Genomic DNA, 72,089 nt, shown 5'->3' with positions numbered 1-72,089 from the left:
GGGTGCAGGAGAAAGCACCCAGGTGTGTTGGCAGGACAGGCTAAGTTCATGCCACTGGACTTAGGTGAGCAGCTCTGCATTCAGAGGCAGACTACCTATCGGCTTCATTCAATCCCTGCCGAATCCCTGCATTAAATTCAATCCCTTTTACGGGTGGTCGTGCACAAATAAAACCCCGTTGAAAAACAGCAAGCAGCAGCAGATCTTCCCTGGAAACAAACAACATCCTATTTTAGTGGACCATTGTTGAGACTAAAGCCCGATGTATGAGGAAACGAGCATGAGATAACATTTTCAAAATAGACCGTGACACTTTTGCCGCACGGGGTCCATGGTATTCTGATGAGTAATGTCCGTCCTTATCGAGGCGCCGTGTGATTCATGCCCAGGAGCCACGCGGGGCCCAAATGCCAGCCAGCAGAGCCGTGTCCCCCTCCAGAGGGCTGCATCTCCACAGCACTGCTATTGCTGGCACCAGCACAGAACCCTGGAGGGCTTTCTTGCTCTAATATAAACCCCTCTTCCTCTGGAGACACATCTTCCACATTGCCAGGATGGCCAAGCACAGAGTGTGAGTTGCTGCACAGAGAAGTCACAGAGCAGAGGCCTGTGGAGAAGGGGAGCACAGCTGGAAGGGTGGAAGCCATATTCAGCAGGATTTTGTCATCCTCACACTGATAAACCGCCTGAAAGGTCTGGCACCAAACCCAGCTGGCCTCAGATGAAATGTGTCTTCATGGAAGACAGAGTGATGCCAAAATACTTGTAGCAGCCCACATTCCATGCCGTGAGTGGAAAGAAAATAATTCAAGATATGAGAAAAATCATGGCATCTTCTGATTAGAAAGACATGATTCATGTTTACATGTTCTTATTGTCAAAGTTTACAGTAGCAATAGCAAATTTTTTGGCACAAAAAAATTAATAGCTTACATCAAAATCTCTCTGGATAAATAATACACATCAGGAAAATATATCAACATATTTTTTTAGGAAAAACCAATTTTTTCTCACTCAATCCTAGCCTTTTCTTCTCCCATTTCCCTATCCTTGCAATAAAAAAATAATGCGGAAAGTAAGAAAAATCAGATAATGTATCTAAATAGATGGAGAACCGCTCAAACCCTTTCACAGTCCAGTCAGGATTTTGGAGTAGGGTGGAGGGGGATGGAAGAAGCTCAGTCCAGGTTACTTGTGTCACATTATTATTATTTCTTACTTGAAAACAGTTACTAGGTAAGAGGAATTTCAGGGTATACCCACAGCCTTTACAACCATATACTGTTCTTCATGAATCATTTCCTCTGAAGTTAAGGGGATGAGGTACACAATCGTATCATTGCACACGCTTGAATAAAAGGTACAAAAGGCCTTTTCTTTTAAAGTTAATAGCAGGAGAATGAAATAATCTCTTCTTTTTTTACAAGAGAATAGTTTCATTGTTCTGCCCACATACTTTATTTGTTGATCTGACATCTGTAATAGTGAAGTGGAAGAGGAAAGGGAAGCGGATGAGAGAAATAAGTGAATTAAAATATTTGGGATAAGCTTTTGGAGAACACTATACAACTATGCTTGAGTAAACTTGACGTGATCTAAGTAATAGGACAACTAATAAAACACTGAAGGAAAAGGTCCACTCTGATCTGGTTGCAAAAATTGACCTCTCTCATACCATCATCCTTCCTACAGTGTTATTCTAATTTGCTTCTAAGGCTGTTCCCTGAAGACCTAATTCCCCCTTGTGCGTAGACAAAATTTCCACTGCCGCCTCTGAGAGCTGTTTTTTACTACAATGTGTTTGTTTCTGACAGCAGCTCCTTGGGCTGAGTTAACTCTTTCAACTTAAATTTGGTTCCTCAGTTTTAGGTGCCCCATGGGGTTCACACCATACTGCTGTGAACAGTGCTGAAAATACCAACTCCTTGTCAGGGCTAGGGAATCTTGTCCTTATCTCCAGCCCAGAGCCCAGGTGAGGGGCAGCCCCATGGCCTTGCAAGGTATGAACCAAAATGTGGGTGGACGGAGCCTTTACATCTCCCTTCTGCCAATGCTGGCATCCCCAAGCCACCACAGCCAGGGGTTGGGCACCCTCCTGGAGGGGAATAACTCACACAGAACAGGGCTGTCTGGAGGGCTAGCAGCCACATGACTTGGTGGCCCTACTCCTGTCACCAGGCAGTAGAATTTGTGCTGGAGAAGAGGAGGAGGAGACTGAACTGCATGGAAAAGAAACATACCCCAAGATTTGCAAAGTTCTGCTGATGAAGACAACAGTCCTTGCATTCCTTCCTTGTTCCAGGGACTTGCTGCTGAACCAACAAGACTTCAGACCTTGAACAGCAAGTTAGAAGAATCTGGCACTGTGCAAGGAAGTCCCTCAAATTTTGCCAATATTCCTCAGCAATGTCTCTGCTTGTTAAATATTTTCTGGGTGTGATGCAAGGGATAGGTTAATTACCACGTACATTTTTATGTGGACCAGCTGTCTGCTCTGTCTGCTGTCAGAAATGAAAAGTCCTCTGGGAATCCCTCTGAGAAAACACATTTTGTCTTCTAGGAATAGAATGATTTTCTTTTAATATCCCCTTCAACTGTAACTCATTTAGCTTATAAATCTTGACAACAGATTCTGGCCACTGATGTACTGTTTTCTTACCCTAAGCCTTTTTTTTTCTCTCCTTCCTCGTTGGATACCTTATACTCTGTGTTTAATGTGAGACACAGCTGTCTCTGCCAGCAGGACTTCACATTCTAAAAATCACCAAGCTTTATGCAACAGGTGTTCTACTAACCCACTGTGATAACATTTTCTTCATGCAATGAAACAATATACTTGGCTGGGATAAAAAAATAAATCAAAATAGAAGAAGAAAAGATTTGTTGGCTGGAAATAAGACTTGGCACAACTACAACTTAAGAGCTGAGTTTTTCTATTTTGTCTCACAGGAAAACTAAACAGCTTCTATATAAGTAGGTGGGTGAAAATAGGTAGGTAGAATATAAGTAAAGGATTGACAACCATGGGAAAAGGTTTAGTAGCAGGCGGATAACTGGGAATAATCTTCTTTTAAATATATGCATCAGTTGCCCCAGTGCCACTTGATTGAATAGTCTGGGGACACTTACCAAACAACAGAAACAAGGCCACAGACCAATGCATTTCAACCTCTTGAACTTTCAGTCCCATAATATTTTTCCAGTCCATGATATGTAGAACCCTGAGAAGAAACTTTCAAGTCTACTGGCTTTTTCTTTTTCTTGTAGTCCCATCTTTCAGATCCTTCAGTTGCCCACAGAGTTTAAAATGATTGCTTGAGTCAAACAAGCCTTGTGGCTGATAGAAGCTCCTCACATCCCCAAAAAGCTGAAAACAGTTACTAATAGTTTTAAAAAATACGCTGTGTGTGTACAATATATGTATATATAATGTAGAATGTCATTATATTTAGACTTGCGATACAAAATATTATATAAAAAATGCCCCTGCTGCCAGACGGTTGCAGAGAGAGAGGAACTTTAATTGTTTTATTCAGTGCTGTAAAGAAGCATTCAGCATTTCATTCAGTGTGTATATAAGAGACAGAATGACACCTGGTACTGAAGCTTTGGAATGGATCAGATTCAGTGTCCCTCAGGAGACAGAGTTACGAGCTCAGGAAATGCTTGAGCACTTATCTGCGTGCTTTCTTCTGACAATGCATTGGGAGGCAGAAAGTGGGGACAGCAAGAAAATTTCACAGGGGAAATACACAGTACAGAAAATGGCACTTGAGACCTGGGAGTGGAATCCTGGTCTTCACACCTAAAAGAAAGACAGATTTGATAGCTCAAAACCCTTTGCAAAGAGGACTTTCAGTCTGGGCACCTCTACCCATCTCCTGCCTCACTCCAAGGCCAGTTCCAAGTGATTGAATGGCCTTAATTCACTCTCAGGAGTAAGACCACACACCTGAGAGCTCTGTAGCCTTAAAGACAGGTGGAGCATTTCACCCTGCCTTCTCTAAATAGGTTTATAATGAGAAACTTCAAGCAAAGAAAGAAGATAAGAAAAAAAAGAAAGGTGAAAAAAACCTCTATCATTGGCTTACACACGTGGCTGATCCAAACAGTGATCATATAGAATAGATAAGACAATGCTGACCATACACGTGTTTCCTCACGTTCCTCAATGCTAGTAACATATCTGAAGTACAAAGTCTTGAATATTTTGTATAAATCAGAGGATTCAAGGTATGTAAAGAAAAATGTGCCAAAGCTGTGACTAGGGCAAAAATGGAGGAAGGAGTCCAGGCACTTCATGTTACTGTCTTGTGGATACCCGATAGAAGACTGTAGTGCCAAGACACTGAGCACAGTCCAACCTGGAAAAATACTGTGCACCTTCAAAATTATCTCATATCACTTCCTCTATTACAGCTGATCAGTCAGTAAGACAAACCTGCTGCCTTTCAGTAGGCACAAAGGAAGCAAAAACCTTCAAGGGTTACTGTGTACCTGAACAACAGTATCAATAAGCTCCTGAGGGAAATAAAAAGAGCCAGCCAAATGTTGACTGTGAGGATTTAAAACTGTGCTGAAACATGTGTTTCACATTCAGGCTTTTCCTGTGAATTAGCTAGCTGTTCTGAGAGTACTGAAGATACATGAGAAAGATTTCAAGTCCTAAACTGAATGGAGGGATTATATTTGTTAATACTGTTCCAGAGTGCCCTGAATCCCTGAGGATGAACAATACCTGCTTGCATATGTGACAATTACAGTTGCAATTTGGGATTGACAATGGACAATTACCGTGCTTCTTTGCTAATCACGGTGTAGCCATCAGCACCAAAAGCATTCCACGCTGCACATTGCATTGTTAAGACAAACTTTATGTTCAGACGTGTGAAATGCTGAGACTTCATGCTTCCAGTGTCAGTCACAACCAGCATGGTGGCAGCAAGACCAGCTCAGCTACTCGAGCCACAGTGGCATCACTTGCAGGAGGCCAGAGATGGGTACTTCATTCTGTGCTTTCTGTTCTTAAATACAGCCTCCTTTCCCACTGCGTGGTCAGACTCTCTGGAGGCTGCCACAGGCAGGGTTGCAGTGCTAACAGCCCATCGCCTGGCCCAGACTAGAGACTGCCACGCTCCCCCTGTGGCCATGCTGGGTCGGTGGGCACTGTCCCTGCACAGGGATGTGCTGCAGAAGATGCCCAGCCAAGCCCTGCTGCAGTGGGAAGGCCGTAATGCACAAGCACAACTGTTTCCTGGCAGCCTCCAGCATCACCAGCTGACAAGGCAGGTGGGATGCCCAAACAGGTTCAGCCTGTGGCATCCCACCAGCAGCAGTGCAGACCCTCAGCTGCCAGAGTCCTCCCCCTGCCTGAGAGCCCTCAAGGTCACTGTAAGCAGAAGCCCTTTGCCAAACATAAGTTATTCCTGCAAGGAATGTATTCCTACGCAGTGCAAAAGCAGCCAGAGGTTTTCGTTACGCTCAATGCAGCAAACACCGTGCTTGGAAGCAGCTTGGCAGGAGGTCTGAGCCTCCCAGCGCTTCCACACCTCAGACCAAGCCCTCCCTGGCCTGCCTTTTCTGCCTTTGGAGAGGGAGCACACTATGTGTTATCCCCTTGTAGCTCATCTCCATTTTCATTGGATTTTCCATCTTCAGCTAACAGTTATCGCTGTAGGGCCACGGCCGTATGGTGGCAGTGCGAAAGGCAGAGCAGAAAGTCCCGTGTGGCTCCAGGATGATGTGCAGAAGGATGCCCTGTCAGGGAAACAGCTGGGAATATTATTTGGAAGTGGCTCATCCAGGAACCACCACCAGCTGACATGCCCCCCTTCTACTCTTAGCCTCTCAAACCTCTGCCCTCTGGACCAGCTGGGAGATACTGACTCCAGCTTCTGCAGGAACACTCCCACCAGGGTGGAGATGGGATGGACATGCTTCCCTCTCAGATGTTTGACAGCCAAGAGGGACCAGGCATCTGCAGCAGGGACAGTTCTAGGACTGGCCAGGCTCTGTTCCACCGAATGTGTCTGGACCTTGACGAACACTGGAGAAAATTCAGCTCTTCTCTCTCCACCTGTTCTGGCACTGCCAGCCCCATATGTGCCAAGACAAAAGGGCATACTGGAAACCTCTAAAGGATCCAGGGAACAAGGAGCCTGACTCACCACTGCAGCTCCTAATAGTCCTAAATGGCAGCAATAGAGAGCATGGGGGAAACAGGGCAGCAAAAATAAATAGCTCTACTCTGGAGGAAGTTCTGAACATTTTAGAGTTTGCAGCTGGGCAGCTCTTCTGGAAAACATTTTAATACAGGGAACTAAATGTTTTCCCTGGAAGTCTGCACTAAAACTGGATCTCTTGAGTGAGAGGATGCATCCTTTGGGTTGTAATTTGCTGATGCTGTTTCAAAAGTGTTGAGGTGGATCACGTACAACTTTTCTCAGCATCTCAGTCATTTAGTTTTTATGCTCTGCGTTGTGGGGATGGGCTTGTTCCAAATTTTTGCAGCTCATAACACAGCAGTACTACACTGGCTTCTCAATGTTAATACAAAGACAAAACCCTGCAGCAGAATCACTTCTGCACTAACATGGAAACTTCATTCCAAGGGGTAATCAATCCAGCCTCAACTACTCTTTTTTATCAGGTCACTTCCCTTTGGGAAACCTCTCTCTCTCCATAACAAACAGGAATTTCAAACACAAGTCTATAACAGAGGAATGCATGATAGGCTTCGCTCTGTCTTTTTGCTATGTAATAATTGATTAGCCATCGGGCAGTCACATATTTGAGTCCTTGCAGTACTTCTGGAAGAAGCAAGATTTCTCACAGACATGGTAGATGATGCCTACATAGCCTACAGTTTTAGGTAACTAAAGATATTAGTGACTGGGGGTGTGAAATGATGATGGTAACTTGGCTGCAATGTTCAAGGGCCATTAAGGATCTGAAGGTCTTTTGCTCCAAGATCCTTGCCTCTCCAAGCTGCTCTTCCATGACTCACTCCGCAAACCAACCTCATTGCCACAGCCAGGAGGAAATGATTCATAAACACTGACCTTTCCCCTTGCCACCCCTGCAAAATGAGGTCTGTGTATAAGCACTCACAGAGCTGGAGCCATGGGAATTACGACTAGATAAACCATCCACTGGCGGCAACATCACGCAACCACTTCCTTGCCTGGGCTAATGGTGGAGATGTTTGCTGTGAGCCAGGCACACTCATAGGAGAACATAACTGGGGCAAAACAGACAAATTAGGCAAGGAGAAGGTGACTCAGAATAGGGGAGGTTCAAAAGGAAGGGTCAGAGGTGGATGAAATCCCTTGGTCTCCTCCTTGCAGATATGTGCAGTCCATGTCTCATAGAAAAAATAGACATACTTGAAGTTAATAAAACTAATATCCTCCATACCACACACAGTTTACAGGATTCAGTGTCAGGTCAGCAGTCATTAAAGAATAATATTACTTTGTTATTATTTGCAACTTCCTCAGGACACAGGATGCCCAGCTGTGTGTTTGCAGCTTGTCATCTACATGCTGCACAATCATGAGGTGATGAGGGGTTGGGACCCAAAGTACTCCAAGCTCAAGCTCCTGTCTCAGGAGTGGGTACAGCAGATGGGAAGCAAATGCAAGAGGGAAGGATAGATACCTCCTTGTCTCCTTTGTGAACAATCCTCATGACCTAGGAGGTCCTCCCCACTTCTAGGCAGACCTCTCATTGAAACTTCCCAGTTTAAGCATCCCAGAATTTATTTCAGCCCAAATACAAGGACAGCCAAAAGGACCAAGAATTTTCATTTCTTTATCACATCATTTTGGGCTTCTACTCTGTTCAGCAGAGCAGTATTCCCAGGTCTTGCAGCATGCCTCTCATACAGCTATCACCAGAAATGCCTAATTAAACTAGCAGAATGTCACCAGGACCTGGCAAAAGAGACTTGCTCCTTAGTTTTATGTCCATACTTGTGTGAGGAGTTGCCAGAGAGGAAGACAGTCACTCTCCTTCAGTGAGGGCTGCCCCTAATGATGTGGCATGTAGGTACAAGCTGCTTTTCATGTACCAGCTATAACAGCACCTCCACCTTTGGACACAGCGAGTGTGGACAGAGGGTATAACAGCCAGTGTGTACTCAGGAAAAGCTGCAGTCTTTAGAGGTAGGACTTTTCTTCAAGTTGAAGCATTAGGGTGGCCCCAGCTGCAGCACACAGCTGTGGCCAGCCTGCAGTGGGGTTGGCAGCCAGTCCCTGGTGTGGCAGGCTGCCATGGGCACTGCTGTGCCAGAGTTTGGGGTGGCAGCCCCAGCATAGCCCTGGCTTGCTCTAGGGCAGCCAGCTCCCTGAGCAGCCAGTCCTACAGGTGACAGCATGGATTTGCAGCCAGGGTAGGGCCTGTAGGACCGTGTAAAGGCAGATTAAGGACCTGCTCCTGCCCCCAGCAGCCTGTGATGAATTTGGACTTCCACGTTTTTCCCCCCCGCAGTGACAATGTTTTTGCAAAGGAAGCAGCTGTGAATTCAGCCCAAGTGTGGGGTGCACAAGGTGCTGGCTGCCCAGGAGCAGACAGCTGCCTGGCAGAGCACCCTCAGGCAGCCATGCAGGTGGGATGGTGCCACCTCCTCCGTGGCAAGCACAGCTCTCCTCACAGGCTGCGTGGGACAGCGTGTCAGGGCTTGCAGGCACACTCAGAGATAGCATAAATACAACTTTGGTTGCAAGGGCTGGCTCAGAAGCAGGGTGAGCAACAGAGGAGAAGACAGCTCAGTAATTATTTATGCTGCACAGAGAAAAGAGTTATTAGGCAGCTGTTAGCAAGCAGGCAGAAGTACTGAGATAAGCCAGGCTTCATGGTTTAAGAGTTCTGGAGAACCAGTGATCCAGAGCAGCATTTCAGCCACTTGGTGCCATATAGACCCATCTCTGCCAGTATGGCAGAGTTTACCTTCCTCTCTGATGTCCTCAAAGCACATTCTCAACTGCAGCATCCTGCAGAGAAATTTAAGTAAAGATAGCAAACTTTCATCATTACTGAACAATACCTCTTTTGTTTCCACTCATAAATTTTGAATTCTCAGAGACAACTGAGAAAGTGGAACTGTGTTGAAATGGCTGCTAAAGACTTGGACCCAGGCCAGCTGTCTCTTCAAGGATGCACAACTGGGTACCCTGTGCTAATGAAGCTCTTTCTCCATTATCCAAACAAGCACTGGAGCTTCTTCTGGGACCAACAGGACTCATTTCTCAGAAGTCATCCTATCAGAGGGTGAAGAGCCAAATACCTGATACTTTTACCTTTTTCATTTTGGTGCCTACATCTCCACCCAGCAACTGAGTTCCTAAAGCAAGCTATGACAAATGCAACTGGTTGGGTTTTTTTTAAAGTCTTTTTCATATCAAATATAAATTGAATAGGATCCCAAGTTTCCCATTTTGATAATAGATTTCCTTAAGGGGCAAGTCCTTCAGTGAAGTCAGTGAAATTCTGTCACAGATTTCAGCAGTGCCATAATTACACCTCTAGAGCTTTATTCTTTATTTTCCTGAATGCTCACTTTAGCTGTTCTAAATTTTTGGAAAGGTTTAATCACTGCTGTTAGCACGACAAAGGTGGCTGCACTGGAAACATGTTCACCTGGGGTTGAAGGGATCTTGGTGCCTATTTGAGGAAAGGCAGGTCTGGTCTTCACTAAAGTTTCCACCAGCATGTTTTGAAGTCTCTTAGAAAGACCCCCTCAGAAATGGGCACTATCTGATTACAAGGCCAGGGAGGGGCAGGGAGAGGCCTTGGTGTCCCATATCCTCAAGACCTTTCATGGAGCTGCTGTGTTTGAGGTCACTGTTTCTTAAGCCATTTCACAAATGTGTCGCTCCCACCAGAGGACGGAGGCTCTCCCTGCTCCCCTGGGTAGTGCTTAGGCTGAAGGGCAAATGTTAAAGTATGGCGTGTCCTTCCCTCTGGGCCAGCCTGAGATCACATTGCCACGGAGGCCAAGCTGTAAGTCAGAGGAAGGGGGGTGAGTTATGCAGCTCTCCCCACCATCCACTTTCCATCAACATGCCAGCAACAAATCCATCCTCTGTAGAACGGCCCTCCAGGGCTACAGGGGACCAGAGAGGAGAAATCTCCATGTGTCTATCAGGGACTCACCTCCTTTGTGGCAGCTGGGCTCTGGCACCTGCCATGGAGCCCTCTGTGTCCCATCTCGCCCATGAGGGACCCAGGGGTGCGCACATTTCCACTCCTGTGTACGCCTCCATGCACACTGAAGTACAGGCGCTAATTTCTCCAGCAGACTAAACCCAAGAGCTTTGAAATCATCCAATATAAGAAATTCAAACACATCCTATGTCCTGAGCTGCAAGATGTAGAAATATGACAGCTTGTCAAGTGTCACCAGTTACTGAACATCCCTGGCTGCTGAATAGATTAATTCTTCCTCATGCCCAGCACTGCACTTGCACGTGTTCTGTGAACATGAAGGAACTGAACACCCTGAGTAGGCTGTGTGCAAACCTGGGGGCTGAAGATCTCTTTGAAGCTGCTGACAAACTTAAGAGCAAGGTTTCTTGGAGAGGGGAGGTGAAGTGTACAAACTTAAGGTTTCTTGGAGAAGGGAGGCGAATTATACAAAACTGAGCTTTCCTCTTCAAAAAGCTGGTAACGGATGTAAAGGGCTGGAGAAAAAGACACAGAATTTATAAAAGCTGAGGATTTGAGGGGTTGAAAGTGGGCAGCAATTAATATAGATCACTGCAATTCTGAGCTATTTAGCTCGCTGACATTGTAACATCTATATCAACGCTGCTAAATAGACCAGCAATAGTAAATTTCAGATACAGCTTTCCAGTGTCATGTAGTCAACATCTGGGAGCTGGAAACAGCTGTATCCTGGTATGCCTTTGTGCACAGGAATACGGGTGGCCCTCATGAGTGGCCCTAAATCTGGGCTAATCCTGCCAGCTCCAGAGAATGCTGTGCTATTAGGAATTAGACACCTGCATAAGAATCATACTGAACAAGACCTGGCTCGCACTGCATCAAAAACAGGGAATTCTATGTTATAAAAGCATTTTTATTTTCCAAGCGGTACATACAAACCTTGCCACCCTGACCTCTCCCAGGCTACAGGTCAGGGAGATACCAGATTTTACAGCAGTTCTGCGAGGTCTAGGCTAAAGAAAGGCCACACACAAAGTATTGGGAGACCTGTTAAGAGTATCACACAAATATCCTGTGCTTTTAGACCATTCCTGCCTTTCAATGCATCTTAACTCTTGGCTGCAGCAGAAGGGAAGCAGTAATGGTGGCAAAGGCAAACCAGCTTTCACCTTAATCAATCACATGTGGAAAGCAATGTTAGCAGCTGAGAGAGGGGGAGCAACATCCCATCTCCTTAATGTCTGTGAATGCCTTTCAGTGACTGCATCAAAGGTGTGGTAATAAAAAAGACCTTCCTGAAGGACACTGCGCAGCAGTGCTATTGTAGGGATTTGCCTACCAAGTACCCCTGGGCCAGTTCAGTGCAGACTGTGACAGCTGAATTAAGAGCAAGCTCCAGCTAGGCTGGAATTTAATTTTACAAGGGCAAATCTAATAGATTATGGCTGCATACAGACTGAGCAGAGGACGTAGCTGTGGCTGCTCCAGGGCTACCCTACCTTTAGGAGACACAAAGAGTGGGTGGGGGAACAGCTGCTGTCATCGCAGGTCCCACTAAATGCTGTGCGTTCAACTCAGAGATGAGGAAAAGGAAAAAGGGGGCAGAAGAAAGACAAAGCAGAGCCAGAGCTCAGCAAAAGCAAATTACTTCTCCCAAATTCAGCTTGATTTAAGGTTTCAACTTTGAGTGAAAAAAATCTTTAAGTGAATATTCTGAAAATTAACCATTAAATCCGCTTAGATTCAGTTACATTAAAACATTAAGAAATCAAAGGCAGCAAAATGTTCTTTGTAGCTATGACAGATTTGCAAATATATATAATCTTTATTTTTATGCAAGCTTTGCATTGTGTTAGATCTCTGCCACTACCCAGAACAAAAATGAAATATTACATTAAGGTTTCCTGCATGAGCATTCACCCTTCTGCACCGTGTTTCACCAGCAAAAGAGATTGCTGAGGATTTTCTACCATCAGGAAAATTGACCAAGTTATTTAGAATTACCTACGAGAAGAAAATACCTTTGGCAGATGGCTCTATGGCTGAGACCAGCAGAATTATGGAAAAAATAGGAAGACCTCAGCCCTGCAAGTGGAGGTGCCACCAAGCATGGATGCCACAGTCTCACCCCTGGGATGAATAGCCCCAGCACAGTGGGCTCGGAGAGGTATGTCTTCAAGGTATGTTCACCTCACACCTTCAGCTCAGAGTACCAATTTCCCCCAGCCCAACTCAAGACACACCACTGGAGCTGTTTCTGAGCTTATTATCAGCAGAACTGCAGGGTTAAAGGTGTTCTGTGAAGCTTTCAGACCTCTCTCAGCTGCTCATTGCAGCGTTAGAGCTCACAGAACCCTGGTGAGGAATGGCAGCACTGGCGGAGCTGCCAGCAAGGCAGTGGCATGACATAGCCCAGGGGGGCTAGCGAGTGCCTTCAATGTCATTTATGACAAAGCTTGTTTCTCCAGCGTGGGGCAGAAGCCTTTGGAGTGAGTGTGGCCCAGGTTGACTTCTCTGTCCAGATGTAGCTGGCAGAAGGACAGAGGTGAGCCCAGGGCCCAGGCACCTGGCTGCCCCGAGTCACCCCGGGAGGCAGCTCCTGTCTGGGGAGCCCCTCCCCGATGACTAAGGGTGACGGTGAGGGTGGCGGGCAGCTGATTGCCCCATGGCTGCAATTTCACAACTGCAGCCATCTGTGGGCCAGGACTGCAAGCTTCTTAAGCCCTCAGGAAAACACATAGGAACACTTTCCAAATTGCTTGGGAGTGAGTGTAGCAGCTTCCCCGCGGCAGCAGAAGCTAAGTGCTCCTTTGCAGCTGCTGCTCTCAACTTTCCAGGCTAAATCTTCAGCACAAGAGCGGGCCCACCTGTCATCCTCTCGACTTACGCAAGCTATGCTTTTCTCTTAATGAGGAGGGGAGATGGAAGGGGGAAATGGCAAATTGTTCATAATTATCACTGTGTTATGATGTCTTAGTGCCATCTCAGCCATCAGATACCTCTTGCTCTCTTTGCGCCCAACAACTCAGCTTGTACCTGCAGAATCGCAGTGTTTGCTTTGGGTTCTGCATAGGTCTGACTCTCCCTCTGAGCAGAAAGAGGTCATCCAACCATCCCTCTCCATCTTCCTCAGTTCTGGAAGGACAGTCAGTTTATTTTAGAGGCCCAACCCCCACCCCCAAAACAGCAGCCTTTTCCCAGGCCAGCTGGGTGCCCTGGTGAGGAATGTTGACAATCTGCTGTCCTGGACCAGAGCTGTCAGCGTTACTTCCCTACTGCTGAGCCCTCAGTCATCACTCACATAAAGGATAAGTATGCAGCCCGCTGCCTTGTGACAAGAGCTGTGACTTTGTTTAGGAGCCAAGCACTAGGAAAGAGTACCAGGGAAACGTGGCTTAGTGGAACAGGAAATATTAACAATCTGTGATAAAAATGAAAAAAGCAGCCAGTACACATTTAACTCAGCTGGAGGCACAGCTCTATGACTGGCATATGCGAGTAGCAGCAGCCTCTGAAAAAAACAGTAAAGAAAATTCTCCAGTTCAAAGCTGACTTTTAAAAGAACAGTAATATTTCGTGTATTCATCTGTGTACAAGAAAAGCCCCTAAGCAAAGTCATCTGTATATTGCAGTAGGTGCTGGCACAGGAAAGGACATGGAGTTTTCAGATCCACAGACGGTTGAAGGAGCTGTTGTGAAAGCCCACAAAGACAGACTCACACAGCCCCATCATGTTCCAGCAGCAAGTTTGGGTAAGTGGGTTGGCTACTACAGCTTTGTCCACCAGCCAGTTTTGGTTTTTTCTGCTAGAAAAACAAAATTGGGATAAGTGTCTCTGACTAAAAGGACTTCTCTGAAAGCTCCTTGTTTCAGAGTGAAATGGTTAAATGACAGCAGAATAGTAGAGAGCAGAAATTTATCCTCCCCGCCCCCCACCTTTATTTTCCTTTGTGTGTTTTAGCCAAAGCAGGTATCAGGCTGGAAAAGCTGCGTTAACACTGGATTCATATCTACAGAGTCCTTTCAAGTTATTATGGGGCTGATAGCCTCTCTTTGTCCTTGTAATCCACAGTAAATAGAGGAACTTAATCACTCAGGAAATAGGGAACAATTCACAGATCCCTTCGTTCCTAGTATGCTGTTTGCACAATGCCTAGTGCTGGGAATAGCCAGAAGCTGATTTAATAATCTGAAGTCATCCAAGACACTGCTAAATCCCAAGTGAAGCCTAAGTGTTTCTGCCTTGCTCTTATCTCCCAGAAGCAAGTAACTGCAACATGACGAATCTTTAAGGCTGGAACCTAAATGGCAAGGCAGTAACTCATTTAGGTCTCCATCCAAGGAGCCATTGCACTGGCAGGGGGATTGGACACTGCATGTGCAGGTGGCTGTAAGGAAGGTCTCCACAGGCACAGAAAATTAATCAGGCTCTGCTGTGAGAGGCAGCACTTCTCCAACAGGGCCAGGGACCCTGGCTATGGATGGAACGCTGCTCTCTGGCTCCCAAGGCATGACCTTGGGCAGCACAGGCTCTCCGGTCCCGAGTTTCCTCTCCTCCAAAACAGAGATATGATATCCAAGTGGGCTGAGAGCCTTGCAGAGAGGTGCTATCGCTGGTACAGGGAATTATCATCCCAGGCCCAGGTCCAAAGCACACAGCAACATGGAGAGCATTTCCCTCAAAGGACCTTGGCTCTGGCATCCAATCCAAGAACAGGCTGTATGTGTTCTCTGAGCTGCAGGTTCACTGCTATGTTTTTACCTTTGTAGATGGCAGTAGGTGCAAAAGATCCTAAAGGCTGATGAAATAATCTCCTCCTAGATGGAATATGACCCAGCGCTTGAGCCTCCTGCGAGTTACAATCAAAGCCATATGTACAGTCATAAATATCAGAAATATTTACAAAACACAGACAAGATCTTAAAAACAAAAGCAGTGATTTCTTCATCTCACTGGAAGCCTTACAAAACATGGGGAAAATTGAAATATTCTGCTGACCACAGAGGGCTGTATGCTTCATTGTAATGGTTAGTCATTCTATACATATTTACTGGTTCACTTAATCTACTACGGCTGTTCACAACTATTGCAGGGCAAAGACTAGGAAGCAAGGGCATTAGAAATTTTGTTTATGTGAAATCCACTGTGGTCATAGCACAGTACAACACAAAAGGTAAATCAAAACCCCATTTGAACAATCATTTCCCCTGCACTGGTGGTTGGCATAGCCAGGGACATCTAGGAGAAGACAAGGAAAGACTTGAAAAGTTGCTAATTTAAAGTTCTCAAATGAGTCTGTACTGGGATACATCTCTCTGCCTTGATGTTTTTCTAAAAGCCCAAACAAAACCAAAAAACCCCAAACACACAGAAACCTCACCTCTGCCTTTTTCTACAAGTCTCCTAAGGAAAACTTGTAGGTGCTGCAACCCAACCGGGCTGTTGAGGCAGAGCAGAAGCTTCATGCAGATGCCAGTTGGCAGTACAGCCTCTCTTCCCAGTGCTTCATGCAGGAGCTGATGTGTCCCTTTCCTCATAAATTCAGTGTGTACCATTAGACCAAGACTCCACAAGTAATTGAGCCCCTGCTGAGGTCCCAAACAGCTCCCAGGTCCTTTGGGTACCAGGACACCTTGAGGATGTTCAGCACTTAGCAGGCCCAAAGCTCTGCTCATCTTCAGCACAGAAGGCACAGAGCAACACTGTGTGAAAGTGTGTGCCAGGGTCCTTACCTTACACATCAAAAGCCCACTGAAAAGACAGAAAAAACCATAAACACCCATGATACTGTTTATAACGTTTTTTTTTTCTTTAAAGCTTATTTTAAATTTATAAAATACTTAAGTTGAAAGTCTTTACAATGGTTGATTTTATTAAAAAAAAAATATGGATAGGTGTGGAAAGTAATTTGGCACTTCCTAAAAAGGACTGAGATGTTTCTGCTAGAAACAAACAGTCAGAGGAGTAAAGACTTCAATTAAATTCTGGTTTGGGTTCAACCACAAAGAAGACAGTTCAGTTTCAGCTGTGTTGTGAATTCAGTGAAATTTCATTCTGGTCTAGTTTCATTTGTGGGAAGGGGGACACACACACATTTAGACTGGTCTTCTTTTGTTTTGCTCAAAAAGCATAGGAATTATTTCATCTTCCTTTCCCTGTCATTTAATTGGGAAATATGAAAGGCCAGAATGTCAATGTTACCCTAATCACACACCATCAATACTGACACAGATCATAGGCAAAAGGTCTTGCTTCTGGGGTTTCATTCCCGGGTTTTCTAAATCAAAAGAGAAGCAGCCACCTTTTGTGAAAAAGGTCAATATCTGTCCCAGTCTGGAAAAATTCTGGTTGATTTCAATGAACTTTGATTTTCTCTCTGTACCCCACATTGTACTTCAGATGAGAGAAAACTTAAGAGAAAACACTAGTAAGACAATATTCCCCATTAGGAAAACATTTCCCATTAGGAAAATAGGAAAATATTGGTCCTATTTCTAGAACCGTTTCATATGTACCATAAATACGTAAGCAGTCTTATTTCACATCCTCTTACTCAAAAGTTAAAGCACAGAAGCATGTACTGATGCACTTTTGTAAAGATATCACCATTGATGCTGGAGCAGAAACAACCACAAATTATAAAACTCCTGTTCTACTATATTTATGTCCTTACAGAGACATAAATATGACTGTTATTAAAAGCTTATAAGGGGTACCTCTAACAGCTGTAAGCAACAGTGGGTCCTTGAATAGACAATAAATTTAGAGATGCATAACTGACTTTTCAAGGCTGCTGAGAGATAAGATCTTTAAGCAATAATTTGTATATCAATATTAAGTTCAAATGCCTGTATTTTGCGTGTTTACTATTGAAAAGAGAACTTGTATTTGTTATAGCAAAAGCCTTCTTCTGGAAGAGATTACTGACACGTCCCCAGTGAAGGCAAACAGCACCAACATGTCTAGGTCAATGCACACCATGTCACTGAAAGTAATACACCCTCAGGAGATGCTTGAAAATGAGGACCTGCTGCAATACAAATACATATCAGGGGAGTTCAAGACATCTGAGCAGATGCAGCTTTACAGAGAGCCCAAAGCAGCACATTTTTCTTGTCATACCTCATTTCTTTTCCCATGAAGCTAGAAAAGAACAGGTCTGAGTTAATGCCAGTGTTATGGAAGTGGTTTTTCCTGGATTAATTTCAGGTTACTTGAAATTCAATCAGTGTTCAAGATACATGAAAAAGAGAAACAAGGCACATGAAATGCTTCAGTTTAGATTCCTAATGTCTAATGAGCCTCATAATAGTTCTACATATTTAAAGATTAATTGGAGCATCTGAGTGGGTCTTCAGAGAGTACGTAGCCAGGTTCAAAGTGTTTCTCTTAGGCACTTAGACTGAGCTTAAGACATTGGAAAAGCTTAGACCAGGCTTTAATCATCACAAATAGCTCACCAAACAACCATTCTTCCAACATATTGCGAGCTCTTTCAATAGATACCTCTTTATTTGAAATGGAATGTATCTTGAAAAATATGAAAAATAAATCACATCTCTCAGAAATCATTTATGAGTCATATTTACACACAAATTTTTTTTGACAACACTGGTATTTCTGCTCACAAGAGGGTATGCTAGAAAACATTTCGTACATCGCTGCAGCTATAATTCAGAAGCTGGCATTTGAATATCATGAACCTTAAAAAAGAGGAATTACTTCAGGATGTCACAGAAACAACATCCACTTGATCTTCCTTTTTCCCCCAGTTCTTAAATTGTCTTGGTCACCACAGCTTGGATTTTCTTGCTGAATCTGCCCCTTGATTACTTTTTTTTTTTTTTAATTAAAACAAGTAATTTTGACCTGTTTATGGACAGACTGTCCCCACTTTATCTATACCAAGCATTTGCCGTGTGTGTTTTTTGTTTAATGAGCTTACTTCAGCCATGTGCTGTAAGATTTCTTTTCTTTTTCTTTTTTTAGGAAGAAGAAGGACAACTTCATTTGTTTACTTGCAAAGCTCCAATCAGATGGAGTACGATGTGCTGAACCTATTTTTATAGCCATTGCTTACAAGGCAGTAACAGACAGTATTAAATCCAGACATTCAAACGAAGACTATGCAGTAATAGAGGGGCAAGATGAAAAAAAACCCAGAAGTACCTTTTATAACATCAAATGATTTCTTGGTCCAAAATTACTATCAGTCAAGGAAAAAAAAAACAACAACAAAAACCCAAACAAACCCAAAACTTGAAAAACACCACACGCTGTGGAATTCAGAGCGTGAGAAAGCTGTCAGACTGTTCCCATCAGACAATTTAGCTTTATTTATACTGACAGGGCATGAGCAACACAGTCTGACTGTCCCCAGGGGACCCCAGCCAATTTGTTCCCATTTAGTTTCCAGGAGACAGTTCAGGGACACAAGGAAAAAGTTTGATCCTTACACTCATCCCACTCAGGCTGGAGGTATCAAGGTAGATTTTGTGATGTGACCACCTCCCACACTAGGAGGATGGCTGACACCAAAATTTTTAAACAGGTAACACAGCAGGCAATGACAAGCAACAAAAATTTGTTGAACTACATCAGTCCAAAAGATTTCCAGATCATCCTTCAGACCAACTTAAAGCAAGAAACATGAAAGTGGGGTATTGACCTTGAATTGGTGAAAAGAGCGAGCAAATTCAAAAAGAAAGTAATTTCTTCATACCTTCAAGTCAATTTTCTCACTAAAATTATCATCTTTAGCTTTCAATGTAAAAGTACTTACAGAAGAACAGTAAAATTTCAGCTGTAGACTACACCATAGACTTGTAGCTTTCAGAGGCTTGCATCCACTGAGGTCAAGAATAACTGCCTCTTTCAGGGAAATGTGTCTCTGATCAAATAGGAATTAATTCTCATCAGTTACATTTATCCTTGACTAGGCTAAAATGTGTTTTAGTAGGTGAGATCAGCAATACATCTGTATACCTGAAAAGGTGGATTAGTTTCTCAATAAACTGTAATTAATTACTCCAAATAGAGGAGACAAATTACAAATTACAGTCTATTTTGTGAGTCTTTGACTAGCTCATTAGAGAATCCCCTTACAGCTCTAACATCCAAGCGTTAGCAGAATGATAATGGCAGATGTACAGAGACATGGAAACTGAGTATTACGATTGCCAAGCCAGCGAACCTAATCCTAGAAGATGCGGGGCACCTTGGATTTCAATTAATCACAAAATAATGACTTTGTTAGGACAGCTGTAATCTACCACCCCAAGTTCATCACACAGCCTTGTCAAGGGCCAGGTCGAGAAGCAGCGCTCAGGAATAACTACACTGGATTGTCAGGGCTTTGATTCTGCACTATGACATGTTTTGCTCATCTAGGTATGCGACCCTGACACCTGGGGGAAGGAACAAAAGCCAAGGGCTAACACACACCTCAGATTACTCCTTACAGGACTAACCTTAATCTTGGAGTGCAGAGACCAACACCATTCACAGTAGTGAATTCTAAAATCTTCCTTTGAGTAACACACCAGCTTTTTGCTTTAAACACTTACAGAAATAAGCTTGCACCGAGAATGTAAGGCTCTTGATGCCACGTTACCTCATTTACACAGAAAGAAAAGCCTTGAATGTGTAGCTTTAAAAGACTTTGTCTATATTAATGTAAATTGCAAAGGGACCAAAAGCCATTTTCCTCACCACACTAGCTAAAATAAATATCTCCATGGCTTTGACATTTTTAACTTGGACCAGAGATCATGGGCCACATTGCTCTATCCCACTTGCAGCCTCCCCATTTCATTTAAACCAGAGAACCTGGGCGGTAGCAGCACCCATCGTCAGAAAGGCCCTGTCCTAGAAAGCTCACCGCCCATACCCGACTCTGTCCTCTGCGCTGGGCGAGGAGCTCCGACCCGCTCCCGCCAGCATCGGCAGCCAAACTCCCACCGACTTTTAAGAGGCAGAGAAACACACACCAGCTGTGCAATTAGCCCTTTGTTTTCCAACTTCATGGCATCATCAACGTTTTTAGAGGCAAGATGGCACGCCTCTCTCAACATCTGACAGTGCTAAACACCAAAATTAATCGAGTTCATCTCAGCTAGAGAGCAACTTTCAGCTTATGAAAACTGTGACCAAAATAATCCATTTGCACACTAAGACATACATAAAATGGATTTTTAAACTACGAACTACTTTAATGCAAGACATTAAAAAATGCCATGAAAATGCAACACAAGTTGAGACTTCAGATCACTTAAAAACTGAACGTGCAGAGGGAGCCCTGATCGCTAAGAAACATTCATGAACACTTCCCAGCTCTGGCCCACCAGCCTAGAAGCAAGCACACCACAAAGACAGCTGGAATCCAACTCAGATTCCTGTATCACAAAAGAAGTTGGTCAGATTCCTTCCGCTCATACACTAAACAGATTGGTTTTAATCTCAGAATGACAAGCGGCATTGCTTTTTTGAATAGCCAAGCATGAATCACTTCTTATCATCTTCCACCACGTTTAATATTTAATAAAAAAAAATAATTTAAGCCCCAGACTCTAATTGTTGTTCTCATTAGAGAAAATAGGTTTCATATGCAGTATGAGTTTCAGCCAAATTTTGAAACACACATCACATTTTCCATTCTGGTGGAATACAGTGTATTTTGGGTAAAAATAAAAAAACTCTTTTGTCAAATTGCACACAGTCAAAATACCCAGAACTTTTCCGTATTTTTAGGGAGCTAACATGCATATTGTTTTTACCTTTACTTTTTTGATATGGCCTACATTCAGAAATGTCTTGCAAATAAGCCTTAAAAAAAAATAAAGAGGAAAACAAAACCAAAAGAAAACAACCCTAATAAATAAAATAAAATACATTAAAATAAAGTTACAGTACATCATGTCTCCTAGAAGTCCCATCGCACCAAAGGATCCTTTCCAAGGTTCATAAATAATGGATTTGAAATGCTTCTCGGCACCGAGGGCGGCAAAGCAGCAGCAGCAGCTGGCTGAGGTTCAGGCTATTGAGCCGCTTCTCTCCGCTCTACCTGCACCTCCGGCGTTTGCCCAGTTTCTGAGCCCCAGGAGCAGGTCCGACACGAACGCGCTCTGTCCTCTTCTCCGAAGCGCTCCGTGAAGGTAACCTGCAGTGAGACAGAGAGCACAGAGGGCAGGCAGCCCGTCAGGCGCAGCGGCGGCGGCCGGTGCCGGCAGCCCCGCGGGCGGCGGTGCGGCGGGCGCGGTGCCGGCTCCGTACCTGCGCTAGGCGGAGTTGGAGGCGCCGCGGAGGCGCGGCCCGTGGGGAGCCGCCAGGTGCTGCTGCTTCTGCCGGGTGGAGCGCACGGCCAGGATGGCCTGGCGGTTCTTGTACTGCACCATCTGCAGCGTGATCGCCGCGTTCCAGCCCTGCTCCTGGGCGCACCGAAAGTCGATCTCCTTCCCCTCGGCCATCACCACCGTGAAGTACACGTACTTGCCCTTCCGCTCCACGCAGTCCACCGTCTTCATGTTGGAGAAGTGAAGCTCCTTGATCTTGGCCGTCGGCTCGGCCGGCGGAGCCGGCTGCTGCTGCTGCGGCTGCGGGGGGTGCTTGGGGGGGATGAGGAGCAGCCCCTCCTCGGTGAGGATACAGCGCTTCTTCTTCCAGAGCTGCAGCAGCCCGTCGCTCCTCTTCTCCAGCATGCCCTCCTTCACCGCCTTGCAGCCGCTCTCCAGCATCCTTCTGGCAGGGTTAGACGGCCTCCGCCCGCAGGGACTGGGCTCGGGGCGCAGGCGGCACCAGCCGAGCACTCTCCGCCGGGCTCCGGCTCCGAGGCGGAGGGCCGGGAGCGCCCCGGCCCGCAGGAAGCGGAGCGGCTGCCGCCCGTACCGCGGCGTGGCGAGCGGCGGGCGCTGCCGGTGCGGGCGGCCCGGGTTGTCGGCGGGCTTTTCCCTCCCCTCCGCTTTTGAACGCGCCTCTCCCAGCCCAGAGTGACACCCAGCGGAAACAGCGGCTCCTCCCGCCCGCGGGCCGCGGGGAAGCCCAGCGCCGAGAGGAGCGGAGCCGGGAGGCGCGGCGGGGCCGGCAGCCGGGCGGGGCGGGGGCTGCGCTCCCCGGCGGCAGCGGGCCCGGCCCGGCTCCCCGCCCCTCGCCCAGGGCTGCGGAGGGAAGGGCTCCCCAACGGAGTAATCCGGCGCTAGGCTGTTAACGGAGATAGTACCAGGACACGGCAAATGCCCGACAGCGCTCCTTTGCCTTCCTCGGGGTGTTCCCGCACTATTTAGTCGAAATGTATTTCCTCAGCCTGCCTCCTTGGGCAAGAGCGGTAAGGGGCTGTCTTCTGCGTGTTTTTGATTCATGCCCAGTGTCGGTTTTCAAAGGAAACCTGGTATTTAAGCGATCATCCCTCCATTAAACAGAAGAAAGCTTGAAAAAACCTGTTACAAGAGCTTGATCCCTACGCTGGCCTGGGGAGAAGCAACTTCGACTGTATATATAAAATAAACCTTTACTTTCTGCAGCAGTTTGAGTAATGTCTAAAGAAAGACATCCGTACCACGCCCCTAAGGAAATAGTAGAACCTTAGTACATGGAAATTGCAAAAGCAGATTAGGGAAAAGAAAAAAAACAGAAAAAAACCGAACAAAACCAAACTGGCAAGCAGCTAGGAGCGTTTTTATCATTCTGCTTTGCTGCCACACATTTGCTTATTGTTTGTATTCTCCCCCGAGGTTAGCTTTTGAATACATTTGAGTAGAGAGGTAAAGTGACCTAAGCTAATATGAAACTATTTAATTCTTAATCCCCTGGTGTATTACATGTAAATCAAAATCCCACACAGCTGAATTTAGCCGACAAAGCCAATGTAAACTGAATGCTAGAAGTTTCATACTATGTCTGAGAGCACTGTTTTAAACATACATTTATCATGGCCTCCTCACATCAATCTTGACAGCCAGGACGCAGATCATGCTGCAGCATGTGCTGTGTTGTAACAGATTAGAGGAATAAAATCAACAGTAATGATAGCTTCAATGCAGTTTATCTCTGATAACATTTTAAAAAGGATTTCCTTTTGTAATATTTTCCTTTTGAGGTTCAAAGGTAATTTTGATAAATTGTTGAGGGATAAACTATTTAAGGCAATAAAAGCAATTAAAATTTAGCTGGTTTACCCTTCCTGAGGTAATTGGAAAACACCCAGTAAACAAAGGCAACTTGACTAGCTATAAATTAGATGAAAAAGAAAATATCAATATCTTAAAACATCCATTTCTATAAAGAATAATCCCTCTCCTTAGAGCTGAATAGATATGCTGTAAGATACAGGTCATTCTCACAACCATTTTATGCCTGTTTTAACAGAGGCACACACTGATTTTCAAAAGATCTGAACACCATTCACCAATTGCCTCCACCAGCAGTTCACTGCCACTTGAACCTAAATTTCCTCACAGAATTATCTGCATCTCCAGCTGATTGTGCAAATACAAGGTGTCTCAAAAACAGCTTGAGCAATATAAGAGAATTCCATCCTTTTCACCTGTGTTTTGCACTTATTTCTTTGCTCCTGATAAGGTCTCTACTCATGTGACATGATTCTTTCCTACTAAAGCAAACTGGTTAAAACGCATTGATCTATACATAGCAGCTTAATAAAATACTGAGTTTATGTAGGGCATAGGACACTAGACTGAACCTACAGAAGACCAATTTCTAGCAATTCACCTGTTCAGTTTTGGTTGCTGCTCCATGGCTGTAAGCAAACAGCCATCTGATTCCAGGTAAATCACTCATCAGTAGTGTGGAAACTCACATTAGGTTTGAGTGTGCCATGTTACACTTAACAGCATTCAAAAAACTCTCACCCCACCCCACAACACAGCACTGTAACACTTAAGGACATTAACATACAACTTGCATCTATATAATTTAATGAGAACTTCTTCTCTTGTTCTCAGTACTGACAGTAAACTGCAATTAATCAAATGAAAAAATGGAGACTAGTGTGGAAGGCCAAATATTCTCATCAAACATACAGGAGAGAGACTAAATTTATTCTACTTCACCCTTCCATGACAAAGCATTGAACATCAGATTTTTAACCCCACTCCAAACACTGATGGACATACTCTGCTAATATACAGACTCACAGCACTCTTTATTCCTGGTGAAATTCACCTAAGCATGTGGGCAGAAGCAAACATGCAAAACCATCCACTTAAATTGTACTCTATAAGCCAACAAATATTAACAGCCATTTTAAAACACTGTTTGACCAAAGAACAGATCAGTCAAAAGCTACAAGTCTAGTGCAAGATGAAATACTGACAGTTTCATGATAGAAAAACAAAATATTTTGCAGAATTTGCCAGTAAAGGATAACAAACTTTGTTTTCCCAGATGCAAGTCAAAACTGAACTTCTGTAAATGTTGCTTACATTACTATTTTGAAAAACCACATTCAACAGTTAGGCATCCTACAATATCCCACTGAGATTTTACTTTACTTTTCTTGAAATACATATTTAAACCATTTATATTAAATCCTTCACATCTGCTACCGTTATTGAAGTTTCAGGAAATACTTAGGCAGGTTCTGCAGCCTTTCCTCCAGAAATAGCTGATGTGAAGATGCCTCCTACTGTCAAACCTGAAATACTACAGTCTGAAAATGTGACCTCGGGTCACATGGACTTTTCAGGAGCTCCATCTCACAGATACATGTATATATCCCTCAGTGAATGAAGCATAAATGAAACATTTACCGTAACTAACAACCACACTGCCCCAGGCCTCAGCACTCCCTAAAACCCGTGGCAGTACCAAACAAAGAAACTGTGGGCAATTCACCAGCTATTGTTACAGCAGCTTCCCCAGCCTGGCTTTTTCCAAAAGGTAGTTTGCACTTCCAAGGCAGTAGTTTTCCAAAAGTATTCCAACTGAAGCGCACATGTAGAGAAAAACTAGGCTGTAAAAGAGCTTTTAAGCTTCTCAGACTTGACACTGCAGTAAAACATGCTATGAGTTCAGAACAGTTTCTCCACTAGAGGGAAAATGTGAATCTGAGCAATTACTTGCCAACACTTGAGCACACAGAAGCAAAGCTCGTAACAGCAAGTTGAAGGCTCAAGTCCCTCCTGCAGCTGCAGAGCCACTTGTGCTGTCGATTCAATTCCGCCTTTAGTCAGACACCTGTGAACACAAGAGCCCCTCTAGCCTTGTGTGCCCATCCCTGGTATACACCAGGCACAAACATGGCATAGCTTACCAGTGCTTGGTGCACCCTGTCATGTCTGCTTCACTCACTGATTTTCCTACAAAAGCTGAGACACAGGCCACATGTGGAAGACTACCAGGCCTGAGCAAAGGTCTGACAAGAGGATTTTAAGAGCAATGAGACAAATGCCATGTGGACAAATTTCTAGCTCCTCTTGCTAGTGTATAGAAGACTTTATTATCTTCAGTAGATAATTTATGCTCAATTTAGGCAAGCATTAGCAATTAAACATCAATTATTTCAACATCCTCTTGAAATTTTGTGGGGAACTTCAAACAGGTTACTGAGTAGCTGTTGAGAAATTAAATGTGGAGATGTGGTTGCAACAACTTCTCTGACCTGTACAAGTCTTGGATTAGAGAAGACCACATCTGTACAGGAAAAAAGAAGCACTGTAGAGGTGAGTCTACCTACTCCAACAACCATGTGGCTCTAGACCCAACCTAGCAGACCATCAAGGCTGTTCATGTTCTCATTATCAGGCTGTCCCTTTTGTACAGTGGTGTAGCATTTTGCTTCCTTAAGCTGCTGAGAATGTCACAGCAAAATCCTCTCTGCCCAACAGAAGGCATTTGATAAACTGCTGCATAAACACCTTTGGAAATAGGAAACCTTTAGCAGAAAGTTTAATCATTCATCTGCATGTTAAGTTTCCTATCAATTTCCAAATCGGACTGACAAAAATAGGCGCTGAAACACAGGGAAAGTTTTGAGTACCAGCTTGAACACAAAGATGAACACAATTTTCTGCATCTTTCTATATTCTGCTGGCAAAACATGTCAGAATTATTGTATCTGCTATTAGTTTCAGAAACATCAATTTCAAGAACCCAGAACAGAATCTAAGCTTATGAAGCTAAGAGACGCTGGTAAGCAGTGTTGCTGTGTTTAGTGTTTAAATAATCCAAGGTAATACTTCTAACTGCCCCTGACATCACTCTTCTCCAAAAAGTAAAACTTTAGAATGCTAAGCTAAAATGTGGGCTCCTTTGTTCCAGGATGCTGTAATTTATATATATATATATATATTTAACATGAACAAAGTTATATCAAACAGGCAAACCCTTCAGTGCTAAAATAATCTAGATTGCTAAAAGCAATTATGAAAGAATTGCAAAGAAGCCTCCCTCTCAATCAAGCATAAGCCCTGAACACCCTTCCCTGTCATCCAAAGTCTCATTTAATGCTTCTCTTTCCTCACCAACCTCCCACTTTTCCCCCCAAAATAATTCTCCCTTCAATACGGCAAACAAAACTGGACAGAAGACACCTTTTACACAGGTGTTAAATTATAGTGCATTTCTGCAACTGCTGCCAAAGACAGCAAGTTTCAGTGACACATTTTCCCAGCCTGCTAGCAAGGTAAGTTACCCTCCTCAAATACTAAATGAGATTCTCTACACCTGGTATAAATGAAAAGTGAAAAGAATGAGTCACAACACTCCAATCAATGTTGAAAGTTTAATGTTCCTGCTACATACTGCCTTTCAGAACTGCTAAACAAGAGTGTCATTAATAACAAAACTACAGTAAGCACCAGAACAGTTTTAATTTAACCAATGCCATAAGAACTGGCACCTCGTTTATATTCTTCTTTTTGCTGCAGTCTGGAAAGCACAAGAACTGCTGATTTAGAACTAGCATATCAATCTGGAAAGCAGCTTACCAAAATCTGTCAATAGTATGTATTTCATGACCCTGGATCTTGCAGGCTGCAGGTGTGTTTAACATCTAACAACTCCACTTTTCAAATATTGTATCTAATTTTATGTTGTGAAAGTGTTAAACAAGAAAGTAATCAAAGAGCAAGCCAATTTTGTTAAGTAGTGAGTTTCAAAACTTACAACTTTTTAACGTTTCATTTTCTTTTTAAAACACCATTACCAGATGCTGTTAGCAAAAATGGGCTAGATCTAAGTAAGGACTTCAGAGACTTCCCATGTCCAGAAGTATGAACCCCAAAGCCCCATCTTAATGACTTCTCAAGCTCAGAACATACCATCACAGTTTGGTCTCTGTACGTCCTCAAGTTTAAACTTAATCCTGAGAGATGTTTAGAGAAGAGACCATGTGAAACTCGTAACACCTGGCAGGGTCAGTGCCTCAAAGGATAAGCATATTTTGATACCACAAAAACACAACCACATCTACTTTAACACATAGCGCACATCTACTTTAAACACTAGTTAACACTAGTGGTTGTCAACCTTTTGTAACTGCTTTTTCTACGCTATGATCTGTGTTACCTAAAAACCACACACAATCACAGCTTCAATGGTCCTGCTTTATATACAGCTATAGATAACCAGCTCCGTCTCCCAGATTCACAGGTACCTGGAGAGGAGACAGATGAAGCCTTACATGGATTCTGAAATGAAGCAGTGTGGTATTTTTTAAGTCTTCAAGAAATTGAAAAGAAAAATCAATAACAAAACTAAAACAGGTTAGTCAGAGGACACTAGACCCACATCTTTTTGAGGGGGGCTGAGGATTTAAAAGGGCACTTGGGATAAGCTTCATTCTGTATTACTTACCCTCCAGGCAAGAAACATGCTACAGAAACTCTTCCACAGCCCTGTCCTCATGTGGTCATTGCCTTCTGTTTGCCCTGCTCTTTTCAAACCTTTATGGCTAAGTGTGTAAGTGGCACAGAAAAAAAGTAGCTACTGCAGAAATAGATCCATGGCTAGCTGGACATTTCTTTCCAACACTACAAGGACCCTTCCACCCCTGAAAAAAGCTATCTACTTGCTTAGACGATCAGAATATATATATATAGTTATGTGAAGGACAAGACAGCACAAAGTAAAGTAGCATGCTACTGACTGGAAAAACTCAGAAAACATCAGTTCACAGCCTCTTTTCAGCTCAGTATGTATAAATCCACATCTCATCAAGCACCTCCACTGCTAGGCTAGAAGCAAGGTCAGAACAAGACGAGAAAGATCTTCTAGCCCATGACTAGTTTTTCAACTGACAAAAATATCCAATATGGACAAAGTATGAATCAGAATGTGCAAACACAAGCACAGTGAACAGAACATTAGGTGAAGAAAGCAGAATTTCTTTGGGTTTGTTTCCTCTTAGATGCTTGATACAATGAGGACAAGCTAGAATAGAGCCATGTGTTTCCAGCACTCCCTTCAGCTGCAGGGCATGTTTTGTTCAGGACCACCTAGCTCCATCTACACAGACTGAAAATCCAAGGCACTTTGCTCCAGATTTCATACTAATAGGCAATGCCTTAGAGTCAGGCACAGCAACACCGAAGTCCTTTATCAGATCTAGCCCCACTTCTAAGAACTTGTCTTCTCTAAAATGGCAGTGTGGACCAATCACTGAAACATTGAGCTCAGATTCACAAGTATCACACTGCAAGTGCAAAGTATGGATCAAACTCTCCAAACTATTGTGTTTGTGTTTTTCAAATCCTATATAATTTACTTTTCAGTAATTATCAGTTTTTGTTTCTAGTAAAACATGAACTGCAGCATGTAAGATATGCATTACCAGTTTACACATGCAGATACACAAGTAATAAAACAAGACTAGCTTCTGAAAATACTAGGTTTTATTCACAACCCTTGTGGTAAACAATAACCTTAATATGATGACTAGGTTTCTTTTGTAGATCACTATGTCACATAAAATACAAAACCCATAGCATAAACAAGCTGACAGTTATGAATGTTTAATGTGGTCTTGTTGGGAAATTAAACAAGTTATACTAGTCTTCTCAAGTAGTCAAATTCAAAATGCATCATCTCCTAGTTAGTACAAGTCACTGCCATTTCTATAACAAAGTAATGAAGGCACAGCTAGTGCAAGCAGACTTAAACCCGTTCAGACTACTGGGCTGAAAAAATACTTTGGTTGGTTCTTCAGGAGAGAGTTTTCTCTAAACAAATATTGGTCTCAGTTAACAGTTCTGATCATCTTCACAGCTGCAGTCTAATAGCTACATGACAAAGACTTCACAAGAACCAAACTATGTAGCAATGAATTAACATTCATGCTTTAGGGCATTTACTGCATTCTACATATTGGCAGAAAATTATACTGTTAAAATGCTAGGTAGATTGAACCTACATTTTAAACTGGTTCTTAAGTGTTTGATTTCTTTTTTTAACAAATTGGTTACTTAATTCTACCAAGATACAAAACATAAGGCTGTAAGTAACTAATAGTTGTCTTTAGGCTATTACAGTGCAGGTAATCCTCAAGGCCACAGACACACTGCTTCACTGCTGCTTGCATTCTGCTGGGTTTTGATCCTTCTGTTGAGAAAAAAGGAAATACCGGTTTACAGAAATCAGTATTTTAGAAGAACTATCAATATTGCTAAGCATGCTTTCTCAAGCTGCAATATCAAAGTTCTTCTCCCTTGCAATAATTGTCTAGCATTAGTAACACTACTGTCTTTGGACGTAATATCCACACTACGTTTACTTTGGCTTTGTGAGCACATCAGGATACAATCCAAAACAAAAACATGTTCAGAACTATATGTGGTGAAGCACTCTAAAAGACACTGTAACTGGAGAAAGGAGAATAGTGATGTGCAGTAACAAACAGCTCTGAAGAAGCATGCAGACCTTCACAGTTTGAGACAAAAGAAACTTGCTACGAACAGTTACAAGAGCATGGCCTTAGGCCAGAAGAGACTGCAGAGCAAAGCAATGAAATGCCAAATCACAGTTCCTAATGCTCTGGAAGCATATTTTGTAATAAATTCCAGTTGTTAAAACATTTTAACATGGGAATTTTCTTCTGTTCTTGAAACAGCCAGCCAGTAATATGTCACAGTAATATAGGAATTCAAGGAAGTTATTGAGGGGGCAGAGTTCAGTTGCAGGTTTTACTCCACTACCTTCCTTGGTCTGGACAGCTATTCTAGGACCACAGTGCTTTAATACACTCAGCTGACTTACAGCCTGAGATCAGCTTGCAACACTATAGTACCACTATTATCACTAGCTTTTGAGCAGCTCTCTGAAAATGAGCAGTCTTGCCCCTTCGCAGTTCTGTTTCACTGAGAAAAGCTATCTGAAATGGTGGAAGTAAGTCCAGGTTGCAGCTGTTTCATCTGGATTCCAAAACTTTCTTGGCTAGGAAGCAATTTGAATAAAATATAGCAGATCAAACATCACCAAGACTGTACATTTTGACTACAAGAGTGTACCCAGCCTATGTACTATGCTAAGATTATGTAATTTTCTTAACAGTTATTTTGATAGTAGCTCAAACCATTCGTACTAAAAAACACTCATTTGAAATTACAAGCCCTTTTAACAGCAGGCATTTTGAAGCACTTCACAGACTTCATGACTGCAACTTTCACCTACCACATCAAATGCTTTCAGGTGGCCAGATGTACCTTTCCCTCAGCTATTAAAAAACTATTAATTGAGTGGCTCACAACTGTTTTTCCAGCCTGATTAGTGATTTTCACTTCCCACGGAATAAGAAAGCTCCCAGTTGCTCCTGGCTGTTCATATTTTAGGACTTGGCTGTAGATGCATTCCTGAACCTTGACTTCTGCTACCTCAAACAATGAAAGACTTGCCATTTACCTAGCATGAAAGAACCTGTTTTGTGTTCTGCTGTGCCAGAGCCAGCTTGTAGCAAGTTCCCAAAAACTGAAGCTGAATGACACAGTTCTCTCCATGTCCTTACAACCATTCTGCAATTTTCATCATTAGGCAGCAACTTGGTGCAAGACAAGTTTATAGAAAACCAAGCCTGACTAACCTCAGTGCTCAAAGCCAAAAGTTACTTTTACAAAATGACTCCTGGAGAAAGAATTTTGTTAAAGTTTCTCTACCAATTCTAGTCTGTCAGAATAAGGCCTGAAACAGCCTCAAAACAAAACATGCTCACCCATAGGAACTATTGGCTTAATATTTCAACTAAAATCAAGATTCAACATACATAAAACTTTAAATGTCTGTACACATACACAAACTTTAAACATTTATTTTAATTCCTTACTTTTGGGTCATAATCAGGATCATTTTCTTCATCTGCTTCTTCTTCTCCCTCCTGAAAGAAAACACTTAATATTTCTCTAGCTTATCCACATTCAGCTTCCTGAGCCATCTTCAGGAAAATTAAGATTAAATTGTACTCAGAAATACATTACCACCTTATGTTATACATATCGTATTAAGTTTATCCTCCATAAAGCATATATTTTGACATCAATGGCAGCTTAATTTTTAAGATACCTTAAGGGTTGTCTTAGCTTGGTTTGGGTTTTTTGTTGTTGCTGTCTTGCTGGTTGTTTGTTTTGTTGTTTTGTTAATTATTCACCTGAGATCCACAAAACAATATTCTATCTTATTTCTGCAGTAATTCTTAAACTTAGTGTCCAGAGCACTCAAAAACTGAAAGAACTCTTATTCCAGATAAACTACAACACGGAAACTATTTGAATCAAGGGCATCTGTCATCTTACCTCATCATCTGCCTCTTCACCTTCCTCATCATACTAGAAGAGGAAAATAAATAAATAAATAAATGTAGCCATTTATAGCTCAAATAGATATCAGAGACTACACCATATTGCCATCTTAAGAGAATCATAGTATGGTTTGGGCTGGAATGGCCCTTGAGGATCATCTAGCTCCAACCACCCTGCCATGGGCAGGGAAACCTTCCACTAGACCAGGTTGCTCAGACTCTTCAACCTGACCTTGAGTATCTTCAGGGATGGGACATCCACAACCTGTTCCAGTGTCTAACAACCCTCACATTAGGTAATTATTAGGAAATTCTTCCTAATACCTAATATTAACCTACTCTCGTTCAATTTGAACCCAGAAGCTCCTGTGTCTGTCAGATTTAAAAACAGTTTTTGCATCAGCAAAATGTTCAACTCCCCCTGGTGAGCTCTGGCAGAGCAGACGGTGCCTGTTCCACACAGCCCCTGCGGGACAAGCTGATTACACTGCGGTACCACTTGGGCACGGCAGGGGACAGTGGAGCCCAAGGCAACCCGTCCTGTCAGTACCTCCCTTCTCCACAGCCCCGGCCAAGCCTTTGCAACAAGAGCCAACAGTTTATACTCTAAAAATTCTTTTTAAGACAGGATGTATCTAAGCCATCTTAACAGTCAAACAGTCCTTGTTTGAGTGGAGGCAGCGAAAGAAAAATTTTTTACACTTGTATAAAGTTCTGAGGCTTCATGGTTTGTCAATTTCAAGCTTAGCTGTTTTAAAACACGTAAGCTTCTGCAGGACTTCCTTTGATTATTTTGGCATGCTTTGAATGTGCTTATCTAGCTTTTTTAGTAAGAGACTACTTTTGAAAGCATGCAGCTTGAATCGCCTGAAACTTCACAGCCTAATATCACTCTAAGCACAAAGAACAGGCTGAGCAGCTAGATAAACAGTCTTATTTGTTCTCTGGCAGCTCATTACAGTTCCACAAAGTATTGAGTACACTTCTCTAGGAATGCCTTATACACAAAATGCTACTATAATATCCTCTAGATGATCAGCTTCTACCACTGCTTTTGCCACTAAACTCTGAAGTCACCACTTCAAATATGATTTTTACGTTGCTCTTTCCTGAACAATCTAGAAAGCTCTGTTGCAACTAATGCTGGTACACCCCATTCTAAAGATAACAATTTAAGAAATTACCTAAGGTCTTTAAACAGCATTATTTCAAGGCTTTTAGTACTCTGAAAAAACATACTTACGTCATCATCATCATCTTCAATAGCTTCTCCAGTGAAGTACAATACTGACCGGGGGACTATACGTTCACGCAAGAAATGACCTATTTCAAAGTCTGCAGCAAGGATTGCCTCGGAATCATCATCCTGCATAAAACAATATTATTTCCTAAACTGTAAGGTGACTACTTTTGGCATATACACACAAGCTACATGGATTTTGATGTAGCCAGATTTACACGAATCCCATCATTGATTTTCTTTATTCCAGGAGCTGCTTTACAGAACTGAAACTGAGGGGCCAAGTTTGACAATTTCAACAGCCCACCTACATTATACAGTGAGGAGCTGCTGCTTCAGTAAACCTAATTATATACAATTCTGGAATTTCTTCTGTTCCAAGTATAAAGATTATTTAATATCTCCCATAGACTTTCAGTTCATATGCACAATACTCTTAAAGAACTGAACAATAGCCAGGTAAGCCTATCACATGAAAGATTTTACAACCTATTTCTGATTACAGCATGCTTCTGGAAGCTTTAATTTCATATTTCTCACTCAAACTGCATAATATATTCCCTACTGTAAAGTATTTTTGGTAGTTTTTCTCCTTAGAAAAACATGGCTTATTATCATAGTGACCACAAAGAAAAGCAGGCTCTTGCAGTTTTCTATTCTTGTTTCATTACTTTCTCTGAGAGTTAGCTTGAGAAATTTTTAAGAGAATAAACCACAAACTGGATATATTCAGCCAGTAGATAAAATAATTTCAAGAAAGATTCTCCTGAAGGGAGGGACGTAGACTAATAATGTAGATCACTACATTTCTACAACTGTTAAGAATTCACAAGGTAGCTTTCAGGAAGCATAAACTGTTAAAACTGACTATACTAAATGCTACCATCCAACTCAAACACTCCTGAAAAAGAAAACTAATACACACTAGTCTTCATAAGTATTCTCAGTTAATGACAGGAGCAGTCAAAGCTGAGGCTATTTTAAAAACTCTAAAATTTCATAAACACCTAATTTTTAAAATAAGCCAACTTACCAGGTCTCCACTTTCAGGAACTGTAGAAAAAAGAACAGAAGAAACAAGTGAGTGAGATATATTTTGCATTAAAACTTAATACAATTAAACTAGTGCTCAGCTTACCTTCAGGAGGACTAAAGAAGTTGAAGAATGAGTCATTTGAAACAGTTTTCGTCACAGTCCTGACTGTTCCACGGCCCTTATGTTTTTGTTTCTTCTTAATGGTTTTCAAAGTAACATTCTTTCCTTTTTTCCAGTCTATTTGGCAACTAAAGAGTCAACAATAAACAAATAACACTAAAAAAACCTACAACCACCTGCAGCTTAAAACCATTCCCCTTGTTTGCAAGTATCTACTGAGACTATCACAACTGCGAGAGACACAGGGAAGAAAGACAGTATTTATTCAGTGCTATCTTTTCATTAGTTTATAGGTTGAGAACAAGAATAACAGGTTCATTTTCAGGTTATTTCCATCCAGAAGTTTTTCCTTCTCAACTCAATCTCTAAAATGCTAATTTTCATTAGCTACCAAGTACTGCCTAGTTTTCTATCAACAACTAGTATTGCACCATTTTTTGAGCCACCCATCCACTATAAAGTAATGTCGTATTTGGGCATATTAATAATATGCCAAAGTTCACCACATCTATCATAACCAGTAAGTCCTTAAAACAATGCATCAAGCAAGGATATCGTTTTTGGCTGATTTTGAGTTTGGAGGGTTTTGTCTTCTTGTGTTACATTTGTTTTTTGGTTTTTTTTTAACTCTATCCTGCTTACAGAGCAGGATCATGCCTACAGCTTCTCTAACAGTCAAATCATTCTAGTGACACATAAATGAACAAGTCCCATCAGCAAAACTAACTGCATTTGCAGAAGTTACTGATTAGATTCTATTACAGACTCAAAGAAATGGAATGAGTTGCTTTGGGACAAGAGGGGGCTGTCTTAGCTAAAAGAGAAAATAAGGATTAGGAGTTAAATAATTTTTACAGAGGCAGTGGCATCTCACACCAAACTTTGCCAAGATTCATGATTTTCAAATCAGTCCAAACTGGGGAAGACAAAACAGTTTAATCAAAGGTACCCAAGCACTTAAAACTAAATGTTCCAGGACTTTGCAAAATATGTTAAGTGACTGGACAATAAGGAAAAAACTGTTATATCCCCTTAAAGCTATCTATTATCACTTACCCTGTACAACCCATGATTTCTGGTCCATCAAAGGAAAAGGGATCAGAATCATCTGGCTCTGACCTCATTCTATACGTCTTTGTCAACACTTCATTTGTGAAGTAGTCGTTTGGTTCAAAATGAAATTCTAATGTGAAACTCTTAAAAAGAATTGCAGAACAGTAATTTTAGTTATTCACAAACACCTTTCACTTATTAACACCTAAATCCCAACAATACACATGCAACAGAATACATCTTTCTCCAATACATCCATAACTTACTCTAGAATTTGCTACCCAAGTTGTACAATAAATCTTCAAATCTTTTCATTTACCTGATCTTGCACTTTCTAGTTATTATACTGCTTGCAACAATGACATATCTCCCAGCACACAGCTTTCCGGGTACTAATGTATAGGGAGAATTTCTAAAGTTAAAAATATGAGAACTTAGAAAACTGTCTGATTTCTGCCAGGGAAATGTCTGAAATTACAGCAGTTACACAAAGGGTACCCAAAGGTATCAAAATGCAATGGTGAGACTTAACTGATCAGATATTAAGGCAAATCTCATCAGAAACTGAAGGTTAAATTTAGTAAACATTCATTCACAGGGCGATGCAAGACTAGCACTAGGCCTTGTACTGCTTTTTCAGAAGCAGCAGCTGTGTATTTTCTCATGATTTCCACAAGAAAACTGGCTATCACAAACCACGTTGCTAAAACTCAAATAATTCTTAAGATAACACAACAGTAATCTTATTTATTAATAAGTCAAACTAACCATAGGCTGTCCAACTTCTGAAAATGTCACTTTTATATCTTTTAAGTATTTCAGGATAGGTTCATCATGTTCCTGTAGAGAAAACACAATGTATTTAATTTTCATAACATTCAATTATAAACAGATTTAAGGCCTCACAGAGATAAAAAGTCATGTTTAGAACAAGTTTTCTGTAGAAAAAAGCCTTGTTACAACACTGAAATATTTCCATGAACATGACCAGCAGATGGCAACAATGGCTGTGTACAGAGCCCCCAATACAGTACACAACCAAAACCCACACGAACACCACATTCAGTTCTTAGCAATGTCTAATACACTTTTTACACACACTTCTATTAAGTGTGTCAAATTTACTAATATTGTAGAATAGGTTCAGAAAATACAACAGCCGGGAGGTATTTCAGTGCTCTCTACTCTCACTTGAGAAGTTACCAAACGACATCCAAGTAACAGTTCCATTATTGCTCCCCAACAGACATATCAAGCATTGCAGTGTTTCCACTGCTTTCTCAAAGACACTTGGATTAATTATCAATGCAACTTTAAACAAGGCTAGACCACCACCTACCTGAACCATATCACTGAGCAAGTCCACATTCTTGAATACTGTCAGCCAAAACTCAGGGATTCCTTTAGGGTCTTCTTTTTCTTCATCTTTTTTTTCTTCCTCGAGCTTAGCTTTCTCTTTCATCTCCTCCTTGAGAAAAATAAAAATATTTGGGTTCCTTAATTTTAAGAGTGCCCATAAGGTTCATCAATTCTTTGCTGATACCAGTATGATTAAGTGTCATGTGGATGCTTTAAGCAATCTTTAATAATTAGCACCATTATTAACAGTAATTATTACAAACCTTTTTTTTTTTTAAACTTCAGCTTATTGAATCTTGTTTCATGCTAAAGCTTGTGATACTGAAGAGAACCAATTAAGATACTCACTGAAATTTCTTCATCAGCATCTGCTTTCCATTCACATTCTTCCTCTGTGGGTTCATAAATGGCATTGATGATTTCACTTCGCTGGAAGATTAAACCAAAAATATTTTCAAATTTCCTAGTCATTGCAATCAGCAACGCCCTAAACAATAAATTCCTAACCCTAAATTACACAACTAGTAATACATTAACTACTTATCAAAACCTTTTCTTCTGGCTCTAGCGCATAGATTCAGCAGTTAGGAGGTTTTCAACACACTAAAATAAACGCCAAAGTCCCAAAAAAGTTACAGTATCACCTGACATCTGCTCAATTAAAATGAGGTCTGATATACTGAAGGCATTTTGGTAACTACAGAACAGACTCAACTTTTCGCTCTCAATCTTAGTTGACATTCACTTGGGATGGCAAAATTGTATCAATCTATTTGAAGGGGCACATTTGAGACCAAAGAAATTCAGAGCATGAGTAAGTTTTCTGGTTTTTATATTCCCTTGTATTTTAGATGAAGCTTTAAGGTACAAATCAAAGTAGCATTACCTTGTCAAATAAGGGCTGATAGAGAGCAGCATACTTTCTTTCCAGCTCATGCACTTCCTCATAGAACTTTGCTTCTATCTGTGCACACTGAACTTGAAGGTTCTTGAGAGCATTCACACGTCTTTTAACAACTTTAGGCAAGCTGAAAAATTCAGTGACAGAACTGTTACTAACACTGCATTTTAAACACATATTGATCTCTCCTTAAACAGACCCTTAGCAAGTTAACCAACTTGTACTGCAACACATTTTACACTATTTTAAGCTTCAGAAAGTTTAAATAAAAGCTGCAACCAACTTCACCAACAAGATTGAAATCCTTAGCGCAATCTCTTAAACTGAGGCTCAACCACAGTTAGAGCTAGAGTATTCCAAACACCTGGGTAAATCATGAAAGAAACATGTGCAATAAATCTTCATCCTAAAAACAAGTTCTACATTATCAATGAGTAACAAAGTAAAATCATAGTACTGAATACAATTAAGAGCGATCTCACCATTAGTTTGCTTGGTTTTATGAAGAAGTTCAAGAAAACTGAGTTATTCTTTGTTAAGAAATTTAATCTTCAAAATTTGCTGCTTTGTTTCACTGAGCGCAGCAGCTGGTAGCGCTTTCAAACACACTGTCTGACCCCAAGTGAGCCAGAACTGGTTTGCTAAATGAGCCACTGTACTACAAATGTGTAAAAGGAAAGCAATTACCACATGACTCATAAATGAAGATCAACTAAGGAAAATTTTGGCAAGAATCTATAGCAAGTTTTGATACGTGAAAAAACCACATGAAGTATTGCTACAAACAGAATAAAGAGACTGTATTAGAGGCATCAGGCCTTCAAGTAACTGGCTATAGTTTAAATAACTGATGTTTCATGACAAGGCAAAGCTACAAAAGAGATTCCAAGGAGCAGAAAAGTATCCTACAAAGTGTGCCATACTGTAACTGCAGAGGAAAACATCAACCACTGTAAATATCAGCATTCTTTTCTTCATGAAACCTAAATAACATCTCTTCCATTCTGAGATGCACTACAGACAGACTATATTAATTTTTCTGCTATCTGAGCAGCACAGTGGTTTATGACTACTAATACCATAGACAACACCATTCAGAAAGCAAAAGAACCATTTTAACACTGCTAAAGCTAAACAAATGCTGTACCTTTCTATATATCCTGCAGATGTTCCTACCAGACCATCAAGTCTTTCCTGAAGGGCTGCAAGGATCTGAGGATTCTGCATCATCTGCACAGTCAACTGCCGAGCTAAATTAATAAAGAAAGTTATGTAAGCACAAAGTGCATCTTTTGGACCAATCTTGTAAGAAAGAATTGTGCATTAAAAAATTAGATAAGCAAGAATGACAGATGCAGAAGAACTGTTTAAAACTGTGTCAAGTTTCCCTACTACCAAAATTTGTTTCCGATTTATAAAATCCAATTTCCCTCCAGGATTCCTACAGTATTCCCCTCTCATTCTCACCTGTAATAGCTGGAAAATGACTGAAAATACAAATTATTCATCTCTACATTCCTGTGGGACACTTAAATACATACCATTTAGTTACTGTATGCCATTTAATTACTTCAGCTAATGAATGTGCTCCCCAAAACTCTGCAATCCAGTTTTGAAAATACTTCTTCCAACAGATTAGCAAAGCATAACATCTTGAGCAAAATGTTCTATTTTACTGTAATTCTTCTGTTCAAGAAAACATGTAATGTGGCACTATCAACAGCCCAAGTAATTTTATTGCAGAGATTATTAGTTATTTCTCTTTTTGCTAATTGCTCTTTGGATTCCATCTGTGCCCCACACTTGAAATAAAAAGCATGAGTAAGACCGTTCAGCACTGACAAAACAAGTATTTTGGTATGTGCTTGTGTTTTTTGTGGAGGGGGGAATAAAAAAGGATTTAGTAACTTCAACAGTGGCAAGACTAAGCAGGATTTGTTGTGTCAATTGATCAGCAAATTACTGAACAACTAATTAAGAAGTAAGAGATACACACACATGACATGTATATGCACAATAATTTTTATACCCAAAGCTTTACATTTGTGAAGTTTTTAACTGTTTCCAGTTTTGAAATAGTCCAGTCACATATCCGTCTTTTCCAATTATACATGTGGTCAGCACTGCCTGAACCTTGCATTAACCATGCCTAAAATGAGTAACTACAGACAACTAATAAAAATCACACGATTTGAAAAAAAGTCCTTGCTTCAGAACTTAAATACAATTGTACATCTTAAATTGTTTTATCATTTCCTATTATTTTTTGCATTAAATATTTTTAACACACTAACTAGAAAGTACATATGCTTAGAGGTTTAGAAATTCTTGGTTTCAACATTACCTTTGCTGTTGGCATCTTCACCAGTTTCTTCCTCTTCTACTTCTTCAACATCTTCCATATCCTGCTGATCAAGTTCAGACTGTTCTTTGCTATTAGAAATATTCAATAACAGCATCAAGAAGTTAATTTTATAAAATACGAGCTTAGCTCAAGCTAGAGATTATGTTGCATCTTTTGATCTATGACAAACAAGTCTTAAAAGCCAAACAAAGCCAAATTTGTCTTCACAGAAGTTTCACTTTTGACAATCCCAGAACAGTTTAAAGAATTAGCAAACTCACAGAATTACAAAGTTTCCTTTTGTAAAAATAATTCCTTCATTTCCTGTTCTTATCAACCAGTCAAAGCCTCCTTCTGCCCCACATATCTTTCTTAAGATGTGCAGGCCTTGAGAACTGTGGGAAGGATCACCTAAACTATACTTCAAACACCACAAAATAAGAGCACTAAAAGTATAGAAAAAACCCTACAGGGAAAACAATAGGAATGGGCAGCATCATCTGTTTTTCCCCTCCAGAATTCCAACTAACATAGGAAGTTGACTTGTGCCTTCTTCCACTTTTATATTTACTTATAATTAAGATCACAAACCCATTTATCATGAGCAACATAAGTTTTTCTTCCACATGCTATAAACCTCAGGCCTTGCCACAGTGCTCAAGGTCAGTATCTAGACCTTGCCTATCCAGTAACTGAAGAGCCCAGCCACATCAAGTACAGCACAGGACACACTTAAGAGCCTCATTAAGGTACAAATGTTACTTACTTGTCTATGTCTGCCATTCTGCTAGATTTCAAACACTAGAGGGAAAGAAAAAAAAAAAACAAACAACACATAAGAAATGCAGTACTAGACTTCAGTTACAAACTCTGTGGTCACATGCCATAATACTAAAAGAAACACAAACCATGTCAACTTTATGAAACATGATAAATACATATTACAGTCTGAAGAGTGGCACATCTCCCTTGAACATTTTGAGCTCTCAGTCTAAAACATATAGAAATACTGAAAAACTTTGTTCTTGTTGAGAACCTCTAGATCTACTCACGTAAATTAAAAGTACCAAGTACCAGCAAAATGCCATGTTGAGTTTTGGATCTTAGGACTGTACCAATATCACTGACTGAAAATTAGTCCCAAATATAAAATTGGAATATAACCTGAGAAAAACTGAAGCAAAAAGGGTGCTGGTAACTGCTTACTCATTTCCAGCATATGATTGAAGACAGAGCATACTTACAACTAAATTAGTTTAAGAATGAAGAGGCCTTTTTGTGGCTTTACTTTCAGTCCCAACTTTGCAAAACCAATCCAAGTAGTTCCTCAGAATATCCACAATATTACAACATTTCACAAAATCATTGGTTCCAGGCCATTCAACATGAATAATTCTCATGTCCTGAATGGTCATAAATTTCTTAAATCTCTCAGTATAATAATAAACATATTCCATATACAGTAACTAGGAACATTTAATATTGGGACTATGCAAATCTTGCATACCATGGAGAACCTATGTTCTCAAACGTATTATAAAATGAGTTACATTTTCTACCAGCAAAACAGTACTTGGGAGTCTAGTCTCAAAAAAGATGTTTTAGATAACTTGGAGTCTAAGACAATACCATGCACAAGAAAACACTGTCCCGTTACTACCACCTGCCAGTAATTCAGCAAGCTCCAACTACCAGGAATAATCTGTTGGCCAAGAAAGCAAGGAAACCAATGCTTTAGAGTCTCCATTTTACCTGCTGTCCTGTAAGCTAAACAAATTCAAGTTTCCTTCAGGAATTTCAACTCCTTACAATGCCTTCAATAGTAATTTTAGCAAATTGTTGGATGAATGTTTTCCAGAAAAAGTGAAAACTGCATTTGATCTGTCCAAAGTGTAGCACAAAAACACAATCCCAGTAAGATCAGGATATTAACAGTCAATATGAAGAAACATGTTAGAATCTAAACTTCAAAACTAAACACCGACATTTTATGTTAATATAATCTAAATATATTTTTTCTGGTACCATAACTACTTCCCAACAATTACATGGAAAGGAAGTATCTGATGTCCTCACTTAGGACCACAATTTTATGGTGCTAAATAAAGATCTAGAACATAATCAAAAAGATTCAATTCCCTAATATGTAGAAACACCTGAGAACCAAGTACTTGTCCATCTATTTCAGAAAAATTATACAGTATTTGCTAATAAATAGAAGACAGCAGTGCTATAAACCAAAGAACATCTAACAATTCAGTAAGAAGAATTGCAGCAATATCCTTAACTCATTCAGATTGTATTTGCTTGTCTCGTCATTTCAGTTTTACAAGTGAAACAATTCCCTATAACAATTCCAAAGACTCTCCTTTGAATACCATTCTCAAAGATAGCATGGACTGAAGACCTACAGAAACTGAAAGCATGCTACAATTACAACTCTCAGAGGTCCCTGTTTTACTTGAGCAATGTAACAGCATTATTTTTGATGTACACAACACTGTATCCATGAAAAATAGGTAACTTTTTCCTTACACACTTCCTCTTAACTTTTTTTTTTAATGCAGGACCATTTCAAGGAGACTGACAGCATTGCTGTGCAAAAGAACACAAGATGCACAGCTCACCCGCTTTTCATAATTTTTCTGCATATGCAACACAGTGATGCTTCTTGTAGAGACCAGCATTTCCTTTCTCTGTTCTCCCTATCAAAAAAAGCTTCAATTTCCATTAAATAAAAGGTAGTTCTTTCAACAGTGTGACCACACTGTGTGAGAGCACAAACCCTGTGGTCTCTCCAAGTCAGTGGGCTAGATGAAACAGCAGCTGAAACACCTTAGAGGTTTTCTGAAAGAGACCAACCTCCACAGCTCATTTAAACACTTTTTTCCTAAATGAAGATAAGATTGGCTATAAACAAACTATGCCTAAAAACTTTTAAGAAGCATCCAGCCCATCTCCAACATTTCCAATGCCTTGGAAAAAAAGCAATGATACAGTAAGAATTCCCCCAGAAACACTTCTGGCTTTCTATTACATTCAGAAAAAACACTGGCTCAGAAGTGCAGGTATTTGACAATGTCATAACAGTTTTTTATTTCAGAAGCTAGTCCTCATTTTCCTCAAAACCATGCAGGCAAGCTGACGATATCACTCAAGCTTCTGAGTTGCAATATTCAGCTCAGAGATCAGATCTAAGATTTTTCTATACAATGCAACTGTGTAGCAGAAGTTTCACCAGCAGTCTTGCATTACTGAATTCCTCACTGGGCCCTTGTTTTCACCTCTGAATTTCCTTGTTTTCACCTACTTGTCATCTCGAACTTTCATCCATTCTTTCACTGTTCATCCTCTTTCCGAGATCACTTCTGACCATGCTAAAGGCATTCATCTCACTGCACCACCCCGTGGGACTCCAGGGTCTGCCTCTCTCTCCTTACTGCAACGGGCAGTTAACTCCCTCTGTTTTTTGGCTCTTAAACAATCCATGCAAGCACTGTATGTTTTCAAATTATGGCCCAGTTTACTCAATGACTTTGAATAACATTCTTCAAAGATTTTTTTTTTTTTTAATTAAAATAGACTGTATAAAGCAGCTGTCAAGTTCAGAGCATCCCTCTAGTGTATTTCTCTCCCTCATCCAATTTTTCCTGTTCTCCTTGCCGCAGCCTTTTTCATGTCCCATCCTTTAATCTTCCCTCCACCTTTTTACACAGCTCAGTATCAGAATATACACAGTTGGAAGAGTTCTTCTGCAAACTGAGAAGATACTAGTGTCTGTCATGACAATTATCTGCCAGCTCTAGACAACTGTTCTTGAGTAAGGAGACTACAAGGCACTGCCAAGAAAACTATGCTGGCAGACATTTAAGCTAATCTGTGCAACCCACTAGCATGAAAAAGATGTAGTTGCATCACATTTTGTTTACTGTCATTTACTTAAATAACCATAAGCTTCTCTGCAAACACAGCTCTACTGGTGAAAAAAAAAAAAACAAACCAAAAAAACCAACCCAAACAGAAACAAAAACACTGCAGAAAAGCACTGAGAAAATGCATTCCTTAAGGGCAAACAACCTCCACTATCTCTGCTCAATACCCAGCTCAAGGTCCTGGTCTAGTCTTCAGAGTTTCAAATACACTGTATACTACAATCAATAAATACCATTAGAATACATCACTGCAGTATCTCCCCAACACTAAATATTCAAATATAGAACTCATATCACTCCACCTTCCATAAGACACAGCTGTTCTTCCCAGTTCTCACTCATAGGTGCATTTAGGTTCATCAACAGCAGCTGCATCTTGGCATGTGAGCAACAAAATCACTAGTGTCACTCCCTGAAGTAATGCCAGGGAGATACCAGTTCACCAGTTATCAATGCAGGATTATAACAAACATGGATACATCTGGTGTATTACTTCAGGCCTCACTGTCTAGGTGATTGTTTTGGACTAACATACTGCTTGGAATCTGGGCCTCCTGACTGCATGAAGACATTTATGAGCACAAATAAAGGGTAGTCGACATCCCTGTATAAAGCCAGCATGCAGAAAACCTTACTAGTAAAATATTTTATTTCCCTATTACTTGAACTGCTACAGCCACTGACGGTTTGAATGCAACAGACTGCATTATGGTCAAATACAGGTGACCATAGCTGTAGGTGCCCACAGGCTTCACTTAAAATGTTTTGCTGCTCATTGTAAAAATATGCAGAAGAAAAGCAACAGTTATCTTTTCAAGGCTTGAAAGAGAATGTGTAGGAAGTTTGTGCTACAAAAAAAAAAAAAAAAAGGAAAAATACAGAAAAGCAAGCTATACTGCAAGTTTCCTAAAGGTTCAAATTTAAAACCTCTTTCATACAGGTACCTTAAGCCTGCCTGCCATCACAAGAAAACATGTTCTCTATCAAAATGGAAATGTTAGAAGACTTAATCCAGCACCAGCTTACCCTCAGTTTTGAATCCTACAGAATTACTAAAAATTAGCAAAAATCAACTAAAATTTGAAACTTATCAAAGCTGTGACATTTTGCTATTTTAATTAGGCTTAAAGGACACTTGGTCTTGTTAAACTGTCATGTTTCCCAAGAAATGGAGTTTGATACATGCAGAACATTCATGTGTTCATCCTCAAGTTAGTCATTAGTGAGCTTTCAGTTTTCAAGGGTTATCATTTCCTCACTAAGTGATTTTGCATAAGTGAAGATAGAAATACACTCTTAAATGTTCAGCACTTCCTGATCTTTCCTTTATCCACCCAGAAACTAATCTGAATTTGCACAGAGGCACCAGCCATGTTACAGCTAGGATGCAGGCTTTGTTGAGAAGCCTTTTCTTTTTCAGATCAGCTTTACGTCCCAAGTAAGCACACCGCTATTAGATTACCCGGACATCCGCTCACCCTCAGGAAGATGGGTCCCAGCGAGGTGAACTACAAGACAGCTGAGGCAGCGAAACATTCCTGAGACACAGTTCCTCCAGCAAAACAACTGCATTTTTGCACAAGCCTCAAGGCTGGCAAGCTGACAGTACATCTCAGATGTTCAGCATCTCTGAGCACACCATGCCACAAAGAGTACCCATACCCTCCCCTTCAGGAAACACCTCTTCTCCTTCTCTAGACAAATTGCTCACACAATTACCTTTACAAATTAAAAGAAATTTTTCAAGTTGTTTAGGAGTCACAAATGGTTTATTTAAGTCTATCAGACCCAAACTACAGCCAAGCCTTATTATGTCACATTTTTAAAAGAAACTATTCTTTTGTCCAAACTGATTTCCTCAGAAGTCAGTGAGAGCACTACAAATACAAGTCAGCTTGTCCACAGAATAGCATATCATCCTCTTCCTATCCCTGACAAGCCTTGAGCAACTGAAAGCAATACTTTAACAGAAAATACTTCCAAAAAATGAGCCCTATGTGGGACTCAGAAGCTACAACATAAGGTAACAAACTAAGTGGTGGACTAAGTCAGATGTCAGTGAAGGAAAGAGAGGTCTGCCTGGCAGACAGCTAGTTGTATTTAAAAAATCATCAGGATTAAGTCTGGTAAACTATTTGCAATGTGTGCAGAAACCAAAGGTGTCAGACAAATGACATCACACAAGTTCAACTCCCACCAAAGACTGGGAAACTCAAGAGCGATACATTCAGTGCAATGTTCTTGCCTAGAACAACTTGTAAGATTTCTCTTTACATATTCATCATTAAATACAGAAAACAAAAATTAAAATAGTGTAGAGATCCATTAGAAAACACTCTGACTGCAGACGTTCCAAGTAATTGTCTGAGGTAGTTTGCTCAAAACCTCTAACAGAAGTTGGTAACTTTAAAGAGCTCAGATGCTCTGCATAGTGATCTTAAAGGTCTTTTCCAACCTAAACAATTCTGTGAGAACTGAGTGAACTGCTTAAAAAGTGCATGGTACATGGTATATAGTTTCACACTTCAAATGTCTTGGTACTACAACCCAAAAAACGCATCACTCATTCCAAATGTGTTAGCAGAAGCTATGGTAGCAATCGCTGGGTAGGAAAATTGTTATGAGAGAAAAGATCATACAGTTCTGTAGGAATTAGGAGAACATTTAGCTCTTCTTCAAAAAGAAGCAATTGAATAACGTATTGGTTAAAATACCATTTTAAAGGGGGAAAAAAGCAGAAGACAGAGTGTTTCCTTTTTACTTGTGAGACCAAATTCATGCATCTATTACGACTAGCATGAAAACTGGTCATCAAGCAAGGGGATATTGTATCTGTTTTCATCCTGAGGGGAGCTCTCATCACTCCCTACTACAACCCAAAAGGAGACTTTAGCTGGGTGGGGAGTGGTCTCTTCTCCCAGGTTAACAAGCGACAGGATGAGAAGAATCGGCCTCAAGTTAGGCCAGGGCATGTTCAGATTGGGTATTAGGAAAACTTTCTTCATTGAAAATGTTGCCAAGCATTGAAACAAGTAGCCTAGGGAAGTGTTGCAATCATCACCCCTGGAAGAACTCAAAAGATGTGTTGATGTGGCACTTGGGGACCCGGTTAAGCAGAGAACACAGCAGTGAACACAGCAGTGCTGAATTAACAGCTGGACCCAATCTTAGAGGAGGCCTTTTCAACCTAAACAATTCTATGTTTCCATGATTAACACAACAGATAAACATGTTAAACAGATTATATCATTCATCTTAGGGAAAAAAAATATGCCTTCTTAGCAAAGCTGAAGGTCCAAAAAACAAAACCTCAATCTCAATCAAATGAGCAGAGTAGTGCAGTGCTAGAACATCAAGATACCACATCTATGTGATGAAAGACATTATCACCACTGAACTCTCTAGAGAAAATTCCTTTATTAGTGCCTCAAAGCAATTCTGTTAACAAAATATTTCTAACTGTTAAAGTAGGAACAAAAATTGACAACATTTATTTAAATTTTCAAATCTATAATCGATAATTAAAACTGTCTGCCCAAATACAAGCACAGAAAACAGGAGTATGATATAATAAAGAACACAATACTAATATAAAAGCTATTAAGTTCTGCATAAAGGGATTAAGGAGCTAATGGTCAGTGGAAGCAAGGAATCCGGGTGTCTCAATACAGTAACAGAAAAGTGACACTGGACCCTTGCAGTAAGTCAAATCCCTTCATTTTGACACAACTTACTTTGCTAGCACAAACTCATCCACCATGGGAAAAGACATGCACAGTTAACAGCAGAAATGCTAACTGGCATGGCAATATATGGGAATCCTTAGCAGAAGCTGAAGTAAGGTGAACTGACAAAGCAGAAAAGGACAAGAAATTCAGACAAAAAGCAGTGTTCCACGAAACACACTCAGAACTTCTAGCTACATACATGAGCTTATATATCCAAGATGGGAAGCATTCATATCACCACGTGAGATACATTCCTTTCATAAAGGGAACACCCAGTTTCTCTTCTGAATGATCTTCAAATCAGAAAAAGTAAACCCTGCTGGAAAAGTTTATTGTAGTTCTTCCTTAGCTATGCATAACCCCATACCGCCTTCGTTTCATCAACGTCTAAATGACAGCAAAGTTAAAAAAGTTCAAAGCATTTCTTTGTACAGTGTAAAATCTTCAGTTACAATAGTAACAGCAGGGTCAAGAGACAGCCTGTCACAGGCTAGTACCTTTCAGAACAACTCAGGAAAAGGGTAAAGCAAGTTTGAAGTTACTGTGAAACTGTACTGCTACATCTTGCTTACAGTAATACAGCAGAATACAGAATCTGGCTGTAGAGAACAAAAGAACACTAAAACATGATAATGCTGAACACCAAGTAACACAATACAATTGAAACTGCTCTCTCCCCTTCAAGTGGTATTTTTTGCACTCCCTAATAACTCCTGAGGTAAAAGCATCAACTTCAGCCATTTGCCAACGCAACTATTTCATGAGTGCTTGCAGACCTCTGAACAATACAAGTATACGTGTTACAGCATGAAAACACATTTTCCACATTTCAACCTAAAAGTGCTCTACACTTGTATGAGAATGCCAGTTGATGGGGAAAAGTCTAATTCTGCAAAACAAATCAGAGAGATAATATATATAAGTAATATTATTACTCAGCTATTAGTAACTGCAGTATTTGTTTTCGTTCATGTGGAAACCCATTCTAAGCTTTCCCCTGAACTGATTTGTCAATCAGGAAATGAGTATTCAATCAACAAATATTGAACTCTTCTCTTCGTAGTATTTTTACTCCATTTTGTATAGTCTCTGTTTACTCTTTCAGCAGAAAAGAGCCTCCATACCAAGGAGATCAACTACAAAATCACAAATTAAAATCACGACAAAATTATATCTGCATGCTTGTCTATGCTACTGACCTGAGCTCCGTGATCATGTTCTAAAAATAGAGTAATTAGCACGCAATGTTGCCTTTGTTCTGAATGCCAAGATTCTGTATCAGAAAACTTAACAATTTCTACATAGAACAATCTTTCATTATTAGAAAAGTAACAAGTTTAAATCCAAGCCTGGAAAAAATTAACAAGGGTTTTTTTTGTTTTGTTTTTTAAACAAGCTAATCAGTATAGCTTTTTATGCTTTTACTTTCCATCATGGATAATGGGAAGAACAGCAGCCATCCTAGAGGGTTGAAATCAAAGTCTTTATGTATAAAGAAATTTTTATAATTTCCCAAGACAGTCTTTCTCAATACAGTTCATGTCAGTACAAGTACTGAGTTTGTTAAAAAGTGGCAAAGTAATAAAAAAATAATCGTGTTTTAACAAAGTTCTTCAGGTAGCAGGGTACACTCATAACAGCTTAAAAAAAACTAAAAAACAACTTGTGAATGCCACAACATCAAACAATGGGAAAGAGCATTAATTGGCTGCCAAGATCACCACAATCAAACACAACCGTATTGGCAATTATGCTGCTATCTGCAAAACTCACAGGCTGAAGCATTCAAGTTTTTATCCAATTTGACTTCAAAAACTTCTAAGCATCCTTACGTGAAAAGAAAGTTAAAAAACACTGAAAAATATGTACAGGTTTCAGAAGTGCACTTTTTGGTAGAACACCTGGAATGCAATTTTAAATTCATTTACTAACCAAGAAGCTACTGAAATTCCTAAAATGTATTTAGCAACTTCTTTGTTAGCTTCTGATCAGTATTTTTTCCATGGAAACCAGGCCACTACTAAACTACCAACTTTAAAACACCCAGTTTTCAACTAAAAAGTTAGTGTGCACTACAAAAACAGAATACAACCACAACTTTAACACATTTTGGAGGCTGTTGGGATGAGATGTTACAACTGCCACTAAAGACCCAACAGAAAAATGCCATGGTTATGGTTTCAGCCAGTCACCTTCAAATGAACACAGGTGCTGTTTAAAAAGCAATTGCAGACATGTAGTAGGGCTATAGAGAACTTGAACCATCGAACTTGAGCACTGTTTACAAAGCTGTCTTCAGAAATAGTCTCGTGTAAATTTCACTCAGTCTTGCCTTTGGCACCAGTAGTGATACCTCCAAAACACTGAAGATGGTGGTAAAAGAATTAAGAGGCTGTGTCATGAAGATCTCACCAGTTACAACATAGTAAGCATGTTTCGAAAAAGCCACCTTGCACACACAATAAACAGCACAAAGCACCATACCAGCTTACACCTAAACATTCAAAGATGAGTAATTTCCAAAACGGCAGTATCACGAATTAACAACTGCATAAAAGGCTGACTCAAGTGAGGAAAAATAAATAGTATTGAATTCTAAAGTAACAAATAAAAAGATGCAATTCCAACTACTTTAGAATTCAAAAGGTCAAAAACCTGCTATGTAAAGACATATATAATGGCATGCAGCCCACTGAAGACTTCTACTCAACATGCAGAAGTGGCAAGATCTGAAATGAATGGTGACTAAAACACACAATACAAAATATGATCATGTGCACTTCAGCAATGTATCCTTAATGAAAATACTGTATTCACTGCTCAACACTGAAGAGAGGAACTAGCTCAGCTAAGGACTCAGCAACATGAATACCTGAACAGAAGCAGGTCACATTTTATATTAATAATATTTGAGAGGAGAGCAACAAGAAATGACAAAAAATTACATACATTAAAAGAACTGATTGAAACTTGGTTTCAATAGGAGCTATTTTTTTTTCATGTACCCTCCCTGTGTTCCTCAACTCGACTTTTCAAAATGTCAGGTTTTTAACTAGGGCCTGAACTAAACCAAAACTTTCCCTCATGGGTAAGTCATCCCACAAGAAATCTGAAAGAACTGCTTCTGCTTACTTTGAAACACTGCATAATAAACAATACCTAAATAAAGTAGTGGATTGAATCAGCCACAGTGCAGATGGTCAGAAAAGATAACAAGCACTTATGTTTCAAACCTTGGTCTTAGAAGTCTAGGGGTTTGTTTATTCCAGATTTCAGGCACCTTCTTAGTTAAGTATGTTAAAAAGAATCTCCAATACTTGGCTCATTCTAGTATCTCTCGTGTTTTGGGTGAAGGTTTCTTCATTGTTTGATATTTGGGTGGTGGTAGTGATAGTTTTTTAAAGAATAAATGTACAATTGTCATTACATTCAAAGCTACAGGTATATCCAAACCACACAATTTTTGTATCTAAAATTTGCTTTCACCTTTTGAACACAAAAACCTACCAAGAAACTGGTAGTACTTTGTTCTGTAGTCCTCAAAGACCAGGTGAAACAGTTGATGAGGAAACTGTCTATACATTATAGCAAGCTAAGATTTAAACTGAGATATCACCATTGCAAATCACATCTGTGCAGATGTACATTTAAGCACACAGCCCCCAAATGCATCTCTATATTCCTGTACTAAAATCTAAACAGCTTTCCATCTAGGAAAGATGTGCAGCTTAACCTTTGACAAGTAGTTCATTTAAAAGATTAATCTTTTGGGAAAATACAAGTTCCTTCATATCTTACATTATTTATATCTTTGAGCAATTCTAGAGTATCAAAGGTAAATTAGCAAACTTTTTTTTTTCTTTGTAATGCAACTTTAGTTTTAATCTGCAATATATGGTCCTGGTAAACTTAAGGTCAAAAGTTATGACTAAATACACAAGCCCACATCACTAATTAGGATTTTTCCTTCTGCATTTACTTTGCTGATTCAGAAAATAACAGAATCATTTAGTGTAGGAAGCCCTCAAAGCCCTCACACGTTGCTTCTGAATAGCTTAATTTTTCAGAAGGTCATCAAATGAATCCCCAAGCAACTTCTGTGATGCCTTCCGGGCATGTCTGGTTTTCTAGACAAATACATTATGACACCAGACCTGCTCTCCAGATTAACAACATTGGGTGATGAGAAAATGCACTAACCTCTGAGCTGAGTGAGAAACAGATAGATTGAATTAGCTTTAATTATAATCACTTTTGAACACTACGTTATTTACAAATGAAAGCTGACCTATAAGCATTAAACCCATCATCACAACCCTTCCTTGGATTAAACACATACTATGAAGTTCCACTCCATCATTTAGTACCCACTTCTCTAAGGAGAAGCTCAATGGAATGCAGTTTCCCAGACCAGTGGAGAAGACCCTTCAGCTGTACTAAAATAAAACCAGCATTAAAAGTCTTGTTTCTGTCTGCAAAGTTCTGTCTTCTGTGTAAATGGCTATTAGTACCCCACAAATACCAAAGCACTCCAGCACATGGAAAATCACAGAGCTGAAGTTCCACTGAATGTATATACAGATGCAGAAAAATAAACAGGCATTGAAAGAACACCTGCATCTCCATCCTCTGTAACCTATCCAATTCCTACAGTTTCCTTTAGAGTCAGACCCTTAGTTAGAGATATGCCATGTTTGCAGGTGTTGCACAACAACCTGAAGATGAACTGCATTACAACTACATTAGCAAAAAGGTGAAGATACCAGAGACATGTTCATTATACCTGTTGTTCTACTGGAATAAACTGGCTTTCACCAAAGGATTGAACCAAAATTCAAAACAGAATATTCTTGACTTATTCCCCCCTAAGATTTTTTCACTATTGAAATTAATATCCTCAAGCTATTTTACTCCCTGAAGAAATACAATTTCTGCCATGATGAGTCAAGCTCTTTGTGTTACAAGAGCTTTAACTTTTAGAAGTCTAGTGAATAAACAGGTTTTTATCAAATGTACAGAGTAAGCCAAAGTTTCCACATAGATGTAGAGTTCTGTATTAGAGGTCATGGCCTCAGCCTGGAAGATCCAGGTCTCACTCAGGGTTGTGAAAACTCTGTTAACAAAGGTTCGTAACACCATACCCACAGCGCCTTGGTTTCAGTTTCGCTTGTGCACACATGCTCAAAGCTAAGAAAAAAACCACAACACCCCTTTCCAGAGTGTTCAGTAAGCATGTCACCATAACAAGTCCCCCACCTGCTTCCAGGACTGGTTTCTGAGCAAGGCAGGGGCTAGATGATGCACAATGATGGTGGGAGCATTACTGTGTATATGTAAACAGACAGCGCTGCAGCAGATCTGGCACTTTCGGCGCTTCTTGCAACACCAGGCTGGCAGCACAGATGCAGCATGGTACTTCTGCATGCTTCCAACACTCACCTCCTAGTCTTGTCAAAGTCAGAGAAAGACCAGGAGTTTGAAAAACACCAATCTACCATCTGTGCACAGGACCAACATTTTACAATACTCTGTCCTCAGAAACCAAGAGTTCATTATATCCAAGATTTGTCACAAAGCACAGAAAAAGTGGAGGGCAGTAAGACTGCTAATATGTATCACTCTCACAGGACTAAGTGGGACACACACACACAAGCTCAGGTGTCAGTGGTCTGTTCTAAGCACTTAATCAGTGTGTCAGTTACCCAAAGCCTGAGAGGCCTCAACTTTTGTCTGATACAGAAGCATGCAAGTCACTTAAATTTACATGTATGTATATTTTAAATGCTATCGTCCCACTAGAGATTAATATAATTTCTGGAAACCTCTCAGCCTGCTTCAAAGTACAGTGCCTCTCTCATTCTTTAAAGAGTACCATTTTAAAATGGGCACAGCAGGAAGGTTGCTAAAAAGCTACTAACGTTTTCGTCAAAAACCACCTTCAGCAGTTCACAGCCTTAGGCCTTAAGTATTCTCTCAAGTTTCATGTTATGACTGTAATTAAAATTATCAGGCACTATCTCCTGCCTGATTAATGTAGCATCTACCAGCAGATGTTAAAATCCCAAGAGGGGCTGAGCACAGAAGAGTATTTGTCATATCTTGCAGACACCGTGCCCACTTCTCTTACCCTCCACAAATGAGTTACAACGTGAAATGTTAAGTGTATCTTAACAGAGCATCAAACATATACCTAACTGCACCGAGCTTGGAGATAAACTGTGGAAGGTGCTGCTGTAGCATTACTACACCAGTTGCTTGAAAAAAGGTTTGTGTTTTTTTTCTGCAAGCAAATGAGGTAGGTTTTTTATTCAATATTGAAAGCCTCATAAGTATTGGCAGTATAAGACCCCTAAACATTCAATACGGAACAGAGTATGCTTTACACGTAATATAGATCTAGATAAACGCTGAACACAAGGTAGTACTTCCACTTGTAGTTACAAAATCTTCCAGGTAGTTTCTCAGTCTTCCTTGGGGCCACTAATTTGGGTGATACCAGCTAAGAGGCACCCGGAGAAGCGACATGTTGAACCCCCGGACACCACTTTACCGTAAGGCAGGGCGCGGGAGCTGCCCGTCTCCTGCCCGAATCTCTGGGTCCCCCTGCCAGCAGCACAGCACAACACACCCGCGCCGCGGCTCCGCACGGGAGCGGGAAGAAGGCGCGGGAGGCGGCACAAGGCCACGGCGCGCTGCCATCCGCCGCTCCCCATGTGCGCACACACCGCGCGGGCCCCCGCGCCGGACCGGCTCCGAGCCCCTCCCGCGCCCTCCCCGCGCCCGGCCGGACACTCACCCGCTCCTCCCCGCGCCGCTTTCCGGCCCCGCCACCCTCCCGCTCCCCGGCCGCGCCGGGCGCGTCCCCGCTCGGGCGCCCACGTGTTGCGGGGCCCACCCGCCTCCCCCCAGTGCCGGCCACGCCACGGGCCCCGGCCTAGCGCGGCCCGGGCGCTCCGCGGGGCGCGGCGGAGGGACGCTCGGGAGGCGGCGAGCAGCGCTGCCCGCTGCGGGCCCGGGGGCGAGCAGCGGCGCCGCCGCCCCACGGGCCGCGCGGGGGTGGGGGTACTCGGTGTGGCACGAGCACCGCCGGCCCCCCGCGTCCCGCCAGCCGCGGGGCCCCGCTAGGCCGGGCCGGCATCCACGGCCTCCCCGCGAAGGAGCGGGGGCCCGGCGCCCCCCGCCCGCCCCCCGTGCCCCCCACACCCCCGGCCCGGGGCGGCGGCGGCGGCGGCCGCGATCCGGCAGTACCTGCGCGGCCCGCGGGCGGCGGTGACTCAGGAGCAGCGAGGCGGAGGCGCCGCGCGGCCGGCGGTGAAAGGACCCGCGCTCCCGCCGCTCGCGCTCATATAGAATTAACGTCACCACGTAACCCCCCTCCCCCGCCGCCCGCGTCTCTTGGCAACGCGTGCGCGCGCCCTCGCGCCGCCCGCCCGCCCCGGGAGCGCGCGCCGGCCGTTGGCCGAGGGCGGTTGGGCCCGAGCGGCGGCGCGCGCGGGGCCGCCCCCGGTGCCACCCCCGATTCCACCCCCGGACGCGAGCCCGTGTCACCGCCCCGGGACTCGAGCCCGTGTCACCGCCCCGGGACTCGAGCCCGTGTCACCCCCCCGGGACGCGAGCCCTTGTCACCCCCTCGGGACGCCTGCCCGCTCCCGTACCGCCCGCCCGCGCGCCCAGGGGAGCGTGCCCCTCGCCCCCTCAGCCCCAAGCCGCCGGGCGCTGCCCCGGCAGGAGGGCGCGAGGGCAGACCCGGCCGCCAGCCCCGGTGTGATGCTACCCCGACTGCTTCGGTGCTGCCTCAAGCCCGAACTCGGGGGTTTCTGAAGGCACCTGAGCGTAAACAGAAGTTACTCGGGCAGGTAAACTCTATTCACACGGGCCACAGGTACCACAAAACCACAGTCAGTACTAGCTTACCTTGAAAGACGAAGCTGAACATCGTGGTGGTTCATCGGAGTTTCGACAATTTCTGCTTTGGCTGGGGTGAACAGCCAGAGGCAGCAACAGCTTCAACCCTCCTATTTTGGCTTGTATTTGCCTGCCAGAGACTTGGTTTCCTGCAAATGCCTGTCATGCCTGACTTTAAGCTTCAAACAAAGTCGTTCCTAAAACGGATTTCTTTCTAGGGTTTCTCTCCCATGCTCATGGTCTTGAGCAATAGCATGGAGCACACTTGGAGAAGACACCTGTGATCTACACTAAACTTAAGGAAATTTAAATGTCTTCGAGACTTCTAGCTCCCCTTGGCTGGAATGAGCTAATGATCCCAAATATAATTAGGTGGGATGGTCAGACGCATGGTGTGATGGCACAAGAGCTGTTTGCTCAGGATGTATTGCCAAATACTTAATGGGTATTCTTTGGAATTTACCAAATTCTTCCATCTACTTGTCTAAGCAATCTGCAGCCTAAATGTATCTATTTAAATAATGGAAATGACAACAGAAAGCAAAAGAAGAAGAAAACACGGTGGATCTGCCAAGTATCTGCAACACATTCTATATTAAGAACAAGGAAACTATAAAGGATTCTATTCTGTATGGTGCCACACCAGCTTTGTTCCAGCGTGTCTTGATTTGAAAGGACAAGTGTCTGCTAAGGAAGACAGGAGCCTCCCTTGAAATGAAAAATGTAAACCCCCTCCCTCCAAATTATTATAATTTTGAAATTAAAGGGCTCTCAGGCAAAGATATGGGAGTAGGAATAACAGTTCTTTACTAGTATGTATAAATAAAACCCTACAACTTAATAAGAAAATTAAAATAAAGTGCAGTAGTACAAAAACCACTGACAGAGTCAGAATACAACCTGACACCCTGCTGGTCAGGGTGTTGGTAGCATTCTGATTAAATGGTGGCTGAAGCCCTCCTGGAGTGACAGACATGGTTCTCTTGAAACAGTAATCCTGTAGAAGGGTGTAGTTTTCCTCTGAAGGTCCAGTAGTGATGTAGAATGGTCTGGTTTTCCTCTGGGAATCCAGTGGAACAAGGCTAGCTGCGGTGTTCCAAGTCTCAGATTCTATCCAGGTAGGAATGCTTGGCTCCTCCCCAGGGTGGAACCTCTCCCAGTGGGATGATGTAATTTTATCAGTCATGCTGTGAGACTCAATGGCCCATGAACAGAAGAGATCCTCCTGGAGGGACGATGGGTTGTGGAAGAGATAAAGAACACTGCCACAGCTGGTTTTAACAGATGGTAATAGAATACGTGTTTTTACATCTTGCATTGCAACCTAAGACACAATGTTTGGCAGTAAAACCTCGGCCCCCAAAAGCAATGTCTTTGTGGCAAATAAACCCCATCTGCAAGAGAGAAGTTTATGGAGAGAACTTAAGGATGCCCTCCTATTCCCCAGCACACTGAATTTTTGAAAGCGGGCTTCTTTATATCATGCCATTTTAAATAGTTTTAAACTACAAAGCTGTAAGGAGAAAAAAGAAGGATCCAGGACAAGGGTTGCTCAGCATGGTCCAAGTGATAGGAATTAGGGAGAAACAGAGATGGAGATGCATGCCACATGATTCTAAAATTCAAATGCCTGTACCCCTACTTGCAACCCTTTTAAAATTGTACTGGGTACTAATGTCTTATTTATCTGAGGTGTCTGGTGCTTTGGGAATATGATCAGGGCAGAGAGGTACAGAAGGCATTTGGTAAAAATGAGCAGTCGATTGCTATTATTGCAACAACAATTACATGCCATTGCAGGCGTTCCCTTTATTCAATCAGCTAAAGTGGCAATCGACTGTAAACAAGTGATTCACAAGTGGCTCGCCTTGCTTGTCTTTCTGACATCTACCACCTTGTGACATGCCACCTCACCCTGAGGTGACACCCAGTGACCCCTTCGAAGGGGTAGAGAAGAAAGGAGACGTGCAGAAGCCAGCAGTGCAGAGTAGAGAGCATAAGGTAGTCAACAGCCACAGTTAGAGACTGGGCACAGGTCTAAGCATGTCTAAGCATGTGTAAGCTGGAATCGAACCTCTGGGTTGGAGGGAAATGCCTCTTCAACCAGAATTCAGAAATGTCTTTTGGGGGCTTGAATTAGTCAAATGAGTCGGCCCCTTCTCATAAAACAGAATAAAACCAAAATCCTTAACCAACTGCTTTTTAGCAGTTTTTGAAGAACAGTTATGGAAATATTTTTCAATAAGAAGCAGTTTCTGTGAACAGCTAGAAAGGGACAAGTGACAGGATATAAAGACACAACTCCCTCCTTCCACATGGCACCTGCCATCACGGATGTGTGGAAAGAGGAAAAGACAAAGTTCTTACCTGAATTGTATACACATGCAAACTTTATAGTTTGAGTTGTTTTGCTGTCAATTGGTTCAGCTTATCCTGACATTTGAACAGTCATGAAAATTATATAGAGAAACTTTAGTTAAACCTGAGTTTTAATGGCTGATATATTTTTCCTTGCTTTTTGTGTGTTTCCCATGAGCATGGTCTGTAACTTGTAGTTTCAGTCTGTCTGGATAGTTGAAGCACTGCCTTGGAATTGCACAGAATGTCAAACTAACACCATTTTTTGAATAATGGGAATGAAATCACCTGAGAATACCTTAGATATTGACATAGATATATTTTCCTTGTAAACACGTTAATTTTATTTATTTTTTTTTAATATTATATATTGAAGCTTTTTTAAAAGACTCAGAACGTGTAAGAAACACATGTTGGCATGTGGTCACTGAGTGCACAGAGACAAAGCCATTTCTCCCACCTGGCACAAAGAACCTTGATAAGAAACACTAGGAGACCTTCCCTATGGCATAGAAGCTGGGATATGTCTTCTGGGGACAGTGACTTGAGGTTGAATTGCTGCTCCAAATCAGCAGAACAGTTTGAATCAGGTCCCTCACATGCTAGTTGAGTGTCTTACACATGGAGCTATATAATACCAGGGAATTTGAGCTCTCCCTCAGTGCCTAGCATTTATCAGGAATGCTCCCTTTTGCATCCTGTCCCCCAGAGCTTGCATCACTGACTCACTTGTTGCCTGTGGAGGGGGGCTCAAACAGAGGCTGTCTCCAGAAGCCTGGAGGGCACTCCGGGTTGGAGCACAGCTCTGGGTTTGTATGTGGAGGACCCTGAAGAAGGTCAAGCATTGATGCTGTTGCAGGAGGCTAAACCAGTATTTCTGTAACAACCTGTTGCAACAGATGAGTTTGGCACTGAGATCCAGGCTCAGTCTTGCTACGCACAGCATCCAGCGCGCTTGTGCTGCATTCAGGCTACAGCCAAGCTAAAGCAGCAGTGCCTTAGCTAAGAAAAATGTGTTGGTCATGAAGCTTAGTATTCTTACTTTGGATCAGGAACTCCACTGTGGCAGGTGATTCATTGAACATTAAAGCTGCTTTAATTCTCTTTTGTACTACTAGAGGAATGCAGAAGGTCCTTAGTATGAACCTGGATGTGATTACGTGAACACCTAGACACCCCTTCAGACTACTAGGCACAGGTTTGGTATCTAACAAAGGCTCAGTTTCACAGGACTTGTGTCTTGCTTAGCACTGCAAACCTGCAATGTATGAACAGCTCTGATTACACATTCTCTTCTGATCATGGCTGATTTCAGAACAGCTTGCCCTGATTGTTTTCCAAAGGACCAGCTGCCCAAGGTTGCCCTCTCCTGAAATCTGTTGGCAGATGTGAACACTGAGTTACAGCAATGGGTGATATGAGCACTCCTTGTCTACTTGTGTCTCTGGTAGCTGGCTGAGCTACAATCACCACGGAAGTTATCACCAGTCACTAGAAATGAGAACACTCACTGAACTATTTAGGGAGCAAAAACTGCAAGTGTCACAAAGCGATGCCTTTTCCTTGCTACAATTTCAAACAACATCGAAACTTTGTGCAGAACTACGAGGTTTATCAGTACACAGTGAAAACAGAGAATACTGAGTATTCCTTTAAAAAGACTAGATTGCTTTCTTGTGGCTAAAAGCAATTCTTTCAAATCATACTGGACGATTATTCCGAATTACATGGCTAGACAATGAATGACACAGCACAGGTTAGTTTTTCCATGTATTATTTACTTTTTGAGGAGCTACTTGTTTTAGAAAGGAAAACGCATCATCCCAGAAAGCAAGTCATAGTTTAGAAAAAATGCCACAGGCAGCATAGAAAGTTCTGCTGAACTAACACATGGCAAATCATGCAAATCCCCCTGCAGAGCTGAGCGAACAGCTCTCATAGGTTTCTGGTTTGCACTTCTGCTCTTGTGAAATGAGTGCAAATTTTCCCTCAGGGGAACACAGGGGTAGCAGCAAATTTAAAAAATACAGTGTGTGTAACCTTTGACATACTGTAATAAAAGACAAAGAAAAATTCATGGTTTGAAAAAAGTGAAATGCTGAAATAAGACCATATACTTTTTGATATATACTCATACTCATTGCATTTGATGCAATAAACTTTAAATATCTTTAATTTTTCAATGTATTTTATTGTCCAGGGACTAAATCATGACTCTTCCTTACATGAGAGGGATTGCTCATAGATACAGAAGGTATAAATGAAAACTAACAGAAAGAAAAAACCATAAAAAGCCAAGACCTAGAGGAGAGATAGAGAAAACAGAGATATGGTGTGTAGTGATGAGCTGGAGCAAAAAAAGTAAATTAATCAGGTGTATTGAAAACAATGAAAAAATCTATGTACCATTACTTCAGAGGTAGTACAGAAGTTAAAATCTCATTTATGGCACACTTGGCGTTTTTAGGGTCATTGCTAGGGGCTAGCACTCACTGCAGGTTTATTTATTTTTAAATACTGTACTTACTGTGAAATAATTTTATTGGCAAAAAATCAACAGTCCTAACTGAAACATCAGTGTGGAATAGACTTTTTAAAGAAGCTGTATGTGTAAACTGATGAATTATTAAATCATTACATTAGAAAAAACTCTATAATGTATGTAAATTAGTTAAGCAATAAAAGGGAAAGAAGCTGCATCTCTTGTAGTGCTAGTGTATCTGACACTAAGGCAGTATCTAATACTAATGTATCTAACACTAACAGTAAAACTATGTCTGGAGGGGTTCTTGTTTCTAGTATTATTGGTCATTTCACCTGATAAAATAAATGCCATGAAAATGGATAGTTATACTCAAGGCATTTGCTTTGGTCTCATAAGGATGGAAGTAATATATTGCTTAAAGGGTGTCCAATACCTCACATATAAAAGAAGGAAGCTCACTCTCTTAAACTGCTCTGGTTCTTTGACCTTCCCAGGTTTAACAGTTTGAAGCTGGGTTTGATTTGGTTTGGTTTTTTTATGTCAAGAGAGTATACTAGCCATGCCAGAACTCTGTTGTTGTTAAAGTGCCCACAGTAGCACCCCTGAATATGTACTCAGCCCCACAGTGAGGCAGGACATGGTTTGGAGCCATATGAAAAAAAAATACAGTATCTCAAATGAAGGGGAAAAAACAATAACACGTTCTTGTGGGCAGAATTCTCTCCCTGCTTTTTTCCCTCTAAAAAATTCACAGATGGAGCAATTAGTAACATTCCATTCAGATCAGCTTCAATTGGTTAGTTTTATTATTATTATTTCACTATCTCTTTATTACCCTTAAGTCCAACGCTTGCAATTAAAATAATAATAAAACCAAATCTTACACTTTATAATTTAAAAATAGCAAAATAAAACTTAGACAATTTTAGAACTTTTGTTCCATTCACACCTCAAGTTGAAATATTTTTTTGGATAAGCAAATTATTTTCAATTAATTGACACTTACAAATTTAATCTATGACCTTGACCTTTAAAATAAAAATTCTCAGCAGCTCTAGTCAGAGTATGACCTGGCACAGAAAAGTTACTTCCTTCCCCTCTTGTAGCTGATTTCTCAGAAAATGATGAACCTTCAATGCATACAGACAGACACTGCTTGCTTTTCTCAGTGCATTTTTCTAAATCGTTGTTTTCTTCAGCAACATGAACAAACCTTTATTTATTTTTTGGTTTTTTTCTGCAGGCAGGTGCCTTAGCACCCCTAGCAGTACAGAATACAAGTGGAAAGAACTGTACCTACTCCAGTCAACAAAAAAAAATAAGGGATGCCTCAAAATTTCAGTTCAGAACACAGCAGATTCAAAGACTGATCAGCTGCATGACAAAGCTGCCTGAAGCATGTCAACGTAGGGATATGAACAAGATTTATTAAGTAAATTTGTAAGAAATGGTTCATGTTTAAAACTTCTGTGTAAGGCTCGTTTTCTCTCTTTGCTCCTGCACTGCATCCTCTGTAGCTTTGACATGGGGCTAGGGCTGAGACGAGTCAAAAGGAAAGGTAAGGATATTCCAGCCAAGATCTTTGGGTCAATGGCTGCAGTATCTGGCATACAGATTCTCAGGACAGTCTTTCGGGGGTTGACAGCAGTTCTGTCCCAGAGGGTGTCTGGAAGAGTTTGTACCAATTGGGTTCTCAGATGCTTAAATCCTCTTTACTGTAATAGCCAAAGCACACTGTTGATTGGAAGATAGTGCTGAATATTGATATTGCTCAAGGCCCCCATTTACCCACCTGAACTGGTTTGTAGGGAGGTTTGCTACCAGCTAGGGGCTTAATCTGGGATGGTGTACAGACACTAATGTGCCTTCCCTTGTCCTCAGAATATTGACCCCAGCAGCACTTCCAGGTGGACACCAAAGCTGCTACCAGGGAAGGCATGAAGAGTATGGAGCATGTCTGCATGACTGTGGGTAAGAGCACAGAGGCCAAATGGGTTTGTTCTTGATCCTGCTGGTGAGGGGGAAAGGCTTGACACGGAGTGGATGAATCCTTTGGATCAACAAGAGGTTGTGCAGCTTGTGTCAATGACAGGGATTTTTTTTAATGAGTCTGGGTCCTCTGTGAGGATCAAATATCATTGGGGAAGAGGTGGGATCCCCCCATAGTAACCAGTCCAAAACCATTTTTGCCAACAGGCTGGCCAACATGGTAAAAACATTTTAAAAATGGGAAAGATGGGAGAGGGAAAGGACAACCATAATCAAGTGAGGAAGGGAGGGGCTGGGCTGGCAAGTAAAAGATGTAGGGTGAACAAGAGAGACCTTGAAACCAGCAGTGCAGGACCGAAGGGGACCTCGAGCATATACACCCAAATAAGAAAGTGCTAAGATAACAACATTATGAGGGAAGCTCTCACACCTTGTGTGGCAAAAGGCCTGCTCAGTGACCTACTTAGATGAATCCCATAGGACATAGGTCTGCAGAGAAGAGATTTCCAGGTGAGGTTACTAATTTTTCAAGGATCCCCTTCTCAAAGGTTAAGAACAGTCCACCCTGATTTGCAGAAAGACAAACAAAAGTGGCAGGAAGTCTTCATGGACAATGAGCTCCTGAAAAAACACTGTCATAGAAAGGAAGCATCACAAGAGGTGGGAGCAGGGATAGGTTACCTGTGAGGAATATAGAGATGCTGTCTGAACATGCAAGACTAGCATTAGAAATGCCTACCAGGACTTGAATCAATTAAGAGACGTGAAAGGCCACCAGAAGGGCTTCTACAAGTGTCTCAGCAGGAAGGACCCTGCGATGAACAGGACAAGCAAATGTCACAAAAATGGCCAAGATGCAAATGCCACCTTTGCCTCAATTTGCACAGACAAGATTTGCCTTCAGATCTTCCAGGTCCCTGAAGACAGGGTGAAAGTTTGGACCCAACATCCTCCTGGGTTTCATCAGGTCTAGGAGGGTGTTCCTTCCCCTCTGGTCTGCCCTGGTGAGATGTACCTGTAGTGCTGAGTCCTGCCCTGGGCTCTTCAGTAAGACATGCATCTACATACCAGCTCTGGAAAAGAGCTGTCCTGATTAGGAGACTGGGCCAGCTCTCCTCTGAGAAAAGGCTGAGAGAGCTGAGACAGTTTAGTCTTGAGAAGGGAAGGCTAAGGGCAATTTTATCAATATTTATGAATAGTTACCTGGGGGTAATAAAGAAGACAGAGCCAGACTCTTCTCAGTGGTGTGCAGTGAAAAGACAATGGGCAACGGACACAAATTGAAATATGGTAAATTTCATTTAAACATATGAGAAAACGTATTCACTCTGTACAGGACACCAGTTTGAATCCTTGGAGATACTCAAACCCCAGCTGAGTACAGCCCTCAGCAACCTGCTCTAGCTGTTCCTTCTTTGAGCAGCAGTTTAGACTAGATGACTATTCTGTGATTCTATGATATTTACATAAAAACCTTGTTGGCATTTGACACGATGTTCAAGGATGTGAGATGGAAAAGCTGCAAAAAACCTCTCAGCTAGTTTTCATTATGAAAAATGCAATGTAATACCATTAGTTTAAAACCACCAAAACAGTAGCACAGCATGCCTAACATACACAGTGCTCACATGTCATCTGATTAATTCCAAAATGTCCATGAAGAAGGCAAATCAAAATTGTTCACTGTGGCTTGCATGACAGATTTGCATGGGGAAAGGAGCATTGATACTTGGGGAAGTGGACGTTTGTTATATTGTCTGTTATTTATTTGGTTTCTTTCTAGAAAGCCACACTGAGTCCCAGTTATAAATAGCATTTTAGTGTTCTGCAGGAGAGCAGACTGCTTCTGCATCATTTGGCCTTATAATCTCTATGCATTTCCAATCATAGCCTAATTTAGGCTGTTTTCTTATAAAATATATCTGTATTTAAAAGCTGCTGGTACTTCTAAAACTGCTTTGACTTTTTTGCTTGTCATTCTGTTTTGTTGCTTTATTTTGATGCTTTTTCTTTTCATCTTTCTCTGTCTTCCACTGCAATAAGCAGACTTTGGGTTCTTAAGAACTCTGTGGTACTGCTACATCAGCTGAAAAAGGATGCAGGGCAGAAACTAGGCAGAAAAATAAAGGGTAGTTGCAAGGTATGAGAGAAGATCAAAGGAGGGGAAGTTTGGTGGGTGAAGTAACCGAAGCCTTTAAAAATAAGGTGGAATTAATTCCACCTGACTTCAGGTGTTCTCAACTTCAATATCCCCACTTTCCTGTGTTACATTAATAATGGAGAAATATAAGCTTTCCTACAATATAATTCACCTGGGCTGCTTTAATTGTTGAAAGGTGGAAGGATTTATGCTTTAGAAATGCCTCTTTCTATCTGTTGACAAAACAGGGTCTAGAGGATGATCTCAAATATAAGTGTGTGCATTTAATGGATACACATAAATTCTCTAGCACTATTTTCAACACCTAAAGTGAGGAACAGAAAGCTGAACATTAGAAGTAGTCTGGGAAGCTTGTACTGCCAAAGTTGAGTGCCCTAGAATGCCTGGAGCACAAATTACCCAGGATATTTATTTTATAAGATAAGTATTGTTTTTCCTTTCTGTTTTCCACAGTGGTGTCTGGGTCTGAAATGCAGAGAGCATACATACAGTCAGTAGGTTGTTTGGCTTGTGTTTGCATCTGTAAGCATAACATCTCTGCCCCGTTTCACCTGGCTCCCTGAGTCCCTTTTTCTCAAGTGCTCCAGAATTAGTCTACTTTATGATGGTTGCAAAATTCCAGGTGTGGGCAGATGTGCAAACATTATATGATGTGTTTCTCCTTTGCCTTAGCACAGCTTTGTTGTTTTGTGGCAGATGTGGTGCTTGTCCTCAAGATACCTTTTCTAATTAATTTGCTGCTCCAGGAAGCAACATATCTTAGTATTATTGCTGATGCCAAAAGGACAAGAAAGATAGTCAAGATTCCTGAAAGGTCTAGATGATAGCCTAGAACTGCTATGTGTATGTGTCCCTTGGGTGAACAAATCTGCATTGAACTAGAAATACCTGGTTATGAAGCAGCATTTAAGCCTGGGGAATTCATCGAAACAAGACACCACACAGGTAAAGAGGCAATCTGATGCAACAGTGAAGCTATTCAGAGAAAAAAGACAGAAAGCAGACTTGTTAATCCAAAAGTGCATCTGTTACATAAACAACTTCTTTAAAAAACATCACTGTGGAATAGTTGTTGGGGTTTTTTTTCAGCTCAAAAGGAATAATAAATGGTAGATAAAATAACAAGGAACTCAGAAACGTGGTGAAAAGAGTCTTTCTGCAAAATTCTCTAAGGGATTCTGAAAAAAATGTTTCCCCACATGTCAAAGGTCAGATACAGTCATTAATTCACTGCTAATGCACAATGAAAAATAATATGATTCCAACCTAAATAATTTATAAGCATTAGCCATCACTGGATATAGACATAGTTAAAAAAGATTCCCACTTTTTATTTAGAATGGAAAAGCACAATGACATTTGTTCTGTAAAAATCTGACATCCTTTGTAAATTCAACAATATACAATTAAATTTTATGACAAGTCTTCAGTAAATTCCAGAATTCAGAAATTTGTAAGGAAGATCTGTCTGTTCACAAAGTAAATTGTACCTTGGAGCACTTGTGATTTCTCTACCAAACCAGTTTTACATTTTGGGTAATATATTGGATTTAAATTATCCATAGCTACCCAAGTAGTGGCATTTCACATATCAATATATTATGTACCATAAAATACTAATATAAACATTTAGTACTGTAAACCGCTACATTTTATTATGCTGTCTATCAGTAAAGCATTTTTTAAAAATATTGTTTCCTATTTTATATTCAGACATTAATATATTCACTAGAATGTCATGGTACTTAAAATACCTCACACGTTACATAGCATTTTATAACATTAAAGTGGAATTACTTGTATTAGAGGAATAGGAGTAGAATAATTAAGTAATATGTAAATGGGATATAAATTCATAGGCAAGCAGTGCTCAAAATATTTATGAATGTCTAGCATGCTCAAAGCTCTAGTTTTTTTTAACGGTAAAATATGAGTTGATGAAACACTGCTCTGCAAATATATGCTCTTGACAGTCAATGAACTGGAGGAATCCTGCTTCATTAAATTGATTGCTTACTCCAAAAATATCTCCATCTACAGCTATTCCTCCCAAATCCCATGAGGCAGACGGCAGCAGCCAGCCACCTGAATGCTTTTCAGTCTCACAGGCTCTCGTTAGATGCCGAGTATTCCAGCCGTGCTTCTGTTCCTGTTGCCCTTCTTCCTGCTGCTAAACAATCGGTCTAATCACAGTCCTACTGGCTTCTTGTCCTGTGCCAAAATGGTCAGGATTGCTGTGTTGCCCTCTGAACTCAGCCTCTAGGTGTTATTCCTCATTCTGGTGTGTGTGGCCTGCAGGAGGAACCACCTCTTGTGTGGTTCCCCTTGGGGCTGGACTGCAGTTCACGGGAGTCTCCACACCTGGCTCCAGTTTTAGCCTTTGGTTCCTGTAACCAATTACTGTAACTGATAATTGTTGTCTAAGGTCTCACTAGCATTCCCCCTACTTGCTTCTATACTCCCACCAAGAACAGAAAACATCTCCTAGGTGGTGGCTGGGAAAGCAGGTACAGCAATGTGCAGCTGCATGGACCTGAGGGTTCTGCAAGGAAAGATGTACAAGTTTTTCAAACCATTAAAACAATAACTATCTTCTGCTTGAATTTTGGCACCTTAATAAAAGGCACTTTCGACATAGCGAAAATGAAAGAACAGCTTCAAAGGAAATAAGAATATGTGGCCTCCTGAATTTTAATTCATTTGCTTCAGCTAATTAACTACTTGCACTGACTATGTATATAAATATGCTCTCTACTCTCACTAGTTTACTTACCACTGTGAGTTTTGGGATTTTTGTTTGTTGTTTTTGTTCTGGTTTTTACTGGGTTTTTTTGCTGTCAGAGTGTTGAATTGAAGCAGTAGCAGTGATAGGTGATTGCAGGCCTATCATGCATTACTCAGCAACAAAAATAATCAAGTTGATTTACAGTCTGTAAAATACTCACTTGTTGCTTTGGACTTGATGGATATTGTCAAGACTGGTTGAAGTGTTTGGATAAGATTCTGTACATTGTGAAATCTGTGAAAAAAGCAGGAACTGAAAGTGGAGAAAAGCAGGTATTCAAAGTCCTGCACAGCCATTGGAAAAGGATTAAAAATCCCCCAGGATTAAGCAGCAGGCAGGGCATGCATCAGCAGGGGAGAGAGCTACACATCTTTGCACTGGTCCTTGGAAGCACTCCTACATCGATCCCAACCTGATCAGCCCAGCATCTCTCAGCCATACCTAGCATTGCTCCTTGCTTTGAATTTTCATCCTGTTGGTGTGCAGCTTTTGTTTAATGAGATTATTGCACTGGAACAGTATAATTGAAGTTCTTTTCTTCCTTAGTATGAGCATGTGTATTTCATCTGCCTCATCTGCGTTAGCCATGTTTGCTAGGAATATGCACCCAATAAGTGGATTGTTTGGAGCTGGACGGCATGGACCACACATGGACCTCCCCAGTTCCCTCCCACATGCTGCTTTGATGCATTTGCCCTCATGGGTAGTACAGAGCACTTTCCACTCTGTTCCAGTGTTCCTGAGAACAGAGAGACATTATTCCATACTACTTTTTTATTTGACACATGAGTTTTTTCCTCCTGGAAACAGAAATTTCTGCTTGCAGCCCTGCAAACTTGATGCACCTTCTCTTTCTGTTCCCTCCTCCTTTCCATAGGAGCCCAGTGCACTTCAGAAGTTCCTCCAGTAGGTAGGTGGCTACCAGTGGCCACTGTATAATTTTAGGGGAAAATCTCAGATTTTCAGGCTGTGTATCCCTTTCTTAACTTCATGGTTGTGGCATACATTTAGAACACTTTCCAGGGCTCTAGATGTTCCATTTTATCTGCATGTTGCATTCAGAGTAAGCCCTGTGAAGCCCAGGTGGCATTCTGCAGGTGCCATAAATGAAATGTAGAGTTGTGAAAAACAAAAAGAACCAACGCAAATTCTAATTTAAAGTATCTCTGATAAAGCCCCAAAGACATTTTATGTAGGAAGAATGTGATTTTGAAATTATTTTGCAAAGGGAAGAGATGAGGCAGCTGGGAAAATGAGGCTACTTACTTGTTCTTGCTTCTCCTTCGGCCTGTCATTCCTTATCCTGCACTTAACCAACAAGAGGTGACTCTGAGGGCAGGTTTTTCTGTTCCCTGCAGAGTCGATCTGAGAGGCAGGAGCCCCCCTGTGCAGCAGTCATTTCATCAAGACACCATCCAGCCCAGAGCCTTCAGCAGGGCAAAACCATTAAGAGCATCAGCCTGAGCATCTAACAAGGATTTCCTGGATTACAGCTCAAGCTGATTTTAGATCAAAGATGGCAGATGAACACACAGATTAAGATTTTCCTCTGTTTCTGGTGGATCTTGAGATCAAGATCATGGTCAAGAGACCATGCAAGCGCTGTAAAGGGTAGGATTGCTCATCCTGAAGGGGGAAGACAGAGATATACAGGGAATGTGTAGTCATCCACCCCACTTTGATGGGCTGCATATTTGACAGATAAAGTAATATATAGAGCAAAGATAATCTCAGGTCCCTAAATTAATGGACTACACGGAACTTCAAAGGAGAGGCACAGATTGCAGAAAAATGGGGAAACTCAGGCAGGATTTTAATGACCAGGAATCTACTTGCAGTCATACTATCATCAAAGAGAATCCCATTTATAAAGGATGGTCAGGCCTTACAAGTAGACAAACTCCATTCTCTGCTCAGCACATGGCGTAGAAGGATCAAAAAGAGGCAAAAATACTATGAGTCAGAAATGAGTAAGAAATTCCTGACTCTGCTGACTTCATCAATGCGCTCATTAGTGCCTTTTCAATTATTAATTGCTCTGGCTGCTGCTGTTATTACTGATCCATATTAATCCTCCAAGGAAGACAAGATGACAACACCAAGTCGTGATGACCTTGTCTTTCCATATGCTACTGCTGGTCAGGAATTTTCCAGTGAAACAGCTGTTCACTGGAAAGCGTGAATTTCAAAAAAAATATTTGTTTTTGTTGGAAATAGACACATCTCTTTGATTTTTGTTGGGAAAGTGTTTTTTGATCTGACATGGCCTTTCTACAGCTGATATTTATGAAGAGGGTTTTTCCTGAGGACACTAGATAAATTGGGTCTCTTTCTTCCTGGCAATTCATAAAAAGTGAATGCGAGGAGACTGAGGAACACCTAACACTGCAGTCTAGGCTGACCCACCTCCAAGACCAATTTTGCCTACACAGGCCTCACACAATGTAGCAAATAAAAAAAAAATAATCCCAAACCTTAACAAAACAGTAGGGAAGTGATGACATCAACCTTTGTTATTTTTCTCATGAGTGTTTCAGAAATTTTGTAAGAGTCACAGCTGTATGAGAAAGGAACATCAGAGATTAACCTTCAGAAACCATCAGTTCAAACAAATATTGAATTAAATCTATTGTATTCTGAAAGAAACAGATTCTTCTTTTTAATATACTGTAAAATTATTTAAATTATTTTTTCATATCTTTTAAAATTTAGCTGTGTCATTTGGTTCATCTTCTTCTTGAAGTCCAACCAAGCTCCAGTAAACCTAGGAACAATACATAGTTCTGTGTCAATCAAAATGATTTATAGTATTTTAGTATAATTATAGGATTTTTGCCTTTCATTTTCTTTTTCCATACTCCTACATGGTTCAGTGCTCTTCCTGCATATTCATCTGGGTAGTGGTTCTGAGCAACAAAGAATTATAAGTATGTGATTAATGGTTATATTGAAATGAACACATTTAGCCAGTTGGGAAAGCCTGCTGGAAGCCAACAGATCCAAGAAGATATTAACTCAGGCTTTGTTATCCTCGAAGTTTTCATTCATCTTTGCATGTGACATGAGCAGTGGTCTTTGGAAGTTTCTAGAGGAACCAAAGAGCTGTTTTTTTAGTGTGAGAAACAAAGATTAGGAGCAGCAAGCAAATGGTCAGTGTGCAAGTTACAAGGCCAGAGTAGAATGAGGCAAAACATTGCTAGAAAAGGGAATGAATGGAATAGTAGATTCATGAAAGCGGAGAAAAATAGAAGGAAAACCAGAATAGAAAATGAGTTAAGATAAAAAGAGAAGGCTGAAATCTCGTTTTATAGGCTGAAAGATGTAAGACATCTTGATTTTTATTAATGATTGTTACTTTTATTATTATTTCAATTACTATGATTGTTATTGTTTCCTTTTCTTTAGCAATAACAGTACTAACAGAAATGAGAGGAGTTGGGACAAAAATCCCATAAAAATTGCAAAAGGCTCTTAAAGAGGGACAGAAGTCTGCATGTTAATCAGTTTGACTGTTGGGCAAAATTTCTCCCACTTTTTATTCAAAAACCAGTGGAAGGTCAATATTTGTGCAGTGTCCCTGAGGCAGGTGTTGTCTTGAATGAAATAGAACTAGAGTTGATCAAATGAATGTGAGAATTCTTCAAACAAGAGTTACCTGCTCAGAGAGGAAAGCCGCTCAAGGTGTTAATTTTTATGGATGCTGGAAATGTTTCATTTCCATTCCCAAGTGAGTTGCAGAGAGGCTCAGGAGAGGATGCTCACATGCCAAAACTCTCCCTTTGCTCTTCAGAGTAGCATGGTTCTTAGGGAAAAGGTGTTTGTGGCCTGAAAAATCTCCCAACCAAAGCCACAGAGATGTTTGAAGGTTGGTCTGGAGTGCATTGCCTCCCAGGCACATCAAGAGACAGTGAAAAGACTGAGCTCAAGGCAAAAACTTGCATTTTGTGTTTTTTGATGGAAGAGGAGTTGCCCTATTTTGAATTTAGATTATTTTTTAGAATGCCATTTTAATTTAATTTTATTTAAGCAGCTTCTAAATCCCTCAAATAAATAAAATTTGAATTAAATAGACAAAACAGACAATGACAGGAGCAAGGGTGGTGGGAAGGAAACATGTTACCTACTTCTTTTCAGAGGAGCATCCTTTTTCATGGGAAGGAAAAACAAGTCAGAATTCCTCTAAGAATGCTATTGAGCTCATAGCCGCTTAGGATACATATATATATATATATATATATATGCAGTAGAAATGTGTAAGAAAAAATATAGAGCAGCTGAAATGAAATGGGTACTTAATCCTTAAAATCAGAATATCATCAGACTGAGCACGTCCTTCCTTTCAGCTCTCACAGGACACTGTTTTTGCTATTCACTCATGTTTTTTAAATTCTCTTTTATTCCCAATCAATACAATTTTTCAATCAATACAATTTCCCAATCAATGCAATTGAATAAAGCTGCATTGCCTGATAGGCCACAACTGTTTTCTGAACATTAAGTACAAGGAAATTCCCTGGGCTTCCAGGTTTTGTTTACATTCCTTTTTTCTACAACTTTTTATCCACGTGGCTAAGCACTTCCAGTGCTGGAATTCACATTGCAAGTGGCAGGTACAAATGATCCTTCCTTATAAGAGAAAACTTAGCGAAGTGAGTCCATTCAGTAATAACTCTCTGGAGAAGCACCAAATAACCCTAAGCAATAAAGAATTTTGCCTTTAGCTCTTTTCACCCTCATGGTTTCTAATGGGAAGAAGAAAGGCAGGAAGAGTGTGGTTTTCCCTTATTCA

General features: G+C 41.3%; 2 protein-coding genes across 4 annotated transcripts; both read right to left on the bottom strand.

Annotated features, from left to right (window-relative positions):
- Nucleotides 1–18,639: 18,639 nt before the first annotated feature.
- LOC131573688 (pleckstrin homology-like domain family A member 1) lies at nucleotides 18,640–22,170 on the bottom strand. The gene is made up of 2 exons (XM_058827885.1): nucleotides 21,440–22,170; nucleotides 18,640–21,326 (listed from the first exon to the last, which is right to left on the bottom strand). The coding sequence occupies exon 1, from the start codon at nucleotides 21,898–21,900 to the stop codon at nucleotides 21,445–21,447; it is 456 nt and encodes a 151-aa protein (XP_058683868.1). The 5' UTR covers nucleotides 21,901–22,170; the 3' UTR covers nucleotides 18,640–21,326; nucleotides 21,440–21,444.
- Nucleotides 22,171–26,889: 4,719 nt separating this feature from the next.
- On the bottom strand, nucleotides 26,890–55,087 carry LOC131593125 (nucleosome assembly protein 1-like 1). 3 transcript variants are annotated; one of them, XM_058865377.1, is made up of 15 exons: nucleotides 54,866–55,086; nucleotides 40,724–40,758; nucleotides 39,958–40,046; nucleotides 38,761–38,863; nucleotides 37,599–37,740; nucleotides 37,061–37,141; nucleotides 36,693–36,818; nucleotides 36,122–36,193; nucleotides 35,357–35,496; nucleotides 34,283–34,428; nucleotides 34,178–34,197; nucleotides 33,148–33,270; nucleotides 31,900–31,932; nucleotides 31,434–31,484; nucleotides 26,890–29,719 (listed from the first exon to the last, which is right to left on the bottom strand). In XM_058865377.1, the coding sequence occupies exons 2-15, from the start codon at nucleotides 40,738–40,740 to the stop codon at nucleotides 29,684–29,686; spliced, it is 1,179 nt and encodes a 392-aa protein (XP_058721360.1). In that variant the 5' UTR covers nucleotides 40,741–40,758; nucleotides 54,866–55,086; the 3' UTR covers nucleotides 26,890–29,683. The 3 variants fall into 3 exon arrangements, with proteins under 3 accessions (XP_058721360.1, XP_058721359.1, XP_058721361.1); XM_058865376.1 differs by having other exon boundaries at nucleotides 36,693–36,821; nucleotides 54,866–55,084; XM_058865378.1 differs by lacking the exon at nucleotides 31,434–31,484 and having other exon boundaries at nucleotides 36,693–36,821; nucleotides 54,866–55,087.
- Nucleotides 55,088–72,089: the final 17,002 nt, after the last annotated feature.

The sequence above is a fragment of the Poecile atricapillus genome, chromosome Z, assembly GCF_030490865.1.
Source record: "Poecile atricapillus isolate bPoeAtr1 chromosome Z, bPoeAtr1.hap1, whole genome shotgun sequence".
NCBI classification, from domain to species: domain Eukaryota; kingdom Metazoa; phylum Chordata; class Aves; order Passeriformes; family Paridae; genus Poecile; species Poecile atricapillus.
The sequence above is the reverse complement of the archived record's forward strand: the minus strand, read 5'-3'. Positions and strand labels throughout refer to the sequence as shown.

What these genes read in the sequence shown, in the direction of transcription:
- LOC131573688 (XM_058827885.1), bottom strand. Translation starts at nt 21,900, where the DNA reads ATGCTGGAGAGCGGCTGCAAGGCGGTGAAGGAGGGCATGCTGGAGAAG.
- LOC131593125 (XM_058865376.1), bottom strand. An exon ending in ATGCTGATGAAGAAATTTCA is followed by an intron (nt 36,822 to 37,060) that starts GTGAGTATCTTA and finishes ATTTTTCTCAAG; the next exon opens with GAGGAGATGAAAGAGAAAGC. An exon ending in GAAATCATGGGTTGTACAGG is followed by an intron (nt 34,429 to 35,356) that starts GTAAGTGATAAT and finishes TTGACTCTTTAG; the next exon opens with TTGCCAAATAGACTGGAAAA.